The sequence below is a fragment of the Salmo salar genome, chromosome 02 (genome assembly GCF_965601325.2).
Source record: "Salmo salar chromosome 02, fSalSal1, whole genome shotgun sequence".
NCBI classification, from domain to species: Eukaryota; Metazoa; Chordata; class Actinopteri; order Salmoniformes; family Salmonidae; genus Salmo; species Salmo salar.
Window position 1 is genome coordinate 76,175,515 of NC_138292.1, and position 72,089 is coordinate 76,247,603.

The 72,089-nt window shown below is 40.6% G+C and overlaps 2 protein-coding genes and 1 pseudogene across 3 annotated transcripts; all 3 read right to left on the minus strand.

The window, feature by feature from the left end:
- Window positions 1–5,475: 5,475 nt before the first annotated feature.
- Window positions 5,476–21,299, minus strand: LOC106592730 (GTPase IMAP family member 7). The gene is made up of 3 exons (XM_045709886.2): window positions 21,047–21,299; window positions 8,175–8,282; window positions 5,476–7,378 (listed from the first exon to the last, which is right to left on the minus strand). Exons 2-3 carry the CDS (start codon window positions 8,254–8,256, stop codon window positions 6,462–6,464), a joined length of 999 nt encoding a protein of 332 aa, XP_045565842.1. The 5' UTR covers window positions 8,257–8,282; window positions 21,047–21,299; the 3' UTR covers window positions 5,476–6,461.
- Window positions 21,300–38,148: 16,849 nt separating this feature from the next.
- Window positions 38,149–43,867, minus strand: LOC106592320 (GTPase IMAP family member 7). Its single transcript, XM_082967123.1, has 3 exons — window positions 43,768–43,867; window positions 41,465–41,554; window positions 38,149–40,970 (listed from the first exon to the last, which is right to left on the minus strand). Exons 2-3 carry the CDS (start codon window positions 41,544–41,546, stop codon window positions 40,081–40,083), a joined length of 972 nt encoding a protein of 323 aa, XP_082823249.1. The 5' UTR covers window positions 41,547–41,554; window positions 43,768–43,867; the 3' UTR covers window positions 38,149–40,080.
- A 2,335-nt stretch (window positions 43,868–46,202) lies between these two features.
- On the minus strand, window positions 46,203–55,271 carry LOC106592321 (GTPase IMAP family member 7-like; annotated as a pseudogene). The gene is made up of 3 exons (XR_014382058.1): window positions 48,759–55,271; window positions 47,947–48,030; window positions 46,203–47,860 (listed from the first exon to the last, which is right to left on the minus strand). The product of XR_014382058.1 is annotated as a GTPase IMAP family member 7-like (transcript).
- Window positions 55,272–72,089: the final 16,818 nt, after the last annotated feature.

Sequence of the window (72,089 nt, forward strand, 5' to 3'; positions counted from 1 at the left end):
CTGTCAAAACCTGCTGGGACAACAAGGTAAAGGGGATACTAGTCAGTTGTACAACTGAAATGTGTCTTCCGCAGTTAACCCAACCCACATTTAAACCAATCAGAGAAGTGCAGAGGGCTGCCTTAATCAACAGCCACATCTTCAACACCTGGGGAACTGTGGGTTAACTGCCTTGCTCAGGAGCAGAACAACAGATTTTTACCATGTTAGCTCAGGGATTTGATCCAGTAACCTTCCAGTTTTTTATTTTTCCTTCATTTAACTAGGCAAGTCAGTTAAGAACAAATTCTTATTTTCAATGACAGCGGGTTAACTGCCTTGTTCCCGGGCAGAACGACAGATTTTTACCACGTCAGCTCAGGGATTTGATCTTGCAACCTTTCATTTAACTAGTCCAACACTCTAACCACTAGGCTATCTGCCACCCCCAAGGGGGATTAGTTGTTTAAAATGTTTTACCACATTACAGAAGTTAGCATGTATAGCATGTATATTATAGAGATCAGTCCTTTCAGGAGCCCAGATCATTTATTAATAAATCCATAGGCTAACATAGCTGACCTAAATTGTAAATATAAACAAAAGTGTTGCCTGGTAATGTGTATGTATCTGGTAATGTGTATGTATCTTGTATGTATCTTGTAACGTGTATGTATCTGGTAATGTGTATGTATCTGGTAATGTGTATGTATCTGGTAATGTGTAGGTATCTGGTAATGTGTATGTATCTGGTAATGTGTATGTATCTGGTAATGTGTATGTATCTGGTAATGTGTATGTATCTGGTAATGTGTATGTATCTGGTAATGTGTAGGTATCTGGTAATGTGTATGTATCTTACAAATCTTGGAATGTTCTCAAACCATTACTGTCAATGATATCAGCATGGTTACGGATTCCACATTTGGACCATTGGGGAGATGCAAATGGCCGCCCTCCAGATAACAAGGCAATAGTGTGAAATAATAGCCAACATCTGATCTGAGGCTTTTGACCATTCTTTGTTCTTAATCATTGTTGGGGAAAAATTGGATCCAGATCAGATGTTGGGTACTATATTTATTGAATAGTATATGAATCCTATCAATTAAAATGTCAAATTTGGTCGCAATAAATTTGCATAATTTCTCAGAGATTAAATTACATTTATATTATATAACACCATAATTAATCTTAATTTCAAAACAATCTGAGATGGTGGACGTGGAAATCTTAATCCTACTGGTCTTCTGAGTTGGAACTATCTGATGTGAAATAGCCCGTGCAATCATAACCTTTAACAGCTGCTAACGACAATGGAGAGCTGTACATGGCTCCCAACCCCAACGCAGACGTCAATTTTTCTCCTCTTCCTCTTTCTTCCTCCTGTCTCCTCTCTCTCTTCTCCTCCTCCTGTCTCTTCCTCTCCTTTTCCTTGTTGATCTTCCTCTGTTCCTCCTGGTACATCTCATTGGTGTAGTGTTTTCCTCCATTCTTCATCACCATCTCATCTATCTTCTTCAGCAGCTCTGGGATCTGAGTGTTGTGTTTTTTTATTGACCAGATTGACCAGATAAATACTCCCTCAACAGATGATTGGTTTTTTCATCTACAACAGTCCTGCACAACCTTCATATGTATTATATTTAAATGGTCCTGAGGTATTGTATGAATGTATACAGTACCAATCAAAAGTTTGGACACAAATACTCATTCCGGGGAACAGTGGGTTAACTGCCTTGTTCAGAGGAAGAACGATTGATTTTTACCTTGTCAGCTCTGGGATTTGATCCAGGAACCTTTCGGTTGATTCAGAGGGGTTGGGTTAAATGCGGAAGACACATTTCAGTTGAATGCATTCAGTTGAACAACTGACTAGGTATCCCCTTTCCCTTTCTTTTCAAGAGTTTTTCTTTATTGACTCATGGAGCTGATTACTTATGTGTAACGTCCTGACCAGTAAAGGGGGTTATTTGTTATTGTAGTTTGGTCAGGGCGTGGCAGGGGGTGTTTGTTTAGTGTGTTTTTTTTTTGGGGGGGGGGTAATGTTCTATTTAGTCTATTTCTATGTTCAGGGTTTTTTGGTTTGGCCTTTTATTGGAAGCAGCTGTTCTTCGTTGCTTCTAATTGGAGGCCATATTTAAGTAGGGGGTTTTTGTCACCGTGTTTGTGGGTAGTTGTTCCATGTATAGCTGTGTAGCTTTACAGGACTGTTTTCGTCGTTGTTTGTTATTTTGTTAAGTGTTCATGTTTCTTAAAAGATAAAGAAGAAGATGAGCACTGTACCCGCTGCGTTTTGGTCCACTCACTACGACGATTGTTACAGAACTACCCACCATAAGAGGACCAAGCAGCAGAGGAGGGAGCAGCAGCAGGAGTATAAGGAGTCATGGACCTGGAAGGAGATACTAGCTGGAGAAGGACCATGGAGGAAGGCTGGAGAGGACCGAGAACGTTATGCGGGAACACGGCTGGCAAGGAGGCTGAGAGGCAGCCCCCCCAAAAAATTGGGGGGGGGCACACGGGAAAATTGGCTTGGTCAGGCAATAGACCTGAGCCAACTCACTGTGTTTATTATGGGGAGCATTTGGCGGTGAGAGCGCCGTTCTATGCGGAAGTGCCCACGATCTCGCCCATCCGCATGCACAGTCCGGCGCGAGCGATACCAGTAAGTGCTGTGATAGAGTGGGCATCCAGCCTGGGAGAAGTGCGCCGGCACAACACATCTGGCCACCAGTGCGTCTCCAAGGACCAGGCTACCCTGCGCCTGCTCTACGCACGGCAGCCATCTTGCCTCAGCACAGCCCAGTTCGCCCTGTGCCAGCACTCCGCCCGGGCTACAGTAAAAGTCCAGCCAGGACGGGTTGTAAAGGCTGTGCGCTCCAGACTTCTAGTGCGTAGTCAAGGCCCCGTGTATCCAGTTCCTGCTCCTTGCACTAGCCCTGTGGTGTGCGTTACTAGTCTGGTGCCTCCAAAGCCAGTCCCGCGCATGAGGCCTTCAGTGCGCAGTCCCCGTCCAAAGCTTCCGACGACAGCTCCCCGTCCAGAGCTTCTGGCGACAGTTCCCCGTCCAGAGCTTCTGGCGACAGTTCCCCGTCCAGAGCTTCCGGCGACAGTTCCCCGTCCAGAGCTTCCGGCGACAGTTCCCCGTCCAGAGCTTCCGGCGACAGACGGCCCACAGTTCGGAGCCCGCAGAGACGGCCCACAGTTCGGAGCCCGCAGAGACGGCCCACAGTTCGGAGCCCGCAGAGACGGCCCACAGTCCGGAGCCCGCAGAGACGGCCCACAGTCCGGAGCCCGCAGAGACGGCCCACAGTCCGGAGCCCGCAGAGACGGCCCACAGTCCGGAGCCCGCAGAGACGGCCCACAGTCCGGAGCCCGCAGAGACGGCCCACAGTCCGGAGCCCGCAGAGACGGCCCACAGTCCGGAGCCCGCAGAGACGGCCCACAGTCCGGAGCCCGCAGAGACGGCCCACAGTCCGGAGCCCGCAGAGACGGCCCACAGTCCGGAGCCCGCAGAGACGGCCCACAGTCCGGAGCCCGCAGAGACGGCCCACAGTCCGGAGCCCGCAGAGACGGCCCACAGTCCGGAGCCCGCAGAGACGGCCCACAGTCCGGAGCCCGCAGAGACGGCCCACAGTCCGGAGCCCGCAGAGACGGCCCACAGTCCGGAGCCCGCAGAGACGGCCCACAGTCCGGAGCCCGCAGAGACGGCCCACAGTCCGGAGCCCGCAGAGACGGCCCACAGTCCGGAGCCCGCAGAGACGGCCCACAGTCCGGAGCCCGCAGAGACGGCCCACAGTCCGGAGCCCGCAGAGACGGCCCACAGTCCGGAGCCCGCAGAGACGGCCCACAGTCCGGAGCCCGCAGAGACGGCCCACAGTCCGGAGCCCGCAGAGACGGCCCACAGTCCGGAGCCCGCAGAGACGGCCCACAGTCCGGAGCCCGCAGAGACGGCCCACAGTCCGGAGCCCGCAGAGACGGCCCACAGTCCGGAGCCCGCAGAGACGGCCCACAGTCCGGAGCCCGCAGAGACGGCCCACAGTCCGGAGCCCGCAGAGACGGCCCACAGTCCGGAGCCCGCAGAGACGGCCCACAGTCCGGAGCCCGCAGAGACGGCCCACAGTCCGGAGCCCGCAGAGACGGCCCACAGTCCGGAGCCCGCAGAGACGGCCCACAGTCCGGAGCCCGCAGAGACGCTCCTCAGCCCTGAGTCTCCAGCGACGCTCCTCAGCCCTGAGTCTCCAGCGACGCTCCTCAGCCCTGAGTCTCCAGCGACGCTCCTCAGCCCTGAGTCTCCAGCGACGCGCCTCAGCCCGAGGTCTCCAGCGACGCGCCTCAGCCCGAGGTCTCCAGCGACGCGCCTCAGCCCGAGGTCTCCAGCGACGCGCCTCAGCCCGAGGTCTCCAGCGACGCGCCTCAGCCCGAGGTCTCCAGCGACGCGCCTCAGCCCGAGGTCTCCAGCGACGCGCCTCAGCCCGAGGTCTACAGCGACGCGCCTCAGCCCGAGGTCTCCAGCGACTCGCCTTAGCCCAGAGCATTTAGTAGTGGTCTATAGCCATGAGCCTTCAAGGGGGGTGGGCAGGTTAGGATGGGGACTAAGGCCGGAGCCTGAGCCATCTCCGTAGTTGGAGGATTGGGGGGGGGTGTAGCACGGAAGCCGTCGGTGACAGTAGCCACCCTTCCTTCCCTCCCTTTATTTGGGGTTAATTTTGTGTTTTTTGTGTGAGGTGCATACGGGGTCTGCACCTTTGGGGGGGGGGGGGGGGGGGGTACTGTCACGTCCTGACCAGTAAAGGGGGTTATTTGTTATTGTAGTTTGGTCAGGGCGTGGCAGGGGGTGTTTGTTTAGTGTGTTTCGTTTTTTTGGGGGTAATGTTCTATTTAGTCTATTTCTATGTTCAGGGCTTTTTGGTTTGGCCTTCAATTGGAAGCAGCTGTTCTTCGTTGCTTCTAATTGGAGGCCATATTTAAGTAGGGGTTTTTTGTCACCGTGTTTGTGGGTAGTTGTTCCATGTATAGCTGTGTAGCCTTACAGGACTGTTCTCGTCGTTGTTTGTTATTTTGTTAAGTGTTCATGTTTCTTAAAAAATAAAGAAGAAGATGAGCACTGCACCCGCTGCGTTTTGGTCCACTCACTACGACGATCGTGACATTATGCAACGACTATATTTTTGTTATCTAATTTGTATTAATCTTTAAAAAAGTTTTACATTTTTCTTCCAATTTGACATTAGAGTATTTTTCTGTAGATTGTTGACAAAAATATATATATACATATATTGTAACACAATTTTTTTTTTATAAATCCAAGGGGATATGAATACATTTGCAAGGCACTGTATGTTGACCATCACTGTTTTTATCATAAGACACAAAACTACTAGATAAGAGACAGCAGAGGTAAGAGACAGCAGCATCTCTCTGATGCTTCTAAAATAACACTTTTTTTCAAGAAGAACACGTCCTGTTTTATATTAATGTTTTGGTGTTTGAACAGAATATGAGGAGAGGATTTTATGGATTTCACTTTATTATATATTGTTAAAATCTTGGGAAATCATACATACAACAAAAGTACACACTACAAATGACTAAATGTCCTCAAAGATTGTCCATCACATGTTCATTAGTTGTTGGAAAATCATGAAACAGCATAAAACACAAGCATGAAACAAAAAACATGAATAATCGATTATCTTTCAATTTAACGCACAAACAGCTGAGACAAATTTTCAAATACCCATGAGTGCACTGGAATAAACATACATAAATGTAATTATACAATAAAAATCTCTCAATTGGCTCCTCTATTGTAATAGTTTCAGTAATAATTGTCCTACAGTGCTGAGCCCTCATCCCTTCCCCTGGATTAGGAAGTACAGTAGAAATACAGTAATGAAGTACAGTAGACATACAGTAATGAGGTACATTAGAAATACAGTAATGGGTTACAGTAGAAATACAGTAATGAAGTACAGTAGAAATACTGTAATGAGGTACAGTACAGTATATTACAACATTACTTACAGTGTTAATCATGTGGTGTTTTACACTAAGTCTGACACAAGAGGGAGAACACAGACCAGGGAGGGATGGTAGAGAGAGGATAGAGGGAGAACACAGACCAGGGAGGGAGGGTAGAGGGAGAACACAGACCAGGGAGGGAGGGTAGAGAGAGAACACAGACTAGGGAGGGATGGTAGAGGGAGAACACAGACTAGGGAGGGAGGGTAGAGGGAGAACACAGACTAGGGAGGGAGGGTAGAGGGAGAACACATTTTTTCTGAACAGCCTCCTATGTTATTATCCCTGATCCCTTATATAATTACATGCTAAATAACTGATCATATTAGAAAGTTTTGAATAATCCCTGATGGTTGTCATTATACAGTAATAATCTACTCTACTGTTACTACTTGACATTAAGATGAGGAAGAGATTGGTACTTCACACTGCCACCTCTTTCTCATCTTTACTTACTAAGAATCCATATAAACGTCAACTGCATCTTCAACAAACTCTTTTAAGATTACAGCACCTCCAACTGCCAAGGCTGCTGGTCCTGATAACACCGCTGTGATACCAGTTGCTATCAATCCCACAGCTTTTCCCGATAAATCTATTAACTTTTTCTTATTCATCTCCCACTGTTTCTTAATTTGCTCCTCTACCAGTTTCAGGATCTCCTCCTCCTGTTTCTTCCTCTCCTCCTCTCTCACCTTCTCTTCCAGTTTTCTGATCTCCTCTTCCTGTTTCTTCCTCTCCTCCTCTTGTTTGATTTTCCTCTGGACCTCCTGGTACATTTCATTGGTGTAGTGTTGTCCTCCATTCTTCATCACCATCTCATCTATCTTCTTCAGCAGCTCTGGGACCTGATTGTGGTCATTCTTCTTTTCATTATTGAAGACATGATTTCTGCCCTTAAAGACCTTGACGAGTTTCATAAGCTCGTCACTCTCACTTAGAAAGTCCACAATTGATTTGTCCTTCAGCTGGTCTCCACCGGTGAACAGAAGGATGGTGTAATTTGATGCTTCTTCTCCAAAGTTGTCCTGGATCCACTTCACAGTGTTCCTCTCCTCCTCTGTGAACCTTCCCAGTCTGATCACCAGCAGGAAGGCGTGGGGTCCTGGGACTGACATGTAGATGGCCTTTTCTATTTCACTTTTCATCTCTTCTTTAGACATTGTTGTGTCATAGAGCCCCGGGGTGTCGATGACATCAGTCTTCCTCCCATCCACCACTCCACTCTGTTTCTCACAGTGAGCAGTGACAGACTCAGGGGAGAGGTCTTCTCTAAACACCTTTCTCCCAAGGATGGTGTTTCCTGTTGCACTCTTCCCTGATCCAGTCTTCCCTACTAAAACTATCCTCAGGTCAGAGGGATGCCCTGAATCTGTGAAAACAGACAAGTGCTTGAGTTGATAGTGATTGTCTTGATGAAAGCTAATGAAATGTGTGTATGTGTGTGTATCAGGCATGTGCGCAGATAGGGACCTACCTGTGCAGAGCACATGCCCCTTTGTCCATCCAGTCTCCCTTCTGTGTTGTAATATAATTTTTAAATAAATGTTTCTGTCATTGTTGTTCGGAATCCACTACTGATCACAAGCTGTTGTCAAGTTCATCACCCCCCACCCCGTCCGTAGGTTGCACCTGTTTACCAGTCTGCCCTGTAAGGAGATTGCACCTGCCCAATATGCAAACATGGACGGCTTGAGAGACCTTAACATTTGTTTAACACTTTAAACACTTGATTTAGCCTACATCATCATCATCATCATCATCCATATTCAGTCTGATTGGCTGATAGGAGCAGAGAGAGAGAGGAAGAAAATACTTCAGTCTGATTGTCTTTTCTTCTTCTCTATGCTCCTATCAGACAACGGTAAATTACAATCAGTATAATACATAAAGCTAACCAGCAGATTAACATCAATCACCAACATCAATGATCAGCTGATAGCCCGCCTTCTTTTCCCCATATCAATCATGTCTTTAGGAGGCACTGAACTAGTTTGTTTACAATTTGTAATTACATAAATAGGCCTATTTAAACATGTTACATTTACACCACAGTGGCATTTAGTATTTTCTCAATTTCGCCCTTTTTTCATTTTGAGCACCTGGCCCCTGAAAGGTCTGTGCACGGCCCTGGTGTGTATATGTGTACGTGGGGGTGTATACTGTACCTTGGCATTGACCAGTGAAGGCTTGCAGACAGAGTGTCAACAAGAACATCATCTTCAGAGTCCATCCTCTTCCTCGTTCCATCGCTGCTACAGTCGGCCAATCAAAACCTATCAGAAACAGACGATGACCTCATTACAAAAAAACTAAGCCCACATAAACTAAATTGGAATTTCTTCTCAGCTATTTCACTTTAAAACAATGTGAACTAAATGGTTTGTGGTGCAATTGTTGTAAAACAAATTACATTCCCTAACAACATAACCAGCATCAGGTAAACATAATGTACTTATATAGGGGGTGTCAAATTACATTCTAAACATGCTTATCATTCTACAGTTGACATTCTGCTACGTGTTAGGACCAGATAGACCAGTTCCTGTGCACCTGGGATGGCAACTCCAGTTCTCTGGGGCCTGATTGGTGTCACACTTTTCCCCCAGCCCTACAGCTAAAACACCTGATTCAACTATTACATTCTAACCTGAAGACCATTGTGCTGCCATCCTGTTAGAAGGTAACAGATCATTTTATTACAATGGTTAAGATGGATTTTCATTGTGTTCCATGGTGTTATTCGCCCCCTAGTGGAGCTTTCTGGTACTTAAAGACTGTACGCAAACAGGAAGTAGAGAATTCGCCCTGCACGCATAGAAGCAGCTAAAAACAACGCTACGGTGCAGGTCTTTCAGTGTAGCTATTTCTTGTCACGCTTCAGCCTCGGAAAATTTGTTTGTAAGTTGGATTCAAGCATTTAGCTAGTGATGATAATCTTGTTATTGATAGAGTTGCTTACATATCAATGTTGGTCGGTTGTATTTACTCACACAAATTGCAATGCTTTTCATGTATGTCGTCAGCTGTATTACTTTGCTCGTGCGTCATGCAAACGAATTGTAAAACATACAATACTGCAGTTTTGTTACTGTTTCTAGTGTAATATGCTTTGTTATTCTACAGAGATGGTTGTACATTATTAGAGTAATGAAAGGAGTTAGCCAATTACCATATGAGTAACAATTAGCTACATGGTTTGGCGTCATGCCAGATGCATGGTACCCTCAGCACGTGTTTTGTATTTTCATGCAACTTCAACTTGAAATGTATAATGTACAGTTACAGTATGTTGATTTGAATTGAATACTAAAGTATTTTCTTTTCTGTATTTTGCAGTTTCACAACATAAACGTTTTCAATATATTCAAAAAAGTCACGCCTTGGGAGTTTTATTGAAGACTTAGTTAGCTATCTGTCTAGTTTTGCATGGGAACGCAATTCAAGGGCAGAATAACCATCATTAGTTGATTATTGGAGCCAGGCGTGTTAGCTGGGGCTAAAGTATGATCGTGGTTCCCTGCACAGGAGTTTCATTGCATCAACCTATGGTTGCATGCCACATCATCAACTGTGCTGTCGGGCACCAGATCGCTATAGCATATGATGTGGATATTTGATATCAGTGGAGGCTGGTGGGAGAAGATATAGGAGAATGGGCTAATTGTAACGGCTGAAATGGAATCATCGGAACGGTGTTAAACACGTTGTTTCCATGTGTTTGATGTGTAGGAACCATTAAATGTATTCTATTCCAGCCATTACAATAAGCCATCCCTCCTACAGCCTCTGGCTGGTATGTAAAATACCTATCCAGCCGTTGTAATATCTGTCATGCATCATCAATGTAGTCAGGCAGGAATGCACTCAGTCACCAAACAGGCCCCAGATGAATGGAGATGCCCATCCCTGCTGTACACTGTGGTATAATGACCTGGCACTCAGTGTCAACAAACCTGCAGGTGTCCCTCAGTACCAAGATACCTGCACGTCAGTCCCTCACAGCAACAACCTGCTATAAGGTGTGTTGACTCAAGGTTTGCCCACTTCAATAAGATATAGCAGGGTTACACAACTCGCGGCCCACAGGCTGAATTTGGCCCGCAGGTAGTTTAATTTGGCCCACCAATTTTTATGAGCAAAACATTAAGACTGTAACAACACGAGGAAATCAGCTCCAATACATTTTTAGTTAACCTGTTGAGGGTAGGGGGCAGTATTGACACGGCTGGATAAAAAAACGTACCCGATTTAATCTGGTTACTACTCCTGCCCAGTAACTAGAATATGCATATAATTATTGGCTTTGGATAGAAAACACTCCAAAGTTTCTAAAACTGTTTGAATGGTGTCTGTGAGTATAACAGAACTCAAATGGCAGGTCAAAACCTGAGAGATTCCTTTACAGGAAGTGGCCTGTCTGACCATTTATTGTCTTTCTTTGACATCTCTTTCTAAAACTTAGGATCTCTGCGGTAACGTGACACTTCCCACGGCTCCAATAGGCTCTCAAAGCCCGGGAAAAAGCTGAATGTCGTCATTCCAGCCCCAGGCTGAAACACATTATCGCCTTTCTCAAGTGGCCGATCAAGGGACTGTGGGCTTAGGCGCGTGCACTGGCCGCCCCCGTCTTTGTGTTTTTTCCTCTGTTTACCGAAAAGGAGATTCCCGGTTGGAATATTATCGCTTTTTTACGAGATAAATTGCATAAAAATTGATTTTAAACAGCGGTTGACATGCTTCGAAGTACGGTAATGGAATATTTAGAAATTTTTTGTCACGAATTGCGCCATGCTCGTAACCCTGATTTACCATTTCGGATAGTGTCTGGAACGCACGAACAAAACGCCGCTATTTGGATATAACGATGGATTATTTGGGACCAAACCAACATTTGTTATTGAAGTAGCAGTCCTGGGAGTGCATTCTGACGAAGACAACAAAGGTAATAACATTTTTGTTATAGTAAATCTGATTTTGGTGAAGGCTAAACTTGCCGGGTGTCTAAATAGCTAGCCTGTGATGGCTGGGCTATGTACTTAGAATATTGCAAAATGTGCTTTCACCAAAAAGCTATTTTAAAATCGGACATATCGAGTGCATAGAGGAGTTCTGTATCTATAATTCTTAAAATAATTGTTATGCTTTTTGTGAACGTTTATCGTGAGTAATTTAGTAAATTGTTAGCAAATTCCCCGGAAGTTTGCGGGGGGTATGCTAGTTCTGAACGTCACATGCTAATGTAAAAAGCTGATTTTTGATATAAATATGAACTTGATTGAACAAAACATGCATGTATTGTATAACATAATGTCCTAGGGTTGTCATCTGATGAAGATCATCAAAGGTTAGTGCTGCATTTAGCTGTCTTCTGGGTTTTTGTGACATTATATGCTAGCTTGAAAAATGGGTGTCTGATTATTTCTGGCTGGGTACTCTGCTGACATAATCGAATGTTTTGCTTTCGTTGTAAAGCCTTTTTGAAATCGGACAGTGTGGTTAGATTAATGAGAGTCTTGTCTTTAAATAGCTGTAAAATAGTCATATGTTTGAGATATTGAAGTAATAGGATTTTTAAGGTATTTGAAAATCGCGCCACTGGATTACACTGGCTGTTGCGTAGGTGGGACGAATTCGTCCCGCCTAGCCCAGAGAGGTTAAGAAATCTGTTCCCAAGTATTCCCACGCATATTAGAGAGATGTGATCGTAAACAAATGTAAGCAAGTTTTGAAATGATTATGTTTTAGTAAAACATATCTGTTTGGGGTTCTTGTGGTCAATTTGCAGTCTACAAATGATTTGTAATTATGTTCCGGCCCCCCGACCATCCCCTACAAAAAAAAACAATCGGACCGTGGCTGAATCTAGCTGATGATCCCTGCAGTATAGGCTACTTAACCCTTGAACTCTCTTAGGTAAATATCATAGACCCTGACCTGTGCTACACTATCTTGTCCTAGACCCTCTGGTTTCTATTCAATAAAACAAGATAAATGTTTTAGGTAAAAGTGAAAAACATCATTCCCCTTTCATTGTTATACAATATTAAACCACAGGTATAAATACAAATAGATTAATGTGATTGTTGACTTTCCAAGAAACTTGTTTATGTGATTGAATTGTCTTGACATGTCTAGTGATGTCATTGTTTGATTATGTCTGCATCAATGTCAACAAACCTGGTATAAATAAAATGTTTACTCAATATTGTGCTACAGTTATTACAATACATTGTTGTACATTTAATTAGTAAGGTAGTTAAGTTGAATACTCACTTTTAGTGTAGTTGCACATATCTGTTAATTGTCCCCTGTTGTGACTGTGAGAGGTGAGGCTATGTGCTGCACCTTATAGTCAGAGTTAAGTTTAATTTCACCTGTAACTAGTCATTTCTAGCCAATGAGAGAAATAATTCACCTCAGGACAGGCAGAGTCTGAATTCTGATTGGGTGTCACTATTATCAACCTCCTCTGACAACTCAACCCTGGATAAGCCACAACTCTGGGTAAAATGAAATGTGTTGGACACAGACATCTTTTTGTGGGAAAAAGGTAAAAAATAAAATGGCTAATAAAACATTTTCAAATATAACTTTGTAGTTGCCTAGCCTGATCTCAGATGTTTGTTCTCTTTCCAACTCCACTGATCACTACATATTGTAATTGTATAGCCTGATCCCAGATCTGTTTGTTCTCTTTCCAACTCCACTGATCACTACATACTGTAGTTGTCTAGCCTGGTCCCAGATCTGTTTGTTCTCTTTCCAACTCCACTGATCACTACATACTGTAGTTGTCTAGCCTGGTCCCAGATCTGTTTGTTCTCTTTCCAACTCCACTGATCACTACATACTGTAGTTATCTAGCCTGGTCCCAGATCTGTTTGTTCTCTTTTCAACTCCACTGATCACTATCAAGCCATATGATAGCCCAAACAGACTGGCACTCAGGTTAATAGTTGCCTATGTCTTCTAATGTAATTGTTTTAGTCATATTATACTGCTCAGTGGTGAGCCTCCACCTCTGTCCCTGCAGTAAGACTGGATTATCGAACAGGCACGCAGGGCTCAATGTTTTTGGGGGTTGGTATTTGAACACGACCTAAGCAATGGAACAATTTGTAGAATTTCAAGAAATTTGCTTTTAAACCACAACAATTTTTACTCAGCCTCATGACAAAATGTTAAGAAAAGCATTGAAAAAGCTGCAAATGTTTCTTTCTGCCCCACTGCAAAATGTGTTGAAATGCAGGATGTAAGCTGTTTTCGTTTTTGAGCGGAGTTGGGGGTGTCGTGGAAATTCTAATCAAAGTTGAGGAGAGACGGTCAATCAGGATATTACTTTAGTCAAAACGTATTAATAACATTGATTACTTATTGCAGTAATGAAGCTGGTCGATGAACCACCCCTAGATGATTCGTTGAGAGCCCAACGAGCAGATTTGAGCCACAGGATTTTATAGTAAAGTACATCCTCCTGAATGTTCATGACTAACAACAGATGTATGGAATGGGTCACAAGGTTAGGATTTGTATGAAAGATACTAATAGATAGTATCTGCTGTAAAGACTGCATGGTGCATGGTGTTTGCAACGCCAGCATGGTGTGTGCAACGCCAAGGTTGTGGGTTCGATTCCCACGGGTGGCCAGAATAAAAAGAAATGTATGTATTCACTACTGTAAGTTGCTCTTTATAAGAGCATCTGCTAAGTGACTAAAATGTAAATGTAAAAAATGGATAACAGGCTTACTGGTCAAATGTACATGAGGGGTACTTCAGAGGTACTCCAGGCAGATCAAAATGTACTTGGTGATACAGTAACCAAAAAAGGTAGAGAACCACTAGCCTACACATACAGACACATTACAACAACATAATTGACTGATCTCATGGCTTGTGTTTTCTTGATAAATACATTTGGATGAAAACAAATATTTTGAAAAACATCAATAGATATATAATGGAACATGTTCATATTTTGTGATATTCTCATTAGGTTCAATGTGAGATAAACAAAAAAATGCAATTAGCAAGATAATTTTTGTAATCAATCTATAACATGCCATGGATTTAAATCCAGCCAGCATGTCAATACAGTGTCATCATTCACCATGATTGTCCTACTAAAGGTTCCACTACTACAGCCTTTCTTAAACCAGTTTGAGCCAGGGACCAGCAAGGCATGGCCTTCTTCCTCTGGGGACCGCTTTGGTAATAAATGATTGAAAATCGCTTTTTTGGCATAAAAAAACACATTTTATTTATTGTATTTTTTACTTTACTCTAAATGAATGAATTATGTATTTACTTGGCTGCCTTCATGGTCTGTCTGTCTGTCTGTCTGTCTGTCTGTCTGTCTGTCTGTCTGTCTGTCTGTCTGTCTGTCTGTGTTGTACTCATGTCTCTCTCTATCCTGTCTTCAAACAATGTAACAATAACTGAATCTTTATAAACAAATAACAATCTTTCATTCTTTCGATATATACAGTGCCTTCGGAAAGTATTCAGACCCCTTTACTTTTTTCGTCATTTTGTTATGTTACAGCCTTAATTGACAATAGTGACCCGTTTCAGGGAACTAGGTGTATGTCGGAGGATCACAACTTTACAGGAGAGCCATTTGAGCGTAAACTTTTTTTAAAGATCAAAATGTTTTTTTTTGCACCGGTTAATATTGTACATAAAAGCCTCTAAGAGAGGTGAGCACTAGAATATCCTCTCTGTCTCCTCACTGTCCGATCCGCTGCTTTGGTTGCTGCTTCACAATATCTTTCACATGACCCATCAATTTAGACAAGTGTGTCTGGGTAAGCGTCATCTAATATTAATAAAATATTTTTATCTGGACACTGTTGACCTAGAATTTTTCCTTTTACCATTTTTTGTCTTAATCTTTACTACACAACCTCACATGTGAATCCTTAAAGAGATGGGTGGGGCTGACTTAAGAGGGTGGGAACATTACTAAATATGTCACGTCCTGACCAGTAATAGGGGTTATTTGTTATTGTAGTTTGGTCAGGACGTGGCAGAGGGTATTTGTTTTATGTGGTTCGGGGTGGTTGTGTGTTTAGTAGGGTGTTTGATTTATTTATTCCGGGTTTTGGGAAATGTTCTATGTTTTTGTATTTCTATGTTTAGTCTAGTCTTTTGTATTTCTATGTTAGTTAATTGGGGTTTGGACTCTCAATTGGAGGCAGGTGTTTTCTATGTTGCCTCTGATTGAGAGTCCTATAAATAGGTATGTGTTTGTTTAGTACTTTGTGGGAGATTGTTCTTGTTTAGCTGTATGTTGCCTGACAAGACTGTCAAGTTCGTTTGTGTTTTTGTATACGTGTTTGTTTTGGTTTTTCCTTCTTTTCCTAAATAAAAGAAGATGAGTATACACTTCCCTGCTGCGTCTTGGTCTCTAACCTACGATAACCGTGACAGAATGGGTGTAGACAAAGGAGAGCTCTCCAGTAAGTTCCAAAACATTCAAAGACCATTTTCTCAAAAGTGAATTTACAAGTTTATCAACTTTCAAAGCAGAATTACTGACACATTGTTCCTGCAGATGCAGTGTATGATATACAATTTTATAGCTCCGAGTCTTTACTTTTATCCAATGAAAAAAACACAGTTTCAAATTTTGCTACATCGAATCAAGGCGGCCGGTCACATATTTTGCTTCATAATACCGATTTGAGCAGGTCGGTCACAATTGATTACATTTAAAAAAATCCTCAGCAATCTACAAACAATACCCCATAATGACAAAGTGAAAACAGGTTTTTAGAATTTGTGCAAATAAAAACAAAACAGAAATACCTTATTTACATAAGTATTCAGACCATTTGCTATGAGACTCAAAATTGAGCTCAGGTACTTCCTGTTTCCATTGATCATCCTTGAGATGTTTCTACAACTTAATTGGAGTCTACCTGTGGTAAATTCATGATTTGGAAAGGCACACAACTGTATATAAGGTCTTACAGTTGACAGTGCATGTCAGAGCAAAAACCAAGACATGCCTCTGATCTGGTGGACTCACTAAACAACACACAGTTTGTTTGTAAATTATGTCTAAGTGTATATCTGTAAATTAAAAACACAAGAAAATATTACTGTCTGGTGTGCTTGATATAAGGAATTTGAAATGATTTATACTTTTACTTTAGATACTTAAGTATATTTGAGCAATTACATTTACTTTTGATACTTTAGAATATTTAAAACCAAATACTTTTAGACTTTTACTCAAGTAGTATTTTACTGGGTGACTTTCACTTTTACTTCAGTCATTTTATATTAAATTATCTTTACTTTGAATCATTAATGACTTGGGTACTTTTTCCACCACTGGTTTTGAAGACATCAGCAGGAACTAGTTCAGCATGTTTCTAAACAAGGAACGAAAATTGTAGGTAACTGACATGATGATAGATTAAAAAATGTCATCCGATTATTCAGGGGTAATTTCAGGTCAGGCTCACAAACATGGTTACCATAGAACAAGACTCTGACCTGGATTCAATCCAAGGTGTATTATAGAGCAGAGCACTAGACAGATGACAATGATATATTTAAAGGCAATTTCCCCGTTGTTCACGGATATCACATTCATGGTTTAATCAAAGTTACAACAGGGAGACACCATCCAGCACAGAAGCAGAGAAAATGTCTATCTGGCCTTCTCTGAGTTCTATCAACAATAACCCCGGAAGCTGGTAGGAAATCCAAATATGGAACTCCATCAGCTGTTACAGAGTTATAAAACGTCAGCTGTTTCAGAATTATAAACATAATCTGTTAGAGTTATAAATGTCATCTCTTATAAACATCAGCTGTTACAGAGTTATAAACATCAGCTGTTATATACATCAGCTGTTACAGAGTTATAAACATCAGCTGTTACAGAGTTATAAACATCAGCTGTTACAAAGTTATAAATGTCATCTCTTGTAAACATCAGCTGTTACAGAGTTATAAACATCAGCTGTTATATAGTTATAAACATCATCTGTTACAGAGTTATAAACATCAGCTGTTACAGAGTTATAAACATCAGCTGTTACAAAGTTATAAATGTCATCTGTTATAAACATCAGCTGTTACAGAGTTATAAAACATCAGCTATTACATAGTTATATATACATCACCCTATGCTACCCACCACTGCGACCTGTACGCTCCTGTTGGCTGGCTCTCGCTTCATACTCGTCGCCAAACCCACTGGCTCCAGGTCATCTACAAGACCCTGCTAGGTAAAGTTCCCCCCTATCTCAGCTCGCTGGTCACCATAGCAGCACCCACCTGTAGCACGCGCTCCAGCAGGTATATCTCTCTGGTCACCCCCAAAGCCAATTCCTACTTCGGCCGCCTCTTCTTTTAGTTTTCTGCTGCCAATGACTGGAACGAACTACAAAAATCTCTAAAACTGGAAACACTTATCTCCCTCACTAGCTTTAAGCACCAGCTGTCAGAGCAGCTCACAGATTACTGTACCTGTACATAGCCCATCTATAATTTAGCCCAAACAACTACCTCTTCCCCTACTGTATTTATTTATTCTGCTCCTTTGCACCCCATTATTTCTATTTCTACTTTGCACTTTCTTCCATTGCAAATCTACCATTCCAGTGTTTTACTTGCTATATTGTATTTACTTTGCGACCATGGCCTTTTTTGCCTTTACCTCCCTTATCTCACCTCATTTGCTCACTTTGTTAAATAGTTCATAACTATTAAATAGTTAAATAATAAATAGTTAATAACATCAGCTGTTATAGAGTTATAAAATGTCAGATGTTATGGTTATAAACATCAGCTGTTACAGAGGTATAAACATCAGCTGTTAAAGAGTTATAAACATCAGCTGTTACAGAGTTATAAACATCAGCTGTTACAGAGTTATAAACATCAGCTGTTACAGAGTTATAAACATCAGCTGTTACAGAGTTATATAACATCAGCTGTTACATAGTTATAAACATCAGCTGTTACAGAGTTATAAACATCAGCTGTTACAGAGTTATAAACAACAGCTGTTAGAGTTATAAACATCAGCTGTTACAGAGTTATATAACATCAGCTGTTACAGAGTTATAAACATCAGCTGTTACAGAGTTATAAACATCAGCTGTTAGAGTTATAAGCATTAGCTGTTACAGAGTTATAAACATCAGCTGTTACAGAGTTATAGACATCAGCTGTTATAAGCATTAGCTGTTACAGAGTTATAAACATCAGCTGTTACAGAGTTATAAACATCAGCTGTTACAGAGTTAAACATCAGCTGTTAGAGTTATAAACATCAGCTCTTACAGTTTTAAACATCAGCTGTTAAAGAGTTATAAAACATCAGCTGTTACACAGATATTAAACAGTATTGAAGCAATCACTATAGTAAAAAGATTATTAGTAATCGATTACATCAAAGAGTAGTTGTAACCTAATCAGATCATCAGACAGTGTCCACAGAACGTTATCAATATAATACATCAGTGAATAATCAGTCCTCGGTTCTTTAACTTGTACCTTCAGTAACTTGCTCTGGTGTCATTCACTATATCAACAGATACGAGAACAAACCATAACAAGTCTGATGACTATAAACCCGCACCTTGAGTGTCACAAATAGAACACTGTATATCATGTGTATTACAGAAACTCTAAATATGCTAAACATTGTGTTGATCACTCTACACTAAATATGAGATTTGGGGAACTTACATTTCCCCATTGGGTTTGTGTTGTGGAAGGTACCTGTGGGGTTTGTACCAAAAGGCACCTAGTACACTTTATAGTGCACTAGGGCCCTGGTGAAGGGAATAGGGTGCCATTTGTGACATATCCCACATGTGCTGATGTGTTTCAGACAGTCCTTCCTATTTAGATAGCTATCTCTTACCACAGGCGGATGAAATGTCTGCTTTGTTCTGAAGTCATGAACATGATGCACTGACTTCCCTCACAGTCCTTCTCATCACGAGGTGTGTTTGGATGGAAAGACGTCCTTCTCATCACGAGGTGTGTTTTGGTGGAATGACGTCCTTCTCATCACGAGGTGTGTTTTGGTGGAATTACGTCCTTCTCATCACGAGATGTGTTTTGATGGAATGACGTCCTTCTCATCACGAGGCGGGCCGGGTGCCTACAGGCTGACCCCGGTCGTCAGTTGAACAGTGTTTCCTCCGACACGTTGGTGAGGCTGGCTTCCTGGTTAAGCGGGCGAGTGTTAAGAAGCGCGGTTTTGTGGGTAATGTTTCACGCATGACTCGACCTTTGCCTCGCGAGCCCATTGGGGAGTTGCAGCGATGAGACAAGATCGAAATTGTGGAGAAATAAGGGGTAAAATACAATCTTCATTGAAATAATTCAACACCAAAGTCCTAATCTGCCCTAGAGGCACCAGGGAATCAAGATGCAAGGAGTTTTGTAGGTTATTATAACAATGGGGGCAATAAAACTAAAGGAGGATTTACCTAAATTGGTCGAGACCACAGGGACCTCAAGAGTTAACTAATCTTACGAGCGGCTTTGGTAGCTCATTATTTCATACGTTAGCAACAAAGTTAGGTACGTTGGAAGCTTCTGTAGTAGAGCTTTGTAAACAAAAAGGGAGTAATGAAGTGATCTATGGGACTTTAATGTGGACCAGCCAACTTTTTGATACAGGATGTAGTGGTGAGTATTAAAACTGTCAACTGTGAAGGGCACTATGGTAGACGGCATCCAAAGTTTTAAGAGTAGTAGCTGCTGCAATCTGGTAAATGGTGTCACCTTAGTCAAGAACTGTCAGGAAGAACTGTCAGTCTGCTTCCTGCTATTTAGGGAGAGGCAAGATATATTCCTAAAACCGAGGCCCACTTTGCATACAGATTAATAATCCAAGTTTTAACAGATAAACCAATATTATTTTTATTAATAGTAAAGAGAACAGGTTCCAGTACCAGGAAACTAGACTTCACACCATCAGAAATCCCACATTGAGTCCTGTCTGACAGATCATTCTCAAACCACTTTCAAGAAGCCTGATCCAGTCCTATTTCAGTCAACCTTTGAATGAGTGTGATGGTCAACAGTGTCCAAGGCCTTGGAAAGGCAGCGCAATAATGTTTCTGATTAAAGTAATTGAACACATTTAAAACAAACGTAGCAGCTGAAACTGTGCTCTGTCCAGGTCTAAAACCTGATTGGTTCACATTAAGAATAGAGTGGGAAGTTTAAAATGTTCTTAGTTGACAGTTGGCCAGGGATTCAACACTTTGGAAAGGCAAGATAATTTGCAAATTGTATGGTAGTTATCTAAGTCAGAAGGATCTCCTCTGTGTAGGGGGAGGACATACCCTGCTTTACAGATCTTAAGGATATCAGCAGAAACAACTGTAAAGTTATAATGTAATGGTTCTGCGATAAGTGGTGCAGAGAGTAAGAAGGGATTATGTGAATCAGCTATACATTTTTTACTTTCTTACACTCTTTAGCATAGCACTTAGTACATCATAGACATCAAATGGGGAAATGAAGATAAAGTCTGTGAGTCTGTTAGTGCATCGTTATCTACAATGTCATGTGACTAGGGGACTCTCAAATAGAATGATATGCATTTTCAGAGATGATCCTTTCAAATAATTGGCCAGTTTAAGCTAAATGGTTGTTAAAAGTATCACAAATGTAAATGTCGTCTAGTATGGGACCAGAGGCTGTCAAAACCTGCCTCCTTGAACACGATACAGTATACTGCACTATCTCTGCACTAAACAAGGTAAATGTTTTAGGTAAAAGTCAAACCATAATTCTCCTTTCACTGTTCTACAATATTAAAACATGTGCATAAATACAACATATAGCAGAATGTGATTGTTAACAGCTACATGATTTGTTTTGACTTTTTGATGTTAAGTTATGCAATCATATGATTATTTATACATAAATGTTAACAGACCTGGTATCAATAAAATGTCTGCATATTATTGTGCTACAGTTATTCAAAAACTGTAGAGTAGATTGTTGTACAACATTTAATTTGTAAGGTAGTTAAGTTGAATACTCACTTTTAGTGTGGTTTCACAGATCTGTTAATTGTTGTCCCCTGTTGTCACTGACACATCTGAAGCAGTGGGCCTGATGGTTTTGCATAGCCACATGCCCCGGGTGGGTGGAGATTTACCTCAACGACCAATGGAATGGTCTAAAACTCATGCGAAACTAAAGCGCCCAATGTGCTGCACCTTACGTTCTGTTAAGTTTCATTTTCCCTGCAACTAGTCATTTCTAGGCAATGAGAGAGTGTTGCTCGGCAAACATTATTCTACTCAAGACAGGTAGGATCTGAATTCTGATTGGGTGTCGCTTTTTAACCTTGGTTGCTTGCCAGAATCAGATAAAATGAAAGACATAGACTTCTCCTTCTGGGAGAAAAAGGTTACAAAGTAAATAACAAATTAAACTACATTTTCAAATGTAATGTTATACCTGTCTAGCCTGGTCCCAGATCTGAGGCGGCAGCATATCCTAGTGGTTAGAGCATTGGACTAGCAACAAAAAGGTTGCAAATTCAAATCCCGAGCTGACAAGGTAAAAATCTCTTGTTCTGCCCCTGAACAAGGCAGTTAACCCGCTGTTCCTTGGCCATCATTGAAAATAAGAATTTGTTCTTAACTGACTTGCCTAGGTAAAAAAAAGTTAACTTTTTTTTTTTTGTATCCGTTTGTTCTCCTAATACCCATAAATCCCAGCTGTCAAAGACGGAAATGGTTCCTATCATTTATCCACCATTCATTTTTCACATAAAGGACTATAGAAACACTTAAAATGGTAACACTATACTTTACACCCAGCATCATAACACGGTCATAACCATGTGTCGGGTCGCGTAAATTCGAACCTGGTGTTAGGACAAAGAGAAACTCTGGTCTCTAGTACTGTTTCACAGCTGTTTATTAAGCTAAGTAAATAGTGATAAATGCAATGTTCGTATATACGGGTTCACTGTAACACCTCGCAGGGCAAACAGAGAACTGAGTGACACATCCTTTGCTTTTCATTAAATACTCTGAGAAGAGATAGTTCCCGCTCACTGCTGGCCTGTCAGAGGGAGGATGAGCGTGTTAAACTTACTCATCCTATCGTTGGCGTGCAGGCTGGTCCCAGCCTCTAGACGCATCTTTGTTGCCAAGCATAGTTGTCTTCTAGCATATCTTCGTGTGTGTACCCGAGAGTCAGACACCCAAGGACAGTGCCTGTTTTTATGCTACAGTTAGGACAGTTTCTGCTTTTGCGCTACAGCTATCTTCCATTCTACCAGCCCCTCCCATACACCTGTCCTTGAGCGGCCCCACAACCAGGCATTGTGTGTGTGTGTCACGAGTCTACTCAGCCTACACTCCTACTAGCCAGCAATCCTCCAGTTAGTCATGTCTATTATATGTCGCTCAATCTATGTTAATACAATATAAACCTCTTATGTTTAGCATTAGTATTCATAAGTTATGCACCACAACTAATTTTATTATATAGGTTTAAATAGTTGTATTATATTGGTTATGCAAACAAATAGTTGGTTAAACCCTAACAATCCCCCTTTTCACACCTGATAGGTGTGAATACATAAGTTCTTAATATTTCAGGGACATTTTGAGATTCCCCCTTTTGACACCCCCTAGGGTGTCACTCAACACAATTTTAAATTCCCATTTTAATGATTAGCTGATTCATTAAAAAACCCTCAAGTCCTTCCGGCTACACCTCACTTGTACTAGGTTGACTACCAGCCTCCCAGGAACTTCAAACCTTCACATAAGGAAAGACAAATAATACACAGGATAAATTCATAACATATTATTTAAAAAACTTATAAAAAGAAGACCTTCTGCGGCAGTGGCTACACCTAACGTGTGGGACAGACTTTTTGTCCCAGTACTTAAAACCTTCACGTCCACCTGCCACTACATTCAATACATATGAGGACATTTTGGATAAGCTTTATTCAACCACTTCCCCAACAGCAAACCAAGGATCGTCCTCAGACAGACCCGTCTTTTGCTCAGAGGTTGATTCAGTATCCACTGGGGTCACTTCCATCAAAGACATCATTCCGGTTGCTCTGACAACTTCTGTAAGATATTTTCTCAAGCAAAGGATTATACAGGCAACACAACACAACAATAATAAGAACACAAGCACTAGGGTCAGAAATCCAGTAACCACCATAGATGTGTACTTACCAAAAAAGTTGTTCAGCCAATTCCCCTAGTATACCACCTGCTACACCCTTCATTTCAGCAGATAGCTTGTCAAGTCCCAGTAGTGCTTTGGTAATGCTATCATCAGGGCTAGTGTTATTAGGGATAAAAGTACAGCATTGTTCACCAAACGTTTTATACACCCCCCATTATTAGCCAATATCATACCCAACTCCAATCTATTTTGTCTAGCGGTTCTAGTGGTAGCCTCTAGTTGCTCAGCCATACCTGTCAGTGCAGTGCGAGTATAGTTAACAAATCTCTGTTGGTTATAATATATCCTTCTATATTAACACACACACACATCAGTAGAGAACTCAACCCAGCTTTAGGCGGCTGTATTCTTCCACAGTACACATACATTCCTTATCAACCTTGCCACCTGTCTTCTAATCTCCTGCCCACTAGCCGTTCCCAGGCCGTTGTTACTCTCCCTAACTTAGGGAGGCTTCTTCTCCTGTTCCCTTCCCAAGGTCGTCTTATCAACTCTGCCCTGCTCATTCTGGTAACAGTGTCTTACTCACACAGTATTGGAATATAGTTTTTCACCCATTATTATAGCCTTATTTTGAATACATTTCAACAGGTTATAAGGTTTCTGAGTGAAATCATTTAGTCAAACCTTTCATTACATCCATCCGATTGGCTAAATATTTCACATACATTATAACACATCTATTTTTATTGGATTCAGAAATTTCACACAAAATCAAACTAATTCAGGAAACTCTAAAGATGGTCTCATCTTATCATGGGCTCCTCATAATTGAATGAATCCTCCACCAGGCTCGGCGGTAGGTATTTGTCGTCCCACTGATCTGAACTTTGACTCGGTCCGTATATCACCATCTGCTCCGTTATCGATCACTCTAGAGTTCTGGAAATGAAACTTCTCACACAAGGAACCAAACAACAACCACACAACACAAACACACTCATACAGGTGAAAGCAGCCCACACCACAATGATTACAACATTTTTCCAAAGGTACTATCGAACCACCCCTTGAGTGCAGTGTCCACCCCAGAGTTTTCTGCTAACTCCTGAGCAAAATTGTTTAGACCGGCCAGGGCCTTGGTTACTGATCCATCTGGAGCTGTGTTATTAGGAATGTACGTACAGCAATGAACCTAATCATTCTACCTCCACCGCCCTCTTCTGCCAATAACATATCGAGAGTCAGTCTATTTTACCAGGTCATGAGGGAGGTGGCGGATAATTGGTCAGAGAACCTCTTTACTGCATCCCCGGTTTCATTCATGAATCTCTGTTGATTATAAAAGATGTCATTAATCCAATCCACATTTTTATTTATTGTCAACCACCAAAATAATGTAGTGTTAAAGCCTTCACATATTTGATTCATTGCTTTGTATTCATCTGGAACTTCCCTGAGGATGCCAATAGCATCCCTCTAGACAAAGCTACTCCCATCCTGGTCAAAACTCCTCCTGTGCCTACTTTAGCCTCCTATAACTGGCCTCTGATGACTAACTCGAACTGGTTGGACCTATAACCCCAGGGCGCAAGTTAACCACCCTTTGTGGTAATTTATGTTGTATGCGTCCTTTGCTGGTACTAGCCCACCCTACATCAGTTATAGGTGCTGTGAGATTAAGAATTTTCTATTCATCTTTCAAACCTAAGTCAGTCACATTTAACGATTACTTTCCATCCTTTAAAATCATCTAAGTTCTCGGTGCCATTCTTGTATCTATAACACTGGTACTCATCAGGAGTTTAGGTGAACCGAGGTGGGTTGGCTGAGTCCTTCAATCTGGCCAACCCCAATTCCTGTACAGTTGTCTGCTTCCACAGGAAATTGTTTAATGTTTACCTTAAATTCTACATCTTGATCTTCTTTGATTCCTTATTCTGTATGTCACTCATCAGTGTATTATATAGTTTATCTTTTACTTCTTCTCAATGACAACGGTATCGTATGATTAGTACCGGAAGGTGGTGGATCTGAATGTATCAGAAAGGTTACCAAAACTATGATGCAGCTCAGAGTCTCTACTCTTCCCAAAAACCGCCAACCCTCTCCTGCCCTTAGTCGCTCTGCTAGGTACCACCCCATACTCACACCTCTAGGAGCACACACAGTGATGAACAGTCGGGATAGGAAATCTTCGTTAACCTGTTAGGGCTAGGGGGCAGTATTTGCACGGCTGGATAAAAAAATTTACCCGATTTAATCTGGTTACTAATCCTACCCAGTAACTAGAATATGCATATACTTATTATATATGGATAGAAAACACCCTAAAGTTTCTAAAACTGTTTGAATGGTGTCTGTGAGTATAACAGAACTCATTTGGCAGGCAAAACCCTGAGACAGATTCTGACAGGAAGTGGATATCTGATGTGTTGTATTACCTTTAAACCTATGCCATTGAAAAACACAGGGGCTGAGGAATATTTTGGCACTTCCTATTGCTTCCACTAGATGTCACCAGCCTTTACAAAGTGTTTTGAGTCTTCTGGAGGGAGATCTGACCGAACAAGAGCCATGGAACGATGATGTCCCATTAGACACCTGGCGCGCGAGTTCATGTTGGGTACCCTCGTTCCAATACGTTATAAAAGAGAATGCATTCGTCCACCTTGAATATTATTCATGTTCTGGTTAAAAAAGGCCCTAATGATTTATGCTATACAACGTTTGACATGTTTGAACGAACGTAAATATATTTTTTCCCCTCGTTCATGAAGAGAAGTCCGGCGGGCTTAGATCATGTGCTAACAAGACGGAGATTTTTGGACATAAATGATGAGCTTTTTTGAACAAAACTACATTCGTTATGGACCTGTGATACCTGGAAGTGACATCTGATGAAGAGAATCAAAGGTAATGGATTATTTACATAGTATTTTCGATTTTCGATCTCCCCAACATGGCGGCTAGTCTGTATCGCAACGCGTATTTTTCTGGGCGCAGTGCTCAGATTATTGCAAAGTGTGATTTCCCAGTAAGGTTATTTTTAAATCTGGCAAGTTGATTGCGTTCAAGAGATGTAAATCTATAATTCTTTAAATGACAATATAATATTTTACCAATGTTTTCTAATTTTAATTATTTAATTTGTGGTGCTGACTTGAATGCCGGTTATTGGAGGGAAACGATTTCCTGAACATCAACGCCACAGTAAAACGCTGTTTTTGGATATAAATATGAACTTGATAGAACTAAAAATGCATGCATTGTCTAACACAATGTCCTAGGAGTGTCATCTGTTGGAGATTGTAAAAGGTTAGTGCATCATTTTAGCTGATTTTATGGTTTTGGTGACGCCTGTCTTTGAATTGGCACAACATTACACACAACTCTTGTAAATGTACTGTCCTAACATACTCTAAATTTATGCTTTCGCCGTAAAACCTTTTTGAAATCGTAAAACGTGGTTAGATTAAGGAGATGTTTATCTTTCAAAGGGTGTAAAATAGTTGTATGTTTGAAAAATTTGAATTTTGACATTTATTTGGATTCAAATTTGCCGCTCTTGAAATGCACCTGCTGTTGATGGAGTGCACCACGGGTGGGACGCTTGCGTCCCACCTAGCCCATAGAGGTTAAGGAGGTAACCCCCGGACCCTGTTGGTACTCGGTTCTTCTCCTAACTCTGTGTGTGATCAGCAGTGCTCATATGTGTACATACCTTCTTGCAGTGGATAACGTGGACCCAAGTGACTCTCTCAGCTTTTCTAATGGCAAAGGCAATGGTTTAACAGAACCTGGTATGGGCCTTCCCAATGGGGCTGCTTCCAGTTTTTTCTCCTCAGGGACTGGATCCACACCCAGTCTCCTAGTTGGATTGAGTGAATCACCTTCTCCTGTAATTCACCTGTTGGACACAAAATCTTGGACATACGGGTTTGGTTAACAAACAGTCTTCTCATGTGCTCTGCTAGTATTTCTTCAACTTCTATGTCTACCTGTTCTGGTATCTCTAACTCTGGCATTCTATAGGCTCTACCTGATTAGCTAAACTGTCATCCATCATTTAAAGAGATAGATCCCAGTAAATCAACTCTAGGGATAATATCTTGACCTCATTTTTTAGTTAGCATAATCATGTCCACCAAGTAAGTTGGGAACGCTTCTACCCATTTGCTATACTTATCTGTTATTGTTAAACACCCCTTCTTCCCCTCAATTCGGAATTGTTCAATAAGTCCATTTCCAAATGTTGGAATGGATATTCTACAAAAAATGTTTTTGTTTAAGTAATATGTTCTTGTTTAAGTAATTATCCTAACCTGTTCTATCGCCTGCTCTACCATACTCCCCCTATTTATACATGGCTCAAGCCATGTGTCAATTTTGCAGAATATCTAAACAGTTTCTTTGGTAAGGTTAGTAAATGATCCTTATGTCAGCCCTTCTCTTGTAGGATTGCCCCCTTTCATTTTCCACATGTCCAATTCTCCCTTGGGCATTCATCCTTAGCTACCCTGTAACCATTCTCTGTAAAGTGTCTTATCTTCTTTAAGATTTAACAACTACTTTCAACAAAATTATCATATCTTTTCCTAGCTAAATTTACCAAACATAACTTAAAATCAAAACTAAAATACATGCCTATGGAGCCGATAGTCTCTCCATGAATTAATATCCTAAAGCTAAGCGAACCAAACTAAATTCTCTTCCTATCTTTTATTCTTATTATGTCTTTTCTGTCTGTCCCAGTATTATTTCTGTCCTCACCTGTTTATCATTTAAATATGCTGGTCTCCACTCACTAACTGTTATCTAATTCTTCTGTGTCCCTTTTATCTTCTCTTCCTTGCTTATGCTCTCCTCCTGCTACTTCCAACCCATCAAGGTCTCAGCAGTGCAGGGGAGTACTAAATGTCTCACTATCTTATTCCATAGTTACTTAAATTTATCTCGATACCCTCAATGATCCTGGATCACCTACAGATGACATATATTCCTGTCCTGTTGACAAAAGTCTACCATTATTAGACTTATTCACAACAAAATATAATACTACTATTATGTCAATTCCACAGCCTTGTTGTGTTAAATCTCTGACACTGCTTACAACCACAGCTGACTTCCTAAGGGAAAATAAACGTATCTAGATCATGTAAAAAATACCCCTAATTATCAAACGATATTCACCTAACATAATCAGATCAAAAATGACTAATCTGAACTTCTCCACAAAGAAAAAATATTGTAGCCTTATCGTCATTCTGTCTTCTCATTGGTTCAAATTATCAATTGTGTGTAAGAACTTTAACTCCATCATAATTATCAGTTCTACAAATGTCCTTAAAGTCAGTATCACAAATAACCTTAAATTCACCATCCAAATGGCTTTTCATTGCGGCTGATCAGACCACAAAAGGAAAAGTCACTAGAGGGGTCAAACGTCATACCACCCTTTCAGAACCATATTTCTTACTACATTAGACAAATGAAGGCTAAGAACTTTATCTACATTTTTTATTCCCGGTTCCCAGAACATTCCCTATCAAAATAATTTCACGTGCTTAATTAAAACTCAGAAACCAAAACTTTCAAAATGCCATGTGTGTATCCCTTTAAGATATCCTGTCCCTAGGATTTTTTCCAAAGAGAGCTAAGCCTCCTTTTTCCATAAACTAACCACTTGGTCAGCATTTCCTCATACTACACCGATTCAGAAACCCAAACGTTAACTACAAACAAAACCTAAAAATACTTATAATTCCATTGTACTCCCCCCAATCATTAGTTTTAAACTTAATTGAACATGCGCTACCCTTGGATACAATACTGTACTTCAAACCTATTAAACTCCCCTACTTTAACATACTACTTGACTAATTTAACCCAAGATTGCTTAAAACCTTAAACCCCTTCAGTTTGTCTGCAAACCGGCCCATTCTGTTTGCTAGGAATACCCTGCCATTATACACAACTGTGTTTAATGTGCACTGTCCCTGTAAAAATAAAATTAACTCCACCTGCAATTCACTTTACTGACTTGACATTTTTCCACGTAATGGAAACAAATTATAATGTTAGAATACATTACTTCCTGCTCAAATTCACTATTTTTACCTAAACAATAAAACCCATAAACAACAATCAGAAACTATCACAAAACTTTTACGATCCAACTATTCAGACCTGAATTCCTTACAGCTAAATATAGTCCAGCGCGCACAACCAACTCTCCTCTTCTTACCAGTTGGCCAAAATATAACCTCTACTCAAACAACGTTCTGCCTTTCCTCTATTGTAAGAGTAAAACCAAACTTTTCAACTTTCTCTTCTCTTTTGGCTTCACACTTATAAAATTTCCAAGACTTAAAAGTAACATATAAATCGCCAAACTTACTTTTCAACTTTCTTAGTAACTTCCTTTTTCTTTTCACCCTCTGCTCGCTTCCTCGTTGTCTCTGTCTCTCTTTTTCTCCTTCTCAGAATTTAGGAATAATTACTATTGTGACTTTTGATAAGTTATTAGGTCTCACACACATACAAGTTACCTTTAACTGGTCAGTAAACCTATCTCACACGCACATAATAATTTTAATTTTTTCCTTTTCCTGCTGATATCCTTCTTCAATCTTTCTCTCTCTCTTTCTCTACACTTGCCTTTTTGCCTTCTTAACCGGGCTTCAGACAGCCATACCCTGGCTATGTCTAACCCTCAACATGCTGTTTCCCTGTCTTGTCTCCACATACCTTATGCATCTTTCTTACCATTAGTCCCAACTTTAACCCATCATTTAAAACATATTTTTTCCAAACCTAAACACACCCTTAGTATATCAAATCAAGTAATAACTCTCCGTTAGAGCCAACATTACCCCACCATTCAAAAGATAAACTTTACAAACCGAGCCACGCCCACAGTACGTGCCTTGCCAATAGCCACAATTATCGTCCTATCTAACATATTCCTCCAGTCCTTTTGATGCTTTTTCATTAATAAATTCAAACAGTTAAATATCACCTTTTATTCTACACCTAAATTAAGCATATTATTTTATCTTCGAAACTTCTATTATACTGTCATTCTCTTGCCTTTACATTCCTAAGTTACTATTCCTCTTTTATCTCGTCTCCAACCTCACCTCCTTTCCTAAGAATTACTCCGCCGTCTCGCCGGTCACCCAGTATTCTTATCTAAAATTTTCCGACCCCAGTCGTACTCTCGTAGTTACAAACCTCGCCGGCAGCAATTGCTATTTCAATTATTCCCTATATCCCCGGTCCTAGGTGCACCCGCCGAGTTACGATCCTAGCCGGGAGATTTCAGTATTTTCTCCGGTTCTCACCGTGCCCTCAATGTCACGGATCTGGCCGGTAGAACAATACTCTATGGTACCAAGGTAATAACAACACATTCACCACGGGTTTGCATGTCACAATAATGACTCTATAATATTTCTTATCTACTCATAATAATTCATAATTTGGTTCACTTACATCGAACAGGTGCTTCACAAAATTTATTTGGATAAAGCCAATATGCAGATCTTTACTTATTATAACAATAGGTGTCTGCTTACCTGTTTTTAGTTGTCATGACGTTTTGTGAAACACCCCGTCCCATGACAGCGATGTCCAATTGGCTGATCAATACTCAGCGAAGTCCCGGTACCAGAATCACGTCGGGGTCACCATTTGTCAGGTCGCGTCAATTCGAATCTGGTATCAGAACAAAATAGTCAGCACATTGTAACTTCTGATTTCTTTGTACTTTAATTAATGCAAACACTTGAATGGTAAATATGTGGTTCGTATATACGGGCTCCCTGTAACACCACGCAGGGTAGACAGAGAACTGGAATGACATTACAAGTTCTTCTTTAAATACTTTGACAGACTTAGTTCCCTCTCCTTGAGGGCCTGTCATAGTAGAGTCTAGAATATGGTTTAGACTTATTCCAGCCTATCGTTGGCGTGCCGGTTGGTCCCAACCTCTAGACGCACTCCAACTTCCTGGCGGATGTCTCAACTTGCGACTGCACAATGCACAGTTCTCTAAAACCCTTACGCCCCCCCGCATATACCTTTCACCCATATCCTGTTATTGCTATTATTCTACAGAAAATCCTGTTTCTACATCATCAGCATTCTTTCCATATGACCCACCATCATATGAGCCACTTCCTCTTAACATATAGCAGTACTCAATTATCTATACTTTATATACTCATTATTATAGCATCTGTGTTATATTATATAGGTTATGCAAACAAATTGTTATATTATATAGGATATGCACTCAAATAGTTGGTCAAACCCTAACACAGGCCAAAACCTGAAAAGATTCCATGCAGGAAGTGCCCTGTCTGACAATTTGTTGTCCTTCTGTTGCATCTCTATCGAAATTATAGCATCTGTGCTGTAACGTGACACTTTCTAAGGCTTCCATTGGCTCTCTAAAGCCACCAGAAAGTGGAATGGGGTGTCTGCAGTCTCTGGGCAAAGTATAGGAGCAGAGTTTGTAAGTGGTCAGCCTGGGGACAGTGAGACTGGAGAAAAATAGCATAAAAATTGATTTTAAACAGCGTTTGACATGCTTCTAAGTACGGTAATAGAATATTTTGAATTTTTTTGTCACGAAATGCGCTCGCGCGTTACCCTTCGGATAGTGACCTGAACGCACGAACAAAATGGAACCCTGGAAAATGGAACCCTGATCTGTTCACCGGACGTGCTACCTGTCCCAGACCTGCTGTCCCAGACCTGCTGGAACCCTGACCTGTTCACCGGATGTGCTACCTGTCCCAGACCTGCTGTTTTCAACTCTCTAGAGACAGCAGGAGCGGTAGAGATACTCTCAAAGATCGGCTATGAAAAAGCCAACTGACACTTACTCTTGTGTTACTGACTTGTTGCACCCTCGACAACTACTATGATTATTATTATTTGACCATGCTGGTCATTTATGAACATTTGAACATCTTGGCCATGTGCTGTTATAATCTCCACCCGGCACAGCCAGAAGAGGACTGGCCACCCCTCATAGTGTTAGGGTTGAACTGGCTATTTGTATGCATAACCTTTATAATATACCGGGGAAGCTATGCTACAATATTAAGTATATAAGCTACGGATAAATCAACTGCTGAAGACAGGAAGTGCGTCACTAGGCTGGGACCAGCCTACACGCCGACAATAGGAGGAGCAAGTTTAAACCACGCTCCTCCTCCCTCTGACAGGCCAGCATTGAGCAGGAACTATCACTGTCAGAGTATATAAGCGAGAACAATAGGGGTGTCGTTCTCTTCTCTGTTTGCCCTGCGAGGTATAACAGCGAGACCGTATATATACGAACCACCCATTTACCACACACGTATTTGCATTAATTAAAGTACAAATAAATCAGAAGTTACTATGTGCTGACTATTTTGTTCTGATACCAGAAACGAACTGTCGCAACTTTAACATGGTGACCCCGACGGTCTGGTATATAGAACGTCTTCGCTGAGCATTGATCAGCCAATTGGACTTCACTTTCGGGAAACGGTGTGCTTCACAATGAGTCCGGACAACTAAAAACAGGTAAGCAGACACCTATTGTTATAATAACTAAAGATCTGCATATTGGCTTTAACCAAATTAATTTTGTGAAGCACCTGTTCGATGTAAGTGAACAAAATTATGAATTATTTTGAGTAGATAAGAAATTTGATAGAGTCACTATTGTGACATGCAAACCTGTGGTAAATGTGTTGTTAGTACCATGGTACCATAGAGTATTGCTCACCTGGAAAGATCCGTAAAATATAAAAGGTGCGGTTAGGTTCAGGGAGAATACTGAAATCATTCGGCAAGATTCGTAACGAAGGGTACGATTAGGTTCGAAGATATAGGGAATAATTGGGTTAGTAATTGGTATCGGCAAGATTCGTACATATAAAATTGCGGTTAGGTTCGAGGAATTACCCCGACAAGGATCGGGAAATTTTAGATAAGAATACTTGGTGACCGGCAAGATTCGTAACGAAGGGTACGATTAGTTTCGGCGGAGTAATTCTTGGGAAAGGAGGTGAGGTTATAAGGCGAGGTAAAAGAGGAATACTGTATTAAGGATTTAAAGATAAGAGAATAATGGTATCATAAAAGGATTGTAAATAAAATAATATGATACATTTAGGTGTAGAATAAAAGGAGATATATAGCTGATAGAATTTACAAACAAAAAGAAATCAAAGGGATTGGAGGAATATTAAAGATAGGACGATAATTGTGGCTATTGGCAAGGCCCATACTGCGGGAGTGGTTGGGTCTGAAGAATATATGGTTTAAATGAGAGATATTGTTGACTCGACTGGAGAGTTATCAAATGAGTTGATGTTTGAAGCTTGACACTGTAAAACATGGGTTTAAATAATTGGGTTGAAATGTTATGGAGTGATATTTGAATTGTATTGAATAACTCCGGTTCCATATAATTAGGTTAACCTGTTAGGGCTAGGGGGCAGTATTGACACGGCTGGATAAAAAACGTACCCGATTTAATCTGGTTACTACTCCTGCCCAGTAACTAGAATATGCATATAATTATTGGCTTTGGATAGAAAACACCCTAAAGTTTCTAAAACTGTTTGAATGGTGTTTGTGAGTATAACAGAACTCATATGGCAGGCCAAAACCTGAGAAGATTTCAAGCAGGAAGTGGCCTGTCTGAGAAGTAGTGTTTCATCTTGGCTCTTTTTATTGAAGACTCGGGATCTGTGCAATAACGTGACACTTCCTACGGCTTCCATAGGGTCTCAGAGCCCGGGAAAAAGCTGAACAATATCGAGGCAGGCTCTGGCTGAAACACTTTATCGCTTTTGGCAAGTGGCCACTCAGTGTACTATGGGCTTAGGCGCGTGCCCGCTTCGACCGAATGCTTTCTTTTCCTTTGTCTGTTTACCTAAAAGCAGATTCCCGGTCGGAATATTATTGCTTTTTTTATGAGAAAAATGGCATAAAAATTGATTTTAAACAGCGGTTGACATGCTTCGAAGTACGGTAATGGAATATTTAGAATTTTTTGTCACGAATTGCGCCATGCTCGCCACCCTTATTTACCGTTTAGGATAGTGTCTAGAACGCACGAACAAAACGCCGCTGTTTGGATATAACGATGGATTATTTTGGACCAAACCAACATTTGTTATTGAAGTAGAAGTCCTGGGAGTGCATTCTGACGAAGACAACAAAGGTAATAACATTTTTCTTAAAGTAAATCTGACTTTGATGAGTGCTAAACTTGCTGGGTGTCTAAATAGCTAGCCCTGTGATGCCGGGCTATCTACTGAGAATATTGCAAAATGTGCTTTCACCGAAAAGCTATTTTAAAATCGGACATATCGAGTGCATAGAGGAGTTCTGTATCTATAATTTTTAAAATAATTGTTATGCTTTTTGTGAACGTTTATCGTGAGTAATTTAGTAAATTCACCGGCAGTGTTCGGTGGGAATGCTAGTCACATGCTAGTCACATGCTAATGTAAAAAGCTGGTTTTTGATATAAATATGAACTTGATTGAACAAAACATGCATGTATTGTATAACATAATGTCCTAGGGTTGTCATCTGATGAAGATCATCAAAGGTTAGTGCTACATTTAGCTGTGGTTTGGGTTTATGTGACATTATATGCTAGCTTGAAAAATGGGTGTCTGATTATTTCTGGCTGGGTACTCTGCTGACATAATCTAATGTTTTGATTTCGTTGTAAAGCCTTTTTGAAATCGGACAGTGTGGTTAGATTAACGAGAGTCTTATCTTTAAAATGGTGTAAAATAGTCATATGTTTGAAAAATTGAAGTAATAGCATTTCTAAGGTATTTGAATAACGCGCCACAGGATTCAACTGGCTGTTACGTAGGTGGGACGATTTGGTGCCACCTGCCCTAGAGAGGTTAACGTGCTTTAACCTCTTACATCTAGACGTTCCGCTAGCGGAACACCTGCTCCAATATCCAATGATAGGCGTGGCGCGAATTACAAATTCCTCAAAAAAAACAAAACTATTTTACACCATTTTAAAGACATGACTCTCCTTTATCTAACCACACGGTCTGATTTCAAAAAGGCTTTACAGCGAAAGCAAAACATTAGATTATGTCAGCAGAGTACCCAACCAGAAATAATCAGACACCCATTTTTCAAGCTAGCATATAATGTCACATAAACCCAAACCACAGCTAAATGCAGCACTAACCTTTGATGATCTTCATCAGATGACAACCCTAGGACGTTATGTTATACAATACATGCATGTTTTGTTCAATCAAGTTCATATTTATATCCAAAAACCAGCTTTTTACATTAGCATGTGACGTTCAGAACTAGCATACTTCCGGTGAATTTACTAAATTACTCATGATAATCGTTGACAAAATACATAACAATTATTTTAAGAATTATAGATACAGAACTCCTCTATGCACTCGCTATGTCCGATTTTAAAATAGCTTTTTGGTGAAAGCAGATTTTGCAATATTCTAAGTAGATAGCCCGGCATCACAGGGCTAGCTATTTAGACACCCACCAAGTTTAGCCCTCACGAATGTCAGATTTACTATAAGAAAAATGTTATTACCTTTGCTGTTCTTCGTCAGAATGCACTCCCAGGACTTCTACTTCAATAACAAATGTTGGTTTGGTTCAAAATAATCCATAGTTATGTTCAAATATCCTCTGTTTTGTTCGTGCGTTCAAGACACTATCCAAAGGTTAAATAAGGGTGACGCGCCCGACGCGTTTCGTGACAAAAAATTTCTAAATATTCCATTACCGTACTTCGAAAGCATGTCAACCGCTGTTTAAAATAAATTTTTATGCCATTTTTCTCGTAAAAAAAGCGATAATATTCCGACCGGGAATCTGTGTTTTAGTACAAAGAGAGAGAAAATAAAAACATGGGGTTGCCTCGTGCACGCGCCTCAGTCTGATTGTCCTCTGATAGACCACTTACCAAAGGCGCTAATGTTTTTCAGCCAGGGGCTGGAATTACATCATTCAGCTTTTTCCCGGGTTCTGAGAGCCTATGGGAGCCGTAGGAAGTGTCACGTTACAGCAAAGATCCTAAGTTTTCAATAAACAGAGCCAAGAAGCCCAAGGAATGGTCAGAGAGGGCACTTCCTGTACAGAATCTTCTCAGGTTTTTGCCTGCCATATGAGTTCTGTTATACTCACAGACACCATTCAAACAGTTTTAGAAACTTTAGGGTGTTTTCTATCCAAAGCCAATAATTATATGCATATTCTAGTTTCTGGGCAGTAGTAATAACCAGATTAAATCGGGCACGTTTTTTTATCCGGCCGTGTAAATACTGCCCCCTAGCCCTAACAGGTTAATACAACATAAGCATAATCATCAAACATTTGGTACAGCCCCTATCATGACCCCTAGGTGAACCCTGACACTCTCAACAACATTGCTGCCTTGAATTTAGCAGGTGCTATAGACAAAGATCAGTGGAGAAAAGTTGTGATGGACTACTACTACGGTCAGTGTGGAGTGACTTGACACAGGTTGTGATAAGAGTCACAGTGATAATAGTCATTGATTCAAAGCCACATTTCAAATGTTGCTTGTTAGGGGGAGGTAGTTGCAGAAAGGTTGGAATGGTTTAGTCGGCTTCCTCAATAGTTGGTCCAGATGATCCACCGCCTGCAGGAGCGGTGCCACCAGCACCGGGGAATCCGCCAGCCATGCCTTCGTTCATACCACAAGCACTGGTTAATCCACCAGCCATGCCTTCGGGCATGCCGCCAGCACCAGGGACCACCAGCCATGCCATACGGGAATACCACCAGCACCGGGGAATCCACCAGCCATGCCTTTGGGCATACCACCAGCAACCTGGTACAACTTGGTGATGACTGGGTTGCACACAATGTATAAACTGATGGTTCAGATTACAGGATGCCATATTTTTCCATATTCTGTTCCAGTTAAAGGGCTGTTCAGATTCAATTAGATCTGTGGACCATACTTTTTTAATGGTTAGCTCAGAATATGAGCTTTCCAATAATTGTTTATACATTTTTTATATATTAACTTTTCCTTATTGAGGGTAGCCCAATTGAGACCAGGGTCTCATTCCCAATGGTGCCCTGAATACAAAAATGTTCTCCCAAACAGGAAGAAAAACTAACATGACAAATAGAACAAGGAGAATAAAAATAAGCACAAAGAACAAACTCAACATCACAATTTCAACATGTAAACCACCACAATCAATCAAAAGAACTACAATCTGCCTCCCGAGTGGCACAGCGGTCTAATGCCCTTTATCGCAGTGCTAGGGGTGTCACTACAGACCCGGGTTCGATCTCAGGCTGTATCACAACTGGCTGTGATCGGGAGTCCCCATAAGGTGGCACACAATAGGCCGGCGTCGTCCGGGTGAGGGGTGGATTTATTTGGCTCATCGCGCTCTAGCGACTCCTTGTGGCGGGCCGGGCGCCTACAGGCTGACCCCGTCGTCAGTTGAACAGTGTTTCCTCCGACACGTTTGTGCGGCTGGCTTCCGGCTTAAGCGGAGTTAAGTGTTAAGAAGCGCAGTTTGGTGGGTCCTGTTTCAGAGGACGCATGACTCGACCTTCGCCTCTCCAGCCCATTGGGGAGTTGCAGCGATGACACAAGATCGAAATTGTGGAGAAAAAAGGGGTAAAATACAATCTTCATTGAAATAATTCACCACCAGAGTCCTAACCTGCCCTAGAGGCACCAGGCAAACAAGATGCAAGGAATTTTGTAGGTTATTACAACAATGGGGGCAATAAAACTAAAAGAGTATTTACCTAAATTGGTGGAGACCAGAGGGACCTCAAGAGTTAATTAATCTTACGAGCGGCTTTGGTAGCTCATTATGTCATACGTTAGCAACAAAGTTAGGTACGTTGGAAGCTTCTGTAGTAGAGCTTTGTAAACAAAAAGGGAGTAATGAAGTGATCTACAGGACTTTAATGTGGACCAGCCAACCTTTTGATACAGGATGTAGTGGTGAGTATTAAAACTGTCACCTGTGAAGGGCAATATGGTAGACGGCATCCACAGTTTTAAGAGTAGTAGCTGCTGCAATCTGGTAAATGGTGTCACCTTAGTCAAGAACTGTTAGGAAGAACTGTCAGGCTGCTTCCTGCTATTTAGGGAGAGGCAAGATCTATTCCTAAAACAGAAACCCACGTTGCATACAGATGAATATTACAAGTCAACAGATAAACCAATATTATTTATATTAATATTAAAGAGAACAGGTCTCTGTACCAGGAAACTAGACTTGACACCATCAGAAATCACACATTGAGTCCTGTCTGACAGATCATTCTCAAACCACCTTTCAAGAAGCCTGATCCAGGCCTATTTCAGTCAACCTTTGAATGAGTGTGATGGTCAACAGTGTCCAAGGCCTTGGAAAGGCAGCACAATAATGTTTCTGATCGAAGCAATTGAACACATCTAAAACAAGCGTAGCAGCTGAAACTGTGCTCTGTCCAGGTCTAAAACCTGATTGGTTCACATTAAGAATAGAGTGGGAAGTTAAAAAAGTTCTTAGCTGACAGTTGGCCAGGGATTAAACACTTTGGAAAGGCAAGATCATTTGCAAATTGTACGGTAGTTATCTAAGTCAGAAGGATCTCCTCCTTTATGTAGGGGGAGGACATGTCCTGCTTTACAGATCTTAAGGATATCACCAGAAACAACTGTAAAGTTATAATATATAGGTCAATGGTTCTGTGATAACTGGTGCAGAGAGTAAGAAGTGATTATGTGAATCAGCTAAGAATTGTTTTACTTTCTTACTCTTTAGCGTAGCACTTAGTACATCATAGACATCAAATGGGGAAATGAAGATAAAGTCTGTGAGTCTGTTAGTGCATCGTTATCTACAAGGTCATGTGACTAGGGGACTCTCTAGTAGATTGATGTGCATTTTCAGAGATTATCCTTTCAAATAATTGGCCAGCTGAAGCTAAATGGTTATTAAAAGTACAAAAAATGTAGTCTGGTATGGGACCAGAGGCTGTCAAAACCTGCTGGGGTAACAAGGGAAAGGGGGATACTAGTCAGTTGTACAACTGAAATGTGTCTTCCGCACTTAACCCAATCAGAGAAGTGCAGAGGGCTGCCGTAATCAACAGCCACATCTTCAGCACCTGGGGAACAGTGGGTTAACTGCCTTGGTCAGGAGAAGAAGGTCAGATTTGTACCTTGTTAGCTCAGGGATTTGATCCAGTAATCATCCAGTTACTGGCCCAATGCTCTAACCACTTGGCTATCTGCCACCCCCAAGGGGAGGAGTTGTTTAAAATGTTTTACCACTTTCCAGAAGTTAGCATGTATATTATAGATATCAGTCCTTTCAGGAGCCCAGATTATTTATTTATAAATCCCGTCATTGGATGGTTTGGTAGCTGGGTTTCCCAAGGGACTCCATAGGCCAACATAGCTAACCTAAATTGTAAATATAAACAAAAAAGAGTTGCCTGGTAATGTGTATGTATCTTCCAAATCTTGGAATGTTCTCAAACCATTACTGTCCATGATATCAGCATGGTTACAGATTCCACATTTGGACCATTGGGGAGATGCAAATGGCCGCCCTCCAGATAACAAGACATTAGTGTGAAATAATAGCCAACATCTGATCTGAGGCTTTTGACCATTCTTTGTTCTTAATCATTGTTGGGGAAAAATTGGATCCAGATCAGATGTTGGGTACTATATGTATTGAATAGTATATGAATCCTATCAATTAAAATGTCAAATTTGGGCGCAATAAATTTGCTTAATTTCTCAGAGATCAAATTATATTTATATTATATAACAAAACAATTAATCTTAATTTCAAAACAATCTGAGATGGTGGATGTGGAAATCTTACTTCTTCTGGTCTTCTGAGTTGGAACTACCTGATTTGTAATAGGTGTCCATGCATTGATAACCTTTAACAGCGGCTAATGCAGCTCCTGCTGCTAATGACAATGGAGAGCTGTACATGGCTCCCAACCCCAATGCAGCCGTACTGACAAATGCTGACCACTTGCACTCATTCAATTTCTCTTCTCTTCTTCTTCTTTCTTCCTCTTCCTGTCTCCTCTCTCTCTCTCTCTTCTCCTCTTCTTGTTTCTTCCTCTCCTCCTCCTCTTCGATCTTCATCTGGGCCTCATGGTACATCTCATTGGTGTAGTGTTTTCCTCCATTCCTCGACACCATCTCCTCTATCTTCTCTAGCAGCTCTGGGACCTGAGTGTTGTGTTTTCTCTTGTCATTGATTAGGGAGTGATATCTGCCCCCACAGATATTGATGAGTTTCCGTAACTCTTTGCTCTCAGCCAGAAACTCCTCCACTGATTTACCCTCCAGTTGATCTTCATGTGTGAACAGAATGATGGTGTACATTGAGGCTTCTTCTCCAAAGTTCTCCTGGATCCACTTCACAGTGTTCCTCTCCTCCTCTGTGAACCTCCCCAGTCTGATCACCAGCAGGAAGGCGTGGGGTCCTGGGACTGACATTTCTATACACCTGACTATTTCACTTTTCATCTCTTCTTTAGACATTGTTGTGTCATAGAGCCCCGGGGTGTCGATGACATCAATCTTCCTCCCATCCACCACTCCACTCTGTTTCTCACTCTGAGCAGTCACAGACACTGGAGAAGCCTCCACTTTAAACATCTCTCTCCCCAGGATGGTGTTTCCTGTTGCACTCTTCCCTGATCCAGTTTTCCCCACCAGAACTATCCTCAGGTTAGAGGGCTGCCCTGAAACTGTGGAAATAAACAAGAAATGATTGATTTGATAGTAGGTGTCTTGATATAAGGCTACTCTATGACCATGCATATATGTGTGTGTGTGTGTGTGTGTCTGTGTCTTTCCTGGTTGAGGGTTGACGAGACAAATGCTTCTCTTATCGTCAAATAACATTCAGCTTATACACACATATATACCCCAAATGACATTCCACCAGGGGTCTCTTCACAGTCCCCAAGTCCAAAATTAAACTAACAATAATAAAATATTAAGCAATTTCTCATGGAATGGCACACACAAACAAACACATTATTTTAATGTATTGTATTGTATTATTATATATATTTATACATTTATTTGTGTGACTGTCCTTGTCTATCAGTGTTTAGTTACTTGTCATGTTTTGTGTTTTCTGTTGACCCCAGAAAGAATATATGCTGCCTCTGGAAAAGATAATGAGATCCAAACAAACAAACAACAAGTGTGTGTGTGTGTGCGTGCGTGTGTGTACCTTGGCATTGACCAGTGAAGTCTTGCTGACAGAGTGTCAACAGGAACAGAATCTTCAGAGTCCCTCCTCTTCCTCGTTCCATTTCTACTACTGCAGCCAATCAAAAACATGGAAACAGACAATGACCTCATTACAAAATAAAAAGTCCAAATTTCTTCGGTGACTCATGCAGCGTGTTTGGCAAAGTTCCAACGTTTATAGATGAGGATGAACTAAATTATATATTTTTCTCAGCTATTTGACTTTCAAACAATAAAAACTATTAAACTATAAACTATAAAAAGAGTAATGTTATGTGGTATAACTGTTGTAAGACAAATTACAATCCCTAACAACGTAGCCTACATCAGGTGAACATAATGTACTCACATGCGTATCAAATGACATTCTAAACATGCCTGGCTGGTACTGTTGTCACGTTCTGACCAGTAAAGGGGTTATTTGTTATTGTAGTTTGGTCAGGACGTGGCAGGGGGGTATTTGTTTTATGTGGTTCGGGGTTTGTTAGTATATGTGTTTATGTAGAGGGGTGTTTGGTTAGAGTATTCCGGGGTTTTTGGGTTATGTTCTTTATTTCGTATTTCTATGTTCTGTCTATGATGTGTATTTCTTTGTTGGCCTAGTATGGCTCTCAATCAGGAACAGCTGTACATCGTTGTTGCTGATTGAGAGTCATACTTAGGTAGCCTGTTTTCACCTGTCCCTTTGTGGGAAGTTGTGGTTGCATAGCTGTGTGTTTAGCCTGCAATCATGTTCATTTGATCGTTTTCTTGTTTTGTTTATTCAGTGTTAAATAAAGTCACTATGAGCACTCAACCCGCTGCGCTTTGGTCCACTACGTACGACGACCGTTACAACTGTTAAGACCAGATACACCAGTTAGAGGTGAACACAAACAACGTGTAAATCGGGAGGTGTCGGAACGCAAAGGGAGTGTTCCTCTGCTCAGACGTTGCTGACGCCTATGGTGGAAAATTGCTAGATTATGTTATAATACTTTTATTGCATCAAATGATTGTTTTATGCAACAGAATAGAGGATTCTTATAGCTATTGTGTGTGTGTTCTACTGAGGATGGGCCTCTGGGAGATAACACTGACAGGAGATTTACGATGTCTTTGGGGGATAAAACCTAAAGAGCATTCCAGAGCATGAGTTAATGTTTCTGTTCTGTACTGTACCAGGGAGAGATGGCTCCAGTAATGGAGTTCCCCCAACTCCATACTGGAGCCATCTCTCCCTGGTACAGTACAGAACAGAAACATTAACTCATGCTCTGGAATGCTCTTTAGGTTTTATCCCCCAAAGACATTGTAAATCTACTGTCAGTGTATAGACACTGGTCTATACAATGAAAACTGTTGACACAGCAGATACTGTCTGCTATGCATTATAGGTGTCTTTCATACAAATCTTAAGCTTGTGACCCATTCTATAGATCATCTGAGCATGAATCGTTGACCAGCCATCATTATCGTAGAGCACTCAATCGATTCACTTTATATGTGTGTGTTGTATTGACCTGCTCCCTTATTAATAAGTGATTAAAGATTTAGTTTAAGTATAACTCTGACTTGTGTGATAAGTTTGTCTCTGCTAATTTGATAGTAAAGAAATGAACCACCATATGCCTGATCTTACAACGCCTGGATAGATATTTTACACATCAGCTAATCCTATCATGTGTTTTTGCAATCTGTCAGTCAACCATTGGTTGATGCATGCAACGTCTAAGCAGTGTGACCTTAGTCAGTACTGACAAAAATCAGCAGGTGTGTCCCTCACAGCAACAACCTGCTATAAGATGGCTGTTGACCCAAGATCAGCCTGCTTGAACACGATACAGTATACTGCACTATCTCTGCACTAAACTAGGTACAGTATACTGCACTATCTCTGCACTAAACAAGATACAGTATACTGCACTATCTCTGCACTAAACAAGGTACAGTATACTGCACTATCTCTGCACTAAACAAGGTACAGTATACTGCACTATCTCTGCACTAAACAAGGTAAATGTTTCAAGTAAAAGTCAAACCATAATTCTCCTTTCACTGTTCTACAATATTAAAACGTGCATAAATACAAACATATAGCAGAATGTGATTGTTAACAGCTACATGATTTGTTTTGACATGTTGATGTTAAGTGATGCAATCATATGATTATTTATGCATAAATGTTAACAGACCTGGTATCAATAAAATGTCTACATATTATTGTGCTACAGTTATTCAAAAACTGTAGAGTAGATTGTTGTACAACATTTAATTAGTAAGGTAGTTAAGTTGAATACTCACTTTTAGTGTGGTTTCACAGATCTGTTAATTGTTGTCCCCTGTTGTCACAGAGAGCTGAAGCAGTGGGCCTGCTGGTTTTGCATAGCCACATGCCCCGGGTGGGTGGAGATTTACCTCAACGACCAATGGAATGGTTTAAAACTCATGCGAAACTATAGCGCCCAATGTGCTGCACCTTACATTCTGTTAACTTTCATTTTCCCAGCAAACTAGTCATTTCTAGCCAATGAGAGAGTGTTGCTAGGCAAACATTATTCTACTCAAGACAAGTAGGATCTGAATTCTGATTGGATGTCGCTTTTTATTCTTGGCTGCTTGCCAGAATCAGATAAAATGAAAGATATAGACTTCTCCTTCTGGGAGAAAAAGGTTACAAAGTAAATAACAAATTAAACTACATTTTCAAATGTAATGTTATATCTGTCTAGCCTGGTCCCAGATCTGGGGCAGCAGCATAGCCTAGTGGTTAGAGCATTGGACTAGCAACAAAAAGGTTGCAAGTTCAAATCCTGAGCTGACAGGTACAAATCTCTTGTTCTGCCCCTGAACAAGGCAGTTAACCCGCTGTTCCTTGGCCATCATTGAAAATAAGAATTTGTTCTTAACTGACTTGCCCAGGTAAAAAAAATGTACCTTTTTTTTTGTATCTGTTTGTTCTCCTAATACCCATAAATCCCAGCTGTCAAAGACAGAAATGGTTCCTATCGTTTATCCACCATTCATTTTTCACATAAAGGACTATAGAAACACTTAAAATGGTAACACTATACTTTACACCCAGCATCATAACACGGTCATAACCATGTCATATGTCATAATATGGTCATAACACTGTCATGATATATATTTAGACACGTTTGTAACATGTATTGCATTATTATGGTTATGACACCTACATAAGAGTCAAAACCCACAGAACCTACCACTGCAGTTATTTTATGGTTGTTATGACACCTACATAAGAGTCAAAACCCACAGAACCTACCACTGCAGTTATTTTATGGCTGGTTATGACACCTACATAAGAGTCAAAACCCATAGAACCTAACACTGCAGTTATTTTATGATTGGTTATGACACCTACATAAGAGTATGATGAAAAAACATGACTGTTTTCTCTCAGCCTCATGACAAAATGTTTAAAATAGCACTAAAATAGCTGATAGTAGAGTCACAATTCAATGGCTCAGACACAAGAGGTATGTGGCAGGGTCTACAGTCAATCACGGACTACAAAAAGAAAACCAGCCTCGTCGCTGACCCCGATGTCTTGCTCCCAGACAAACTAAACAACTTCTTTGCTCGCTTTGAGTACAATACAGTGCCACCGACATGACCCGCTACCAAAACCTGCATGCTCTCCTTCACCGCAGCCAACATGAGTAAAACATTTAAATGTGTTAACCCTCGCAAGGCTGCCGGCGCAGACGGCATCCCTAGCCGTGTCCTCAGAGCATGCGCAGACCAGCTGACTGGTGTGTTTACGGACATATTCAATCAATCCCTATCCCAGTCTGTTGTTCCCACATGCTTCAAGAGGGCCACCATTGTTCCTGTTCCCAAGAAATCCAAGGTAACTGACCTAAACGACTATCGCCCCGTAGCACTCACTTCCGTCATCATGAAGTGCTTTGAGAGACTAGTCAAGGATCATATCACCTCCACCCTACCTGACAGCCTAGACCCACTCCAATTTGCTTACCGCCCCATTAGGTCCACAGACGACGCAATCGCAATCACACTGCACACTGCCGTAACCCATTTGGACAAGAGGAATACCTATGTAAGAATGCTGTTCATCGACTACAGCTCAACATTTAACACCATAGTACCCTCCAAACTTGTCATTAAGCTCGAGACCCTGGGACTCGACCCCGCCATCTGCAACTGGGTCCTGGACTTTCTGACGGGATGCCCCCAGGTGGTGAGAGAGGAAACAACATCTCCACCCGGCAGATCCTCAACACTGGGGCAAACAAGGGTGCATTCTCAGCCCTCTCCTGTACTCCCTGTTCACCCATGACTGTGTCATGTCTTTGGCATCATTAAACTGAAGACTTGTTTTTAGTTTATCAAATCAATTCTCTGTAATTATTATTACGTGATTAACTAATCAGGTAGATGTAATTAACTAGGAAGTCGGGGCACCAAGGAAAATATTCAGATTACAAAGTTATAATTTTCCTAATATAATGTTCAGATATTTTAATATCTGATCAATTAATCTTCTAATTAATGATGAATTATTCTTTACCTCACGTTAGTCTCATTCCAAACGTCGTAAATTGTTGGTTATCTGCACGAACCCAGTCTTCACTATGAGTCATCCATACATCAAATCCTGCTGTACATAACTTTTTTTAAAGAAATAATGCAATCTGGAAAATGCATTTCAAGGACTGTATCAGGATGTATAAAACAACTGGAAACAAGAGTATTCATAATAACAGTTGTGTTTTATATCCCTACACAGCCAGTACCCACTACCCATAATACAACCACCCCACAAAAACAGGCACTGCCATTTAATACATGCTATGTATCCCCACTAAATACATACACTACCATTTAATATATACTAAATACATACACTACCATTTAATATATACTAAATACATACACTACCATTTAATATATAGTAAATACATACACTACCATTTAATATATACTATGTATCCCCACTAAATACATACACTACCATTTAATACATGCTATGTATCCCCACTAAATACATACACTACCATTTAATATATACTAAATACATACACTACCATTTAATATATACTAAATACATACACTACCATTTAATATATACTATGTATCCCCACTAAATACATACACTACCATTTAATACATGCTATGTATCCCCACTAAATACATACACTACCATTTAATACATGCGATGTATCCTCACTAAATACATACACTACCATTTAATACATACTATGTATCCCCACTAAATACATACACTACCATTTAATACATACTATGTATCCCCACTAAATACATACAGTACCATTTAATATATACTACGTATCCCCACTAAATACATACACCTCCACTAAAATAAACGGTCATGATTTAAGTTGAGAAACGTTGTAACTATGGGCTATGAAAGGGTGATTGTGTACAGTGCAGCAAGAGTTTTGTTAACATTTTCCATGTTCACACCCTGCTAGACCCATCCTGCTGCACGGCTAGCATATCTATAACATTGCAAATGGTTTTGAAATAACTATTATATCATTCACTAAATACCATTGCCATACATAGCGAAACATTAAGACCAACTGAACGCACCACTGGTGTTTTAAAAGCCTAGCATCTCCTTAGTGCATTCAAACCGTTGGCTGAAGCCTGCAGCTAGACCTGCTGCCACCAATACTGGTGAAGCATAAAATATCCCTAGTCCTGTTGTGGCTAGACTGCTGTATGCTGCCAGTTTACAGTAAAACATCATCTCCTCTCTGATCTTTCTCTGAGCCTCTTCATAGGCATCACTGGTGTAGTGTTGTCCTCCATTGTCCTCCACCATCTCCTCTATCTTCTCCAGCAGCTCTGTAACCTGAGTGTAGTCTTTTCTCTTGTCATTAATTAGGGAGTGATATCTGCCTCCACAGCTGGTGACAAGCTGCCGTAGCTCTGGGCTCTGTTTCAGAAACTCCTTCACTGATTTCCCCTCCAGTTGATCTCCATGAGTGAACAGCAAGATGGTGTGCATTGAGGCTTCTTCTCCAAAGTTCTCCTGGATCCACTTAACAGTGTTCCTCTCCTCCTCTGTGAACCTCACCCCCAGTCTGATCACCAGCAGAAAGGCGTGGGGTCCTGGGACTGACATGTAGATGGCTTTTTTCTATCTCACTTTTCATCTCTTCTTGAGACAGTTTTGTGTCATAGAGCCCCGGGGTGTCGATGACATCAGTCTTCCTCCCATCCACCACTCCACTCTGTTTCTCACTCTGAGCAGTCACAGACACTGGAGAAGCCTCCACTTTAAACACCTCCCTTCCCTGGATTGTGTTTCCTGTTGCACTCTTCCCTGATCCAGTCTTCCCTACTAGAACTATCCTCAGGTCAGAGGGCTGCCCTGAAACTGTGGAAACAGACAAGAAGTGCTTGAGTTGATAGTGTCTTGATAAAAGGCCACTGAAAACTGTGTGTGTATGTGTGTGTGTGTACCTTGGCATTGACCAGTGAAGGCTTGCAGACAGAGTGTCAACAGGAACAGAGTCCTCTGAGTCCCTCCTTTACCTCGTTCCATCTCTGTTACAATGGCCAATCAAAACATGGTAAAAGACAATGACCTCATTACAAAAATTTTGTCCACATCTTTTTGTCCGAGTTCCATTTTTTGCAAATGAGGATAAACTGAATTAGAATTTCTTCTCAGCTATTTGACTTTCAAACAATCTAAACTATAAAGAGACTAATGATATGTAGTTGAACTGTCCAGGTAACAATCCTAGATGTGTGTGGACTATATCCCGTGGAAGGATGAAATAATATGAATCAATACATCCAAATAACTTTTTGAATGAAAATATGTCAATCATTATTTTAATGTGTTGGTAACACCTTGTATGAAAGTGATAATGCCCTCGAAGCTGGTGTTTGGAAAATATATTGGCACTGTGACATGATTTTCAACACCTAACAACACCCGTGCCAATAACACCGGCTTGTCGGGCATTATCACGTAATTATAATTTTTTTCTCATCAATTTCACTTTCAAAAAAATCTAAACTATGAAAATAGTAATGCTATGTGGTATAACTGTCGATAAACACAGTACATTCCCTTCTCAGGTCAACATAATGTTTCCATAAGATGTATCAGGATCCAATTATATTCTAAACATGGTTATTTATACAAGAAGGTCAACAGACCTGGTATCAATTAAATATTAACTTAGTGCTGCGCTATAGTTGTTAGAAAACTGTAGATTGTTGTACAACATTTAATTAGTAAGGTAGTTAAGTTGAATACTCACTTTTAGTGCAGTTGTACTGATCTGTTAACTGTTGTTCCCTGTTGTGACTGTGACAGACTATATTCAGTTAGGTTTTGTTTTCCCTCTAACTAGTCACTTCTAGCCAATGAGAGAGTGTTGCTAGGCAAAAATAATTCAATTCAGGACAGGCAGGGGCTGAATTCTGATAGGGTGTCGCTGTAATCAACCTCCTCCTGACAAATTAACTTTGGCTGTCTGCCTAGGATCAGAAGGTAGACCACATCTCTGAGTAAAATGAAATGTGTCTGACACCTTTAAGGTATATCATAGATTTTTCTGTATATTGATTTGATTTGATATTGACAAATGTTCCACATAAATATTCTGCTGTTGGTGTTTTTTGTAATGATTTAAGTGACCATTGTGCTGTTGTTGCTGTTAGAAATACTAAGGTTCCTAAGACAAACCCACGTTTTATTCGTAAGAGTAATTTAAAGTGTTTTAATGAGCAGGCTTTCCTTCACGATTAGTTTTATTTTGACTGGAGCAAGATTGAGCTTATTCCTGATGTGGAAACGGCCTGGAAATTCTTTCATGATGGTTTTTTCCAAATAGTAAACAAACATGCCCCATTCAGCAGGTTCAGAGATAAAGGGAGGGATAATAAATGTTTTTCTTCTGAGCTGTCTTGTATTATTCATGACCGTAATCTAGCCTGGGCTAAAGCAAGGAAATCATGTTCTGATGCTGATTTGCTTATTTTTAGGCAGTTACGAAACAAGGGTTCTTTTCTTCTCAGGAAGGCCAAGTCTGAATATTTTATGTCTGTTACCACTGATAACCTGAATGACCCTAGAAAGTTTTGGAAGGCTAGTAAGTCTGGAAACAGTAACGTTAATGAATTACCTGTGTATTGAAGGACTTTGTTGCTGTATATGACAAAACTGAAATGCTGAATTGTTTCAATGAGCACTTTGTATCATCTGTTTGATTCAGTGTCCTTTGTCTTTGTACAACCCTGTGTAGTTGAACCAGTGAGAGTTGGTCAAACTTGTAGCTTTTTGACATTCTCAATGCAGGTGGTACATAAAGCCCTGAAATCCTTATATCAGAGAAAGCCTGCAGGTCAGATCTTCTGGATCTCTGCTTTTTAAATCTGGCAGCTGAGATGAACAACTTACATATCTGTTTAATTTAACCCTGGAATGTAATGAAATTCCAAAGATCTGGAAATCAGCATATGTCCTACCACTTTTAAAAGGGGGAGATCCATCTATGTTAAATAATTATAGGCCAATCTCAAAGCTGTTACCCCTGGTGAAAATACTTGAAACCCTTGTGAGTGAACAGCTAAAATAGCTTTTATTTACTAACTCTATTTTATCAATGTACCAATCGGGCTTCAGGAAGAAACATATCACAATTACAGCAGCCATGAAGGTTTTAAATGATATCACTGAAGCCCTTGACAGAAAACAGCACTGTGTCTCACTTTTTATTGATCGCTAAGGCTTTTGATACAGTTGATCATGCTATACTAAGGGAGAGATTGTCGAGTGCAGTTGCATGGTTTGCTAACTATCTGTCTGATAGAACTCAGTTCACTCAATTTGATGGGCTCATGTCTGTTAAATTGTCTGTCTGTAATCGTGTGCCCCAAGGCTCTGTACTTGGTCCTTTCTTATTCACTATTTATATAAATAATTTAGACAAAAATGTCCAAAAGGCTGGCCTGCTCTAGTCACTCGTAGGCTCAGTCACTGGTATACTTTTATTTACAAAGCCATTTTGGGTTTACTACCATTTCATTTGGGCATTTGTATTGTTCAGAAATGTGGTGGGTACTCTCTTCGTTTGCTAGACTTTATCCTGCTAACTGTTCCAAATGTCCAAACTGAATTTGGTAAAAGGGCTTTTATGTACTCTGCGCCATCGTCTTGGAACGCCTTACACAATACTTTTAAACTTTTAAACTGGAAGAACTTGTCCCGATTTGGTATTTTTAAATCACTGATGAATGATCTTGAGACTGATTCCCTGACATGTCAATGTTTTTAATTTGCTGTTTTTGATTTTGTTATACTCTTGTGAATTCTATGTTAGTTTTTCATGTTTTTCTGTAATTTCTGTAATGACTTGGTGGTGTCTATCTTGGTCAGGACACTCTTGAAAAAGAGATGTTAAATCTCAATGAGCCCTTCCTGGTTAAATAAAGGTTAAATAAAAAAGGTTATATAATTTTTTTTTTTTTTTTTTACAGCATTTTAAAATGTAAATATGTAGTTGCCTAGCCTGGTCCCAGATCTGTTTGTGGTCTTTCCAACTCCCTTGGTCACTCTCAAGCCATGACAATGAGTTGTAATGATAGCACAAACAGACTGGCATTCAGGGTATTCGTTGCCTAGGTCTTCTAATGTAATCATTGTACATCGTTTCATTAGTAAGGTAGTTAAGTTGAAAACTCATTGTTAGTGTAATTGCACAAATCCGTTAATTGTTCTCGCCTGCTGAGAGGTGAAGCTATTAGCTGGACCTTACAGGTAACTGCCAAAATAAAGGAAACACCAACATAATGTGTATTAATAGGACGTTGTGCCACCACGAGATGCATAAACTGCTTCAATGCGCCTTAGCATAGGTTTTGCAACTGTCACATCCCTCTTATCATTTTGGTGTTTTGTTGAAGGTGATGGAAAGCGCTGTCTCAGGCGCCGCTCCAGAATCTCCCACTAGTTTAAAATTGGGTTTAGATCGTGTGACGGCCATGGCATATGGTTTACATAGTTTAATGCTCATCAAGACTCACATCAAACATCTCCAATCCAAAGTTAAATCTAGAATTGGCTGACCACGCCCCCTTGTCAGGATACAGCTGTATCCCATTACCGACTCTTTCTGAGCTTTATTAGCCGGTGTTCAGTTGCTCATAGAGAGACATGATTGCTGAGAGAGGAGGCTAATGGCTGAGGATTATAGCATGTTGGTTGTTACTAAGAGAGCTGATTGTAATGTTCTGTGTTAGTTTGTTGCTCAGAGAGAGAGCTTCTTTAATGTCCTGAGTTAGTTTTTTTTCTCAATTTTGTTGTGAAGTAATTTGGAATATCCTGTTGCATTTGTTCCCAGGGGGGAAGGGGAAGGCACCTAGGGAGTGCTTAGGCAAGAGGCCCGCGGGCATACATAACCCATAGTAGTTTACTGTCTATGCACACTAGGAAAGACCTGGGTGGACCATCCCCTGTATTTTGGTTAGTGCACCAGGTGGTGCTAGTTAGGTAAGTAGTGGGTAGGCAGGTAAGGTAGTAGAGGGGGCTTTGATATTTACTTTCCTTGCTTTGGTTCCATCCAGCCCCTTTTCCCCAAACTTACCGTGCGACGTAAAAAATTCCCTGTAAATGGTAATTCTCTGCCTTTTGTCATCCTTACTCACACCTACAGTCCCATACCGCTTTCACACCACAGAGAGTTGAGTTGTAGCAGGGTGTTGCGTTCCCTCTTCCTTGAGGCGGGCGTAACACCTCTACGGTAGGAAGTTCCAACTGCTGACAGATCACAAGCCTCTGTTGGTCGTCCTTGGACCAAAATCAGCTATACCAACCCTTGCTGCACTTCGAATGCAACGTTGGGCTTTGATATTGTTAGCCTACGACTACGAGATTGAGTACAGACGATCCAGTGATCACTCAAATGCAGATGCACTATCAAGACTACCATGCAATAGTGACTCCGACAGTGAAGATGATAGAGCAGTCTTCCAGATCTCTCTCATCGACGAACTGCCCATATCTGCTTCAGACATAGCAGAGGAAACAAGGAAAGACCCAGTGCTTTCCAAAGTCTTGGACTTAACATTAGGCAGTTGGCCAACCTTAATAAATGACGATAACCTTCGTCCATTCATCGACAAGAAAGACCAGTTGTCCACTGATCAAGGATGTGTTCTGTGGGGATCAAGGGTGGTGGTACCTCACAAATTCCAGAGGAGACTGCTATCTGACCTGCATGAGGGACATCCAGGGATCACTCGAATGAAAGCACTCGCCAGCAGTTATCTGTGGTGGCCTGGACTAGATCAGGACATTCCACAGCATGTAGGCCACTGCTCACCTTGTGCTGTTCGCAACAAGCCTGCTGCTGCACCTCTGCATCCATGGTCTTGGGCTGCTACACCTTGGGAATGCATCCATGTGGATTACGCCGAGATTGACAAGCAACATTTCCTTGTTGTCGTCGATGTCCATTCCATGTGGATGGAAGTGTTCCCTACTCAACTGACCACAGCTGAGAAGACCATCAATCTTCTCAGACACCTGTTCGCATCCTTTGGACTAGTCAAGGAGCTCGTATCGGACAATGGCCCTCCTTTTACGTCAAACAATTTTGAAATGTTTTTCAAGAACAATGGAGTAAGGCACATCCTGTCACCACCTTACAATCCGGCATCAAACGGAGCAGCGGTATGAGCCGAGCAAACCTTTAAGAAGGCATGGACTAGACTCGAGGTTCAGTCTGTGCCCACCCACCAAAGGCTTCCCCGATTCCTGTTTACTTACCGTAACACACCATACACAATAACGGAATGTACACCAGCTGAACTGTTTCTGAAACGCCAACCACGTACCCGCCTGACATTGTTGAAACCAGACTTGTCAAGCACTGTGGCAAAGCACCAGCTACAGCAGAAGAAAGCTCATGACAGACACTCAAAGACTGTCAGAGAATTCAAAGAAGGAGAGAGGGTGATGGTACATGATTTTAGACACCCCAAGCGCCTGTGGAACTCAGGTGTGATCTTGCAATGCAGAGCACCTTTGACTTAGCAAGTCCAAATTGGTCATCGCCAGGTCAACGTTCATGTGGATCATCTGCTACGGTCCAACGCCCCAGCAGAGACATGCCGAGAGAACAAGAACAATAATGACCCCCAGGACTATTCTCCTGACTGTGGACGTATGGGAAAGACAGAGCCTGAATTTCCACCCGAACCTGGCCCGCCACCAGAAGCCCAGGAGGAGCGGAGATATCCTATTCGACAGCGAAGGGCACCTCAAAAGCTTGACCTGTGAGTTGAGCTGTTTAAGGAGTTAACAGACAGTAAAACAAACAAACACTTTAACCTGTCTGGTCTAGGGGGCAGTATTTTCACGGCCGGAAAAAAAACGTACCCGATTTAAACTGGTTACTACTCTTGCCCAGAACTGAGAATATGCATATTATTAGTATATTTGGATAGAAAACACTCTAAAGTTTCTAAAACTGTTTGAATGGTGTCTGTGAGTATAACAGAACTCATATGGCAGGCAAAAACCTGAGAAGATTCCAAGCAGGAAGTGGCCTGTCTGCGATTTTGTAGTTCTGCTTTTGCTTGTCTATCAAAACTACAGTATCCGTGGGGTTATGTTGCACTTTCTAAGGATTCCATTGGCTCTCTAAAGCCACCAGAAAGTGGATTGGGGCATCTCCTGTCTCTGGGCAAAATATGGTTTCTGAGTGGTCTGCCTGGTGACTAATGGAAATGCGCATTCACGAGACCTCGTCATTTTTTTATTTTCCTCTTTGAATGAATACAGTATTGTCCGGTTGGAATATTATTGCTATTTTACGAGAAAAATAGCATAAAAATTGATTTTAAACAGCGTTTGACATGCTTCTAAGTACGGTAATGGAACATTTTGAATTTTTTTGTGTCGATATGCAGCTCGCATATCCTTTGGATAGTGACCTGAATGCATGAACAAAATGGAGATATTTGCACATAACTATGGATTATTTGGAACAAAAACAACATTTGTTGTGGAAGTAGCAGTCCTGGGAGTGCATTCTGACGAAGAACAGCAAAGGTAATCCAATTTTTCTAATAGTAATTCTGAGTTTAGGTTGCCCCGAACTTGGCGGGTGTCAAATTAGCTAGCCTTGATGGCCGAGCTATGTACTCAGAATATTGGAAAATGTGCTTTCGCCGAAAAGCTATTTTAAAATCTGACACCGAGATTGCAAAAAGGAGTTCTGTATCTATAATTCTTAAAATAATTGTTATGTATTTTGTCAACGTTTTTCATGAGTAATTTAGTAAATTCACCGGAAGTTTTCGGTGGGAATACAATTTCTGAACATCACACGCCAATGTAAAAAGCTGTTTTTTGATATAAATATGAACTTGATTGAACAAAACATGCATGTATTGTATAACATAATTTACATTTACATTTAAGTAATTTAGCAGACGCTCTTATCCAGAGCGACTTACAAATTGGTGCATTCACCTTATAATATCCAGTGGAACAACCACTTTACAATAGTGCATCTAAATCTTTTAAGGGGGGGTTAGAAGGATTACTTTATCCTATCCCAGGTATTCCTTAAAGAGGTGGGGTTTCAGGTGTCTCCGGAAGGTGGTGATTGACTCCGCTGTCCTGACGTCGTGAGGGAGCTTGTTCCACCATTGGGGTGCCAGAGCAGCGAACAGTTTTGACTGGGCTGAGCGGGAACTGTGCTTCCTCAGAGGTAGGGAGGCGAGCAGGCCAGAGGTGGATGAACGCAGTGCCCTTGTTTGGGTGTAGGGCCTGATCAGAGCCTGAAGGTACGGAGGTGCCGTTCCCCTCACAGCTCCATAGGCAAGCACCATGGTCTTGTAGCGGATGCGAGCTTCGACTGGAAGCCAGTGGAGAGAGCGGAGGAGCGGGGTGACGTGAGAGAACTTGGGAAGGTTGAACACCAGACGGGCTGCGGCGTTCTGGATGAGTTGTAGGGGTTTAATGGCACAAGCAGGGAGCCCAGCCAACAACGAGTTGCAGTAATCCAGACGGGAGATGACAAGTGCCTGGATTAGGACCTGCGCCGCTTCCTGTGTGAGGCAGGGTCGTACTCTGCGAATGTTGTAGAGCATGAACCTACAGGATCGGGTCACCGCCTTGATGTTAGTGGAGAACGACAGGGTGTTGTCCAGGGTCACGCCGAGGCTCTTAGCACTCTGGGAGGAGGACACAAGGGAGTTGTCAACCGTGATGGCGAGATCAGGGAACGGGCAGTCCTTCCCCGGGAGGAAGAGCAGCTCCGTCTTGCCGAGGTTCAGCTTGAGGTGGTGATCCGTCATCCACACTGATATGTCTGCCAGACATGCAGAGATGCGATTCGCCACCTGGTTGTCAGAAGGGGGAAAGGAGAAGATTAATTGTGTGTCATCTGCATAGCAATGATATGAGAGACCATGTGAGGATATGACAGAGCCAAGTGACTTGGTGTATAGCGAGAATAGGAGAGGGCCTAGAACAGAGCCCTGGGGGACACCAGTGGTGAGAGCACGTGGTGCGGAGACAGATTCTCGCCACGCCACCTGGTAGGAGCGACCTGTCAGGTAGGACGCAATCCAAGCGTGGGCCGCGCCGGAGATGCCCAGGTCGGAGAGGGTGGAGAGGAGGATCTGGTGGTTCACAGTATCAAAGGCAGCAGATAGGTCTAGGAGGATGAGAGCAGAGGAGAGAGAGTTAGCTATAGCAGTGCGGAGAGCCTCCGTGACACAGAGAAGAGCAGTCTCAGTTGAATGCCCAGTCTTGAAACCTGACTGATTAGGATCAAGAAGGTCATTCTGAGAGAGATAGCAAGAGAGCTGGCCAAGGACGGCACGTTCAAGAGTTTTGGAGAGAAAGGAAAGAAGGGATACTGGTCTGTAGTTGTTGACATCGGAGGGATCGAGTGTAGGTTTTTTCAGAAGGGGTGCAACTCTCGCTCTCTTGAAGACGGAAGGGACGTAGCCAGCGGTCAAGGATGAGTTGATGAGCGAGGTGAGGTAGGGGAGAAGGTCTCCGGAAATGGTCTGGAGAAGAGAGGAGGGGATAGGGTCAAGTGGGCAGGTTGTTGGGCGGCCGGCCGTCACAAGACGCGAGATTTCATCTGGAGAGAGAGGGGAGAAAGAGGTCAAAGCACAGGGTAGGGCAGTGTGAGCAGGACCAGCGGTGTCCTTTGACTTAGCAAACGAGGATCGGATGTCGTCAACCTTCTTTTCAAAATGTTTGACGAAGTCATCCGCAGAGAGGGAGGAGGGGGGGGGGAGGGGGAGGAGGATTCAGGAGGGAGGAGAAGGTAGCAAAGAGCTTCCTAGGGTTAGAGGCAGATGCTTGGAGTTTAGAATGGTAGAAAGTGGCTTTAGCAGCAGAGACAGAAGAGGAAAATGTAGAGAGGAGGGAGTGAAAGGATGCCAGGTCCGCAGGGAGGCGAGTTTTCCTCCATTTCCGCTCGGCTGCCCGGAGCCCTGTTCTGTGAGCTCGCAGTGAGTCGTCGAGCCACGGAGCAGGAGGGGAGGACCGAGCCGGCCTGGAGGATAGGGGACAGAGGAAATCAAAGGATGCAGAGAGGGAGGAGAGGAGGGTTGAGGAGGCAGAATCAGGAGATAGGTTGGAGAAGGTTTGAGCAGAGGGAAGAGATGATAGGATGGAAGAGGAGAGAGTAGTGGGAGAGAGAGAGCGAAGGTTGGGACGGCGCAATACCATCCGAGTAGGGGCAGAGTGAGAAGTGTTGGATGAGAGCGAGAGGGAAAAGGATACAAGGTAGTGGTCAGAGACTTGGAGGGGAGTTGCAATGAGATTAGTGGAAGAACAGCATCTAGTAAAGATGAGGTCAAGCGTATTGCCTGCCTTGTGAGTAGGGGGGGAAGGTGAGAGGGTGAGGTCAAAAGAGGAGAGGAGTGGAAAGAAGGAGGCAGAGAGGAATGAGTCAAAGGTAGACGTGGGGAGGTTAAAGTCACCCAGAACTGTGAGAGGTGAGCCATCCTCAGGAAAGGAACTTATCAAGGCGTCAAGCTCATTGATGAACTCTCCAAGGGAACCTGGAGGGCGATAAATGATAAGGATGTTAAGGTTGAAAGGGCTGGTAACTGTGACAGCATGGAATTCAAATGAGGAGATAGACAGATGGGTCAGGGGAGAAAGAGAGAATGTCCACTTGGGAGAGATGAGGATTCCAGTGCCACCACCCCGCTGGCTCGATGCTCTAGGGGTATGCGAGAACACGTAGGCAGACGAGGAGAGAGCAGTAGGAGTAGCAGTGTTCTCTGTGGTAATCCATGTTTCCGTCAGCGCCAGGAAGTCTAGGGACTGGAGGGTAGCATAGGCTGAGATGAACTCAGCCTTGTTGGCCGCAGACCGGCAGTTCCAGAGGCTGCCGGAGACCTGGAACTCCACGTGGGTCGTGCGCACTGGGACCACCAGGTTAGAGTGGCAGCGGCCACGCGGTGTGGAGCGTTTGTATGGCCTGTGCAGAGTGGAGAGAACAGGGATAGACAGACACATAGTAGACAAGCTACAGAAGAGGCTACGCTAATGCAAAGGAGATTGGAATGACAAGTGGACTACACGTCTCGAATGTTCAGAAAGTTAAGCTTACGTTGCAAAAATCTTATTGACTAAAATGACGAAAATGATACAGTACTGCTGGCTGGTGGAGTAGGCTAGCTAGCAGTGGCTGCGTTGTTGACTTTGAACGTGTAGCTGGCTAGGTAACCTCGATAGTTTCAGTACTACCCCTTGTCATGATACAAAGCAACTTTGTAGCTAGCTAGCTAACATAACACTAATCAAGACGTCCTTGTAATGTATTTAGTTTCTACAATGCTGCTCGTCGGTAATAGTTGGCTGGGTTAGGGAAAATGGCGTCGCGGGGGACGGAAATAGCTGGCTAGCTGACCTCAATGGCTGGCTAGCTAACCTCGGTAATTACTAGACTACACAATTATCAAGCTATGACAAAGACAACTAAGTAGCTAGCTAGCTAACACTGCACTAGTCAAATCGTTCCGTTGTAAAGTATTAGTAACTACAGCGCTGCTAGTCGGTAACGGTTGGCTAGCTAGCAGTGGGTTAATGATGACTAGGTGTGTTGACTAAGTCTGGCGCCGCGTCGCGGCTGGCTAGCTCACCTCGATAATTACTCAAACTACACAATTATCTTAGATACAGAGACAGCAAAGACAACTATGTAGCTGGCTAACTAACACTAACACCGCACTAATCAAGTCGTTCCGTTGTAATGTAATAGTTTCTGCAGTGCTGCTAGTCAGATTAAGTTGGCTAGCTAGCAGTGATGACTAGCTAGCTAGCAGCTAGCAGTGTTGACTATGTTAGGATGACGAAGATAGCTAGCCTCGATGTTTACTCTGATTACTCTAAACTACACAGTTATCTTTGATACAAAGACGGCTATGTAGCTAGCTAAGAAGAATTGCTCAGATTGCTCAGATCAGACAAATCAAGCCGTTGTAATGTAGCGAAGTGTAATATTACCTGTGGAGCGAAGCGTAGTGCGACTGCTCGCTCCAAACCGACCCACTCAGGAGTGTCATCTGATGAAGATCATCAAAGGTTAGTGCTGCATTTAGCTGTGTTTTGGGTTTTTGTGACATATATGCTTGCTTAAAAAATGTGTGGTTATTTCTGGCTATGTACTCTCCTAACATAATCTAATGTTTTGCTTTCGCTGTAAAGCCTTTTGAAATCGGACAATGTGTTTAGATTAACGAGAGTCTTATCTTTCAAATGGTGTAAAATAGTTGATTGTTTGAGAAATTGAAATCATTAGATTTTTGCTGTTTTGAATTTCGCGCCACGCTCTACCACTGGCTGTTGAATTGCGTGGGACGCTCACATCCCACCTAGCCCATAGAAGTTAATATGTCCTAGATAAAAGGAAAGAAAAATGACATTACATAGGTTAGTTATTAGGACACAAACTCCATCTTCGGGGCAGAATAATCCCCTGGATTTGTGCTGGGCTCTGAAAAGTCTGCTTCAACCCAGTAGTTGAAAAATGTTTAAGAATGCATTGTTCAGATATTGCATTAGTAGTTCCCTAACATATTTACCTTGTTCTCTGGGAGTTAAACACTATGGGGGAGGAGTGTAATATCTGGGATCTACATCCATTTATATTAGTTACTATGCTGTTACTAAGCAGTGATGTATTAGGGCAGTGTTACGTTACTACACCTAATAGGAAATACACATGTGCACCATTGGGCCGGGGGCTGTAGAGCACGAGAGGTTTTGACTAAACGAAAACTAACTGTACTCCTGCCTGGTCATTTCTCCACAACACAAATATTACACCCCGCACCATAACAGAGCAGCCAGAAGCCTCAATTTCACAAGTGTTTATTTTATTTTGGCAGTCACTTGTACATTTCGAGTTAAGTTTCATTTCCCCTGTAACTAGTAATTTATAGTCAATGAGAGAGTGTTACTAAGCAAAGATAATTCAAATCAGGACAGGCAGAGTCTGAATTCTGATTGGGTGTTGCTATTATCAAGTTCCTCCTGACAACTCAACATTGGTTGTCTGCCCAGATACTCAGAGCCCACTGTGTCACACACAGACACCACAATCTATCAGTCATCCATTGGTTGATTCATGCAACGGCTAAGCAGTGAAACACGACCTTAGTCAGTACTGACAAAAACCTGCAGGTGTGTCCCTCACAGCAACAACCTGCTATAAGATGGGTGTTGACCCAAGGTACAGTATACTTCACTGTCTCTGCACTAACCAAGGTACAGTATACTGCACTATCTCTGAACTAACCAAGGTACAGTATACTGCACTATCTCTGCACTAAACAAGATACAGTGTACTGCACTATCTCTGCACTAACCAAGGTACAGTATACTGCACTATCTCTGCACTAACCAAGGTACAGTATACTGCACTATCTCTGCACTAAATAAGGTACAGTATACTGCACTATCTCTGCACTAAACAAGGTACAGTATACTGCACTATCTCTGCACTAAACAAGGTACAGTATACTGCACTATCTCTGCACTAAACAAGGTACAGTATACTGCACTATCTTTGCACTAAACAAGGTAAATGTTTCAGGTAAAAATCTAACCATGTTTCTCCTTTCACTATTCTACAATATTAAAACGTGTATAAATACAAACAAACTGTAATCATATGATTATTTACGCATAAATATTAACAGACCTGTTATCAATAAAATGTCTACTTAATATTGTGCTACAGTTATTCAAATACTTTAAGTAGATTGTTGTACAACATTTAATTTCTAAGGTAGTTAAGTTGAATACTCACTTTTAGTGCAGTTGTACTGATCTGTTAATTGTTGTCCCCTGTTGACACTGAGAGAGCTGAAGCAGTGGGCCTGCTGGTTTTGCATAGCCACATGCCCCGGGTAGGTGGAGATTTACCTCAACGACCAATGGAATCGTCTAAAACTCATGCAAAACTAAAGTGCTGCACCTTACCAATGAGAGAATGTTGCTAGGCAAACATTATTCTACTCAGAATAGGCTAAATCTGAATTTTGATTGGGTATCGCTGTTCAACCTTGGCTGCTTGCCAGAATCATAAGATAGGCCACATCTTTGGATAAAATGAAATGTGTTGGATACATAGAAGTCTACTTCGGGGAAAAAAATAGGTTAAAAATGAAATAACAAATAAAACTGCATTTTGAAATGTAACTGTATACTGTGGTTGTAACTTTATAGTTTCCTAACCTGGTCCCAGATCTGTTTCTTTCCAACTCCATAGAATACCACAGTACGAGTCATAATACCCATAAAACCTAGCTGTCAAACAGGGAAATGGTTCCAATCATTTTTCCACCATTCATTTTTCACATAGAGGATTTTAGAAACACTTAAAATGGTAACACTATATGGTCATAACCATGTCATAATATGTCTTACAACTGACATAACTTGTGATAACCTGTCATAATATGGTCATAACTCTGTCATGACACATATATTTAGACCTGTTGTGACATATCTTGCATTATTTTATGGTTGGTTATGACACCTACATAAGAATCAAAACACACAGAACCTACCACTGTAGTTATTTTATGGTTGGTTAAGACACCTACATAAGAATCAAAACACACAGAACCTACCACTGTAGTTATTTTATGGATGGTTATGACACCTACATAAGAATCAAAACACACAGAACCTACCACTGTAGTTATTTTATGGTTGGTTATGACACCTACATAAGAGTCAAAACCCACAGAACCTACCACTGTAGTTATTTTATGGCTGGTTATGACACCTACATAAGAGTCAAAACACACAGAACCTACCACTGTAGTTATTTTATGGTTGGTTATGACACCTACATAAGAGTCAAAACCCACAGAACCTACCACTGTAGTTATTTTATGGTTGGTTATGACACCTACATAGTCAAAACACACAGAACCTACCACTGTAGTTATTTTATGGTTGGTTAAGACACCTACCTAAGAATCAAAACACACAGAACCTACGACTGCAGTTATTTTATGGCTGGTTATGACACCTACATAGTCAAAACCCACAGAACCTACCACACACGGCAAAACATTCCATTACACCATAGCCTATATCATTTTCTGAAATTGACCTTTGACCATTAAATTATCATTGTAATTGCGCACACATTGATGTCATACATGCACCTACCCCAATGCTCTGTTGCTGATGACCAGGATTAATGCAAAATTTTGTCATGAGACTGAGAGAAACAGTCATGTTTTTTTTTCATATTTTAAATTAAACTTGTAGAAAATACACTTTATGACACTATCAAGAAGCATTATGACCACCCTAATCATATGAGCCAGATAGGCCTATCATGCACTTATGTCAGTCATCAGTCAAAAATAGGGTGTATTGTCCTGCTCCTGAAATCTGCTCCTGCATTCATCCCATGTTTTGCCTTGTGTGGTAGGTTCTGTGGGTTTTGACTCTTATGTAGGTGTCATAACCAGCCATAAAATAACTACAGTGGTAGGTTCTGTGGGTTTTTACTCTTATGTAAGTGTCATAACCAGCCATAAAATAACTACAGTGGTAGGTTCTGTGGGTTTTGACTCTTATGTAGGTGTCATAACCAGCCATAAAATAACTACAGTGGTAGGTTCTGTGTGTTTTGACTCTTATGTAGGTGTCATAACCAGCCATAAAATAATGCAAGATATGTCACAACAGGTCTAAATATATGTGTCATGACAGTGTTATGAACATATTATGACAGGCTATGACACGTTATGGCAGCTGTTATGACATATTATGACATAGCTATGACTGTGTAGAATATCTGTAAAATATATGCAAAATATGCACCTGTCATACATGTGAATAACTAATTCCATGAAATGACAATATTTTGATAAACTGTTCTGTAAAAGTCTGACCATTGAGTGTCTTATCACAGTAAAACAAAGCAACAAAATTCTGCCTCGAAGCAATGTCTTGAAAAACAGATTCTCACAATTTGCAAAATAGCGCATATTTAAGGAGGCTTTGCTTCCTTTGCATATTTCAATTTTAAAATAAATAAAACTTGCATATATGTTTACTTTGAACTGGTAAAGTGTCAGTCTGATGAGAGTAAACAAACAAAATAAATCCTATTAGCCTGTGGTGCCTGGCTTTAAGACATGATTATGACCGTGTTATAACCTGTTATGATGCTGGATGTCAAGTAAAGTGTTATCAGTCATGTTGTATGTAAAAAGAAAAGATGTGTGTCTGCACTCAGTGTATCTGACGTCTGTTGATTCACATTGTACCGTATTAATCTACTGTACTGCTACACTTAAATCACTCTGAGTGTATTTCCCACTCCAACCGCTTATCTTCCACATCTTTATATGCCAGGGCATTTCAGTCTTTTCAAAGGCATTGAACAATGACAATACCCGTTAAAACAGCTGTAACAGGAACTACTACTGGTGCTGCTACCACCGTCTGAACTACTACTGGTGCTGCTACCACCGTCTGAACTACTACTGGTGCTGCTACCACCGTCTGAACTACTACTGGTGATGTCAATCTTAAATCTCCTTCTTGACTTTATATTTCAACTCATTCTGTCTGCTGTTCTTTCCTCCACCTCTCAGAACAAACGTGTAGAACAAGATCAATTCATTTTATTATAGTCTTGGATGTTATGGTCATTCACTATATCAACAGATATGAGAACAAACCGTAACAAGTCTGGTGACTATAAACCCGCACCTCGAGTGTCACAAATAGAACACTGTATATCATGTGTATTACAGAAACTCTACATATGCTAAACATTGTGTTGATGTTGAATATGAGATTTAGGGAACTTACATATCCCCATTGGGTTTGTGTTGTGGGAGATACCTGTGGTGTTTGTCCCAAATGGCACCCTGTTTACTTTATAGTGCACTAGGGCCCTGGTCAAAGTAGTGCACTAGGGCCCTGGTGAAAAGTATTGTAAAGGGAATAGGGTGCCATTTGTGATACATCCCACATGTGCTGATGTGTTTCAGACAGTCCTTCCTATTTAGATACCTATCTCTTACCACAGGTGGATGAAATGTCTGCTTTGTTCTGAAGTCATCAACATGATGCATTGACTTCCCTCACAGTCCTTCTCATCACGAGGTGTGTTTTGATGGAATGACGTCCTTCTCATCACGAGGTGTGTTTTGATGGATTGACGTCCTTCTCATCATGAGTTGTGTTTTGATGGAATGACGTCCTTCTCATCACGAGGTGTGTTTCTAATGTAATTTCCAGTAAAAGGTGTGGCAACGTAGCCTGTGTACCCGGATTCTATTTCCTTGTGTGTAACAGTCAGTTTAGCTTACGAAACATTTGCTTAGTAACCGGACACCAACGAGATCTGTGATAGACTTACTATATTTGCATAACCCTTGTGAAAAGGATATATGTGAGGGTTTTTGAATCAGGATAAATCCTCTTATCTTTTTGAAATCATTAATGATAGAATGTTCATATGTGACCTGATTCAAGAAGCTAGGCACTACTTCACTGCTTGTTTGGCAGAAATGCCTTAAAAAAAACGTGCATGCCATCTGCAAATAAGAGCCTCGTCGGTTTAGCCACGGAAAAAGACAGGAACCTTCCTGCTAGCCATGATTGGCTGAGATAACGGATGGGCTGGATGTGCCGAGAGATGAGTTATAAACATTAGCTGTTACAGAGTTATAAATATCAGCTGTTACAGTTATAAACATCAGCTGTTACAGAATTATAAAAATCTGTTGTTAAAGAGTTATAAATATAAACTGTTATGAACATCAGCTGTCAGATTTATAAACATCAGCTGCTACAGTGTTATAAAACATCAGCTGTTGCATAGTTATAAACATCAGCTGTTACAGAGTTATAAACATCAGCTGTTACAGAGTTATAAACATCAGCTGTTACAGAGTTAAAGATCAGCTGATACAGAGTTACACATCAGCTGTTACAGACTTATAAACATCAGCTGTTACAGAGTTAAACATCAGCTGTTACAGAGTTAAACATCAGCTGTTACAGAGTTATAAACATCAGCTGTTACAGAGTTATAAACATCAGCTGTTACAGAGTTATAAACATTAGTTGTTACAGAGTTATAAACATCAGCTGTTACAGACTTATAAACATCAGCTGCTACAGTGTTATAAAACATCAGCTGTTGCATAGTTATAAACATCAGCTGTTACAGAATTATAAACATCTGTTGTTAAAGAGTTATAAATATAATCTGTTACGAACATCAGCTGTTAGAGTTATAAACATCAGCTGCTACAGTATTATAAAATATCAGCTGTTGCATAGTAATAAACATCAGCTGTTACAGAGTTATAAACATCGTCTGTTACAGAGTTATAAACATCAGCTATTACAGAATTATAAACGTCAGCTGTTGCATAGTTAGAAACATCAGCTGTTACAGAGTTAAACATCAGCTGTTACAGAGTTAAACATCAGCTGTTACAGTTATAAACATCAGCTGTTACAGAGTTATAAACATCAGCTGTTACAGAGTTATAAACATCAGCTGTTACAGAGTTATAAACATCAGCTGTTACAGAGTTATAAACATCAGCTGTTACAGAGTTATAAACATCAGCTGTTACAGAGTTATAAACATCAGCTGTTACAGAGTTACAAACACCAGCTGTTAGAGTTACAAACATCAGCTGTTACAGAGTTAAACATCAGCTGTTACAGAGTTATAAACATCAGCTGTTACAGTGTTATAAACATCAGCTGTTGCAGAGTTTTAAACATCAGCTGTTGCAGAGTTAAACATCAGCTGTTACAGAGTTAAACATCAGCTGTTATAGTTATAAACATCAGCTGTTATAGTTATAAACATCAGCTGTTAGTCTTATAAACATCAGCTGTTACATAGTTATAAACATCAGCTGTTACAGAATTATAAACATCTGTTGTTAAAGAGCTATAAATATAATCTGTTACGAACATCAGCTGTTACAGTTATAAACATCAGCTGTTACAGAGTTAAACATCAGCTGTTACAGTTATAAACATCAGCTGTTACATTTATAAACATCAGCTGTTATAGTTATAAACATCAGCTGTTACAGAGTTAAACATCAGCTGTTACAGTTATAAATATCAGCTGTTACAGAGTTAAACATCAACTGTTATAGAGTTATAAAACATCAGCTGTTGAATAGTTATAAACATCAGCTGTTACAGAGTTATAAACATCAGCTGTTACAGAGTTATAAACATCAGCTGTTACAGACTTATAAACATCAGCTTCTACAGTGTTTTAAAACATCAGCTGTTACAGTGTTATAAACATCAGCTGTTACAGAGTTATAAACATCAGCTGTTGCATGGTTATAAACATCAGCTGTTATAGTTATAAACATCAGCTGTTACAGAGTTAAACATCAGCTGTTACAGAGTTACAAACATCAGCTGTTACAGAGTTACAAACATCAGCTGTTACAGAGTTACAAACATCAGCTGTTACAGAGTTAAACATCAGCTGTTACAGAATTATACAAATCAGCTGTTACAGACTTCTAAACATCAGCTTTTACAGAGTTATAAACATCAGCTGTTACAGAGTTATAAACATCAGCTGTTACAGAGTTATAATAAACATCAGCTGTTACAGAGTTAAACATCAGCTGTTACAGAGTTACAAACATCAGCTGTTACAGAGTTAAACATCAGCTGTTACAGTGTTATAAACATCAGCTGTTACAGAGTTATAAACATCAGCTGTTGCATGGTTATAAACATCAGCTGTTACAGAGTTAAACATCAGCTGTTACAGTTATAAACATCAGCTGTTACAGAGTTATAAACATCCGCTATTACAGAGTTATAAACATCAGCTGTTACAGTTATAAACATCAGCTGTTACAGAGTTATAAATATCAGCTGTTACAGGGTTAAACATCAGCTGTTACAGGGTTATAAACATCAGCTGTTTCAGAGTTAAACATCAGCTGTTACAGAGTTATAAACATCAGCTGTTACAGAGTTATGAACATCAGCTGTTGCATAGTTATAAAACATCAGCTGTTACAGGGTTAAACATCAGCTGTTACAGCGTTATAAACATCAGCTGTTACAGAGTTAAACATCAGCTGTTACAGTTATAAACATCAGCTGTTACAGAGTTATAAACATCAGCTGTTACAGACTTACAAACATCAGCTTCTACAGTGTTGTAAAACATCAGCTGTTGCATGGTTATAAACATCAGCTGTTACAGAGTTATAAACATTAGCTGTTACAGAGTTAAACATCAGCTGTTACAGAGTTACAAACATCAGCTGTTACAGAGTTAAACATCAGCTGTTGCATGGTTATAAACATCAGCTGTTACAGAGTTAAACATCAGCTGTTACAGTTATAAACATCAGCTGTTACAGTTAAACATCAGCTGTTACATAGTTATAAACATCAGCTGTTACAGAGTTATAAATATCAGCTGTTACAGGGTTAAACATCAGCTGTTACAGAGTTAAACATCAGCTGTTACAGAGTTATAAACATCAGCTGTTATATAGTTATAAACACCAGCTGTTATATAGTTATAAACACCAGCTGTTACAGAGTTATGAATATCAGCTGTTGCATAATTTTACAAATCCGCTGTTACAGACTTCTAACCATCAGCTTTTACAGAGTTATAAACATCAGCTGTTACAGACTTCTAACCATCAGCTTTTACAGAGTTATAAACATCAGCTGTTACAAAGTTATAAACATCAGCTGTTACAGAGTTATAATAAACATCAGCTGTTACAGAGTTAAACATCAGCTGTTACAGAGTTACAAACATCAGCTATTACAGAGTTAAACATCAGCTGTTACAGAGTTACAAACATCAGCTGTTACAGAGTTAAACATCAGCTGTTACAGAGTTAAACATCAGCTGTTACAGTTATAAACATCAGCTGTTACAGTTAAACATCAGCTGTTACATAGTTATAAACATCAGCTGTTACAGAGTTATAAATATCAGCTGTTACAGGGTTAAACATCAGCTGTTACAGAGTTAAACATCAGCTGTTACAGAGTTATAAACATCAGCTGTTATATAGTTATAAACACCAGCTGTTATATAGTTATAAACACCAGCTGTTACAGAGTTATGAATATCAGCTGTTGCATAGTTATAAAACATCAGCTGTTACAGGGTTAAACATCAGCTGTTACAGAGTTATAAACTTCAGCTGTTACAGAGTTAAACATCAGCTGTTACAGTTATAAACATCAGCTGTTACAGAGTTATAAACATCAGCTGTTGCAGAGTTAAACATCAGCTGTTACCGAGTTATAAACATCAGCTGTTGCATGGTTATAAACATCAGCTGTTACAGAGTTAAACATCAGCTGTTACAGTTATAAACATCAGCTGTTAGAGTTATAAACATCCGCTGTTACAGAGTTAAACATCAGCTGTTACAGAGTTATAAAACATCAGCTGTTGAATAGTTATAAACATCAGCTGGTACAGAGTTATAAACATCAGCTGTTACAGAGTTACAAACATCAGCTGTTACAGAGTTACAAACATCAGCTGTTACAGAGTTAAACATCAGCTGTTACAGAATTATACAAATCCGCTGTTACAGACTTCTAACCATCAGCTTTTACAGAGTTATAAACATCAGCTGTTACAGACTTCTAACCATCAGCTTTTACAGAGTTATAAACATCAGCTGTTACAAAGTTATAAACATCAGCTGTTACAGAGTTATAATAAACATCAGCTGTTACAGAGTTAAACATCAGCTGTTACAGAGTTACAAACATCAGCTATTACAGAGTTAAACATCAGCTGTTACAGAGTTACAAACATCAGCTGTTACAGAGTTAAACATCAGCTGTTAAAATGTTATAAACATCAGCTGTTACAGAGTTATAAACATCAGCTGTTGCATGGTTATAAACATCAGCTGTTACAGAGTTAAACATCAGCTGTTACAGTTATAAACATCAGCTGTTACAGAGTTATAAACATCCGCTATTACAGAGTTATAAACATCAGCTGTTACAGTTATAAACATCAGCTGTTACAGAGTTATAAATATCAGCTGTTACAGGGTTAAACATCAGCTGTTACAGAGTTATAAACATCAGCTGTTTCAGAGTTAAACATCAGCTGTTACAGTTATAAACATCAGCTGTTACAGAGTTATAAACATCCGCTATTACAGAGTTATAAATATCAGCTGTTACAGGGTTAAACATCAGCTGTTACAGAGTTAAACATCAGCTGTTACAGAGTTATAAACATCAGCTGTTACAGAGTTATAAACATCAGCTGTTATATAGTTATAAACACCAGCTGTTACAGAGTTATGAACATCAGCTGTTGCATAGTTATAAAACATCAGCTGTTACAGGGTTAAACATCAGCTGTTACAGAGTTATAAACATCAGCTGTTACAGAGTTAAACATCAGCTGTTACAGTTATAAACATCAGCTGTTACAGAGTTATAAACATCAGCTGTTACAGAATTATAAACATCTGTTGTTAAAGAGCTATAAATATAATCTGTTACGAACATCAGCTGTTACAGTTATAAACATCAGCTGTTACAGTTATAAACATCAGCTGTTACAGTTAAAAACATCAGCTGTTACAGTTATAAACATCAGCTGTTACAGAGTTAAACATCAGCTGTTACAGTTATAAACATCAGCTGTTAGAGTTAAACATCAGCTGTTACAGAGTTATAAAACATCAGCTGTTGAATAGTTATAAACATCAGCTGTTACAGTTATAAACATCAGCTGTTACAGTTATAAACATCAGCTGTTACAGAGTTATAAATATCAGCTGTTACAGGGTTAAACATCAGCTGTTACAGAGTTATAAACATCAGCTGTTTCAGAGTTAAACATCAGCTGTTACAGTTATAAACATCAGCTGTTACAGAGTTATAAACATCCGCTATTACAGAGTTATAAATATCAGCTGTTACAGGGTTAAACATCAGCTGTTACAGAGTTAAACATCAGCTGTTACAGAGTTATAAACATCAGCTGTTACAGAGTTATAAACATCAGCTGTTATATAGTTATAAACACCAGCTGTTACAGAGTTATGAACATCAGCTGTTGCATAGTTATAAAACATCAGCTGTTACAGGGTTAAACATCAGCTGTTACAGAGTTATAAACATCAGCTGTTACAGAGTTAAACATCAGCTGTTACAGTTATAAACATCAGCTGTTACAGAGTTATAAACATCAGCTGTTACAGAATTATAAACATCTGTTGTTAAAGAGCTATAAATATAATCTGTTACGAACATCAGCTGTTACAGTTATAAACATCAGCTGTTACAGTTATAAACATCAGCTGTTACAGTTAAAAACATCAGCTGTTACAGTTATAAACATCAGCTGTTACAGAGTTAAACATCAGCTGTTACAGTTATAAACATCAGCTGTTAGAGTTAAACATCAGCTGTTACAGAGTTATAAAACATCAGCTGTTGAATAGTTATAAACATCAGCTGTTACAGTTATAAACATCAGCTCTTACAGAGTTATAAACATCAGCTGTTACAGACTTATAAACATCAGCTTCTACAGTGTTGTAAAACATCAGCTGTTGCATAGTTATAAACATCAGCTGTTACAGAGTTATAAACATCAGCTTTTACAGTTATAAACATCAGCTTTTACAGTTATAAACATCAGCTGTTACAGAGTTATAAACATCAGCTGTTACAGAGTTAAACATCAGCTGTTACAGAGTTACAAACATCAGCTGTTACAGAGTTAAACATCAGCTGTTACAGCGTTATAAACATCAGCTGTTGCATGGTTATAAACATCAGCTGTTACAGAGTTAAACATCAGCTGTTACAGTTATAAACATCAGCTGTTACAGACTTATAAACATCCGCTATTACAGAGTTATAAACATCAGCTGTTACAGAGTTATAAATATCAGCTGTTACAGGGTTAAACATCAGCTGTTACAGAGTTAAACATCAGCTGTTACAGAGTTATAAACATCAGCTGTTACAGAGTTATAAACATCAGCTGTTACAGAGTTATAAACATCAGCTGTTATATAGTTATAAACACCAGCTGTTATATAGTTATAAACACCAGCTGTTACAGAGTTATGAACATCAGCTGTTGCATAGTTATAAAACATCAGCTGTTACAGGGTTAAACATCAGCTGTTACAGAGTTATAAACATCAGCTGTTACAGAGTTAAACATCAGCTGTTACAGTTATAAACATCAGCTGTTACAGAGTTATAAACATCAGCTGTTGCAGAGTTAAACATCAGCTGTTACCGAGTTATAAACATCAGCTGTTACAGAGTTATAAACATCAGCTGTTACAGAGTTATAAACATCAGCTGTTGCAGAGTTAAACATCAGCTGTTACAGAGTTATAAACATCAGCTGCTACAGTGTAATAAAACATCAGTTGTTACATAGTTATAAAACATCAGCTTTTAGAATTATAAACATCAGCTATTAGAGTTATAAAACATCAGCTGTTAGAGTTATAAACATCAGCTTTTATATAGTTATAAACATCAACTGTTGCAGAATTATAAACATCAGCTGTTAGAGTTATAAACATCAGCTGTTAGAGTTATAAACATCAGCTTTTACAGTTATAAACATCAGCTTTTACAGTTATAAACATCAGCTGTTACAGAGTTATAAACATCAGCTGTTACAGAGTTAAACATCAGCTGTTACAGAGTTACAAACATCAGCTGTTACAGAGTTAAACATCAGCTGTTACAGCGTTATAAACATCAGCTGTTGCATGGTTATAAACATCAGCTGTTACAGAGTTAAACATCAGCTGTTACAGTTATAAACATCAGCTGTTACAGACTTATAAACATCCGCTATTACAGAGTTATAAACATCAGCTGTTACAGAGTTATAAATATCAGCTGTTACAGGGTTAAACATCAGCTGTTACAGAGTTATAAACATCAGCTGTTACAGAGTTAAACATCAGCTGTTACAGAGTTATAAAACATCAGCTGTTGAATAGTTATAAACATCAGCTGTTACAGTTATAAACATCAGCTGTTACAGTTATAAACATCAGCT

What these genes read in the sequence shown, in the direction of transcription:
- LOC106592730 (XM_045709886.2), bottom strand. Translation starts at nt 8,256, where the DNA reads ATGGAACGAGGAAGAGGATGGACTCTGAAGATGATGTTCTTGTTGACA. An exon ending in CTTCACTGGTCAATGCCAAG is followed by an intron (nt 7,379 to 8,174) that starts GTACAGTATACA and finishes CTGTTTTCACAG; the next exon opens with ATTCAGGGCATCCCTCTGAC.
- LOC106592320 (XM_082967123.1), bottom strand. Translation starts at nt 41,546, where the DNA reads ATGGAACGAGGAAGAGGAGGGACTCTGAAGATTCTGTTCCTGTTGACA. An exon ending in CTTCACTGGTCAATGCCAAG is followed by an intron (nt 40,971 to 41,464) that starts GTACACACACGC and finishes TTATTTCCACAG; the next exon opens with TTTCAGGGCAGCCCTCTAAC.